The 72,089-nt window shown below is 34.2% G+C and overlaps 4 protein-coding genes across 9 annotated transcripts; 2 read left to right on the forward strand and 2 right to left on the reverse strand.

The window, feature by feature from the left end:
* The first annotated feature begins 13,139 nt into the window (after positions 1 to 13,139).
* Positions 13,140 to 19,254, forward strand: LOC117919537 (putative pentatricopeptide repeat-containing protein At5g40405). Its single transcript, XM_034836732.1, has 2 exons — positions 13,140 to 13,754; positions 16,942 to 19,254. Exon 2 carries the CDS (start codon positions 17,382 to 17,384, stop codon positions 19,227 to 19,229), a length of 1,848 nt encoding a protein of 615 aa, XP_034692623.1. The 5' UTR covers positions 13,140 to 13,754; positions 16,942 to 17,381; the 3' UTR covers positions 19,230 to 19,254.
* Positions 19,255 to 26,668: 7,414 nt separating this feature from the next.
* Positions 26,669 to 31,161, forward strand: LOC117922920 (protein NRT1/ PTR FAMILY 4.6). Its single transcript, XM_034841147.1, has 5 exons — positions 26,669 to 26,929; positions 27,039 to 27,144; positions 27,382 to 27,599; positions 29,182 to 29,622; positions 29,895 to 31,161. Exons 1-5 carry the CDS (start codon positions 26,927 to 26,929, stop codon positions 30,882 to 30,884), a joined length of 1,758 nt encoding a protein of 585 aa, XP_034697038.1. The 5' UTR covers positions 26,669 to 26,926; the 3' UTR covers positions 30,885 to 31,161.
* Positions 31,162 to 31,657: 496 nt separating this feature from the next.
* LOC117922927 (aldehyde oxidase GLOX) lies at positions 31,658 to 33,604 on the reverse strand. The gene has a single exon (XM_034841159.1). The coding sequence runs from the start codon at positions 33,522 to 33,524 to the stop codon at positions 31,833 to 31,835; it is 1,692 nt and encodes a 563-aa protein (XP_034697050.1). The 5' UTR covers positions 33,525 to 33,604; the 3' UTR covers positions 31,658 to 31,832.
* Positions 33,605 to 57,122: 23,518 nt separating this feature from the next.
* LOC117911902 (protein TWIN LOV 1) lies at positions 57,123 to 64,333 on the reverse strand. 6 transcript variants are annotated; one of them, XM_034826360.1, is made up of 8 exons: positions 63,814 to 64,273; positions 62,961 to 63,619; positions 62,001 to 62,202; positions 61,823 to 61,887; positions 61,591 to 61,670; positions 61,427 to 61,482; positions 61,276 to 61,339; positions 57,123 to 57,495 (listed from the first exon to the last, which is right to left on the reverse strand). In XM_034826360.1, the coding sequence occupies exons 2-8, from the start codon at positions 63,532 to 63,534 to the stop codon at positions 57,343 to 57,345; spliced, it is 1,194 nt and encodes a 397-aa protein (XP_034682251.1). In that variant the 5' UTR covers positions 63,535 to 63,619; positions 63,814 to 64,273; the 3' UTR covers positions 57,123 to 57,342. The 6 variants fall into 6 exon arrangements, 5 of the variants coding, with proteins under 5 accessions (XP_034682251.1, XP_034682243.1, XP_034682228.1 ...); XM_034826352.1 differs by having other exon boundaries at positions 62,961 to 63,629; XM_034826337.1 differs by having other exon boundaries at positions 62,961 to 63,704.
* Positions 64,334 to 72,089: the final 7,756 nt, after the last annotated feature.

Consider the following 72,089-nt stretch of genomic DNA (forward strand, 5'->3'; position numbering starts at 1 on the left):
TAGGAAGAAGAAAATGGTGGGTTTCTCTGTCTCTCTTAAGGGTGGCTCTGATTTGTTCTTTATTTCTGGAAAACAAATGACAAAAGTCTAAAGCTCTAACCCTGATATTTATAAGCTTCCCTATGGGCTTAATTGACTTGAGCCTAAATTGGGCTTGGTTCACATAATCCAACTTAATTGAATCTTAATTAATTAATTAGTCCTATTGGGTTCTAATCAATTAATTTGTCCAATCCAAAAAATCCAGTTACAAGATCTAGTGCAACCTTGCATTTTTATTAAATGCATATTTAGGAATTATAAACCCAAAATCCCTTAAACCAATGTGCCACCATGAAATGAGATCTTAAGTGGGGACCACTAGGACCCATAGGAAAATATTGGCTTCCTCATAATCCTATTCTAAAGTTGATTGAATACTTTACTAAAAATAGTCAATTGTACTTTAGTATCCTATGTAATTACAATAAGATAAAGCTCGAGTTCGTGATCTTTTATTCATTGCATGCAGACTCCCTATGAACTGGTTTTCGTAATCTAATGAGGTAATGGTATCAACTTTTCAAGGTTACCTCTCCAATTATTAAGTTCTAAATTCTCTTATTATGTATCAACTGACATAGTCTTTCTCTCAAATGGCATATGCCAAATTTTACTAAAGAAATTGCTATGACCATAATCATCTTGGTCATATGTCCTTAGGATAACCCAAGGGAACACATTATCTCAATCTCTAAAGATATCATTGGGTCTTTATTGAGAATACCTAATAGCCTCCATTAACAGTGACTCAATTTATAGGGAATATGTGACCACCTTAGGATCTCACCCATATATTAAATCTTCCTATTGGTTTCAGCACAGACTTAATATCCTCTCAAGGTTGAGAGTCTATGTAGTATAATAGCTTGGTAAATCATAACTACCCGATAACCATTATCTTGATTCATTATAGGTCATGTCCAATATGTAACCATATATACTCGTGCACTTACCAAGGGAAAGTCATCTTAATAACTAAGACAAGTCATCTCTCCAATTAGGAGGTAGTGCTCTATAGTCTCTACTAGATTGTGCAAATCCATGAATTGAATGTAAATCACTTATCACCTTGTAAGGAACCCATGACTTGGATTTTATGTGCAGCTCTTAATGCACCTAAGTCATGAATAATATAATATATGGGTGTGAATCCCCAGATAACCAATAAATGCATATAAGATAATAAAAAAAAAACTTATTAATGAATGTAACATCTGTTACATCATGTGATGCATTATACAACTTTATCTCAATAGGAAGCACACAAATTAAGAGTGAAGTCAAATGAGTACTCCTTAATGTAGGATGCATTAAACACCACTCTTTATCAAGCTTGTATCTTGGATGTTTGTTATCTAGCGAAGTGCATGCTACTCTCAAAGGAATCCATGAAGGCATCTATGGGAATCATACAAGAGGTCACTTTTTTTCATACAAAGTAATGACTCAAGGCTATCTTTGACTCCATATGTAAAGTGAGGCATGATAGTTAATTAAAAATTATGACTCATATAAGAGGTTTTCTCCATAAATACACCAACCACTAGAAGCTCTAAAGGAATAACTAGTTCATGGTCATCTGCCCACTAATTATTTTAAAAAGTGGATTAAATCCCAACCATATGTATTAATCTAAGAACAAGAAATGTATCAATTTGTTTGGAAAAATATAGTTTGTTGGTTTTATATCCCTAAAATCATTATGATGTATAATAGGTTGTAATTTCATAACAAATGCTTTAAAACCTTCCGCACTTCACTCAAAATAGAAAAGAGATTCTACACTCCAAGGTACCCTCAAGGAAATGAGCAAGCAAAAATTTCTAATAGCTCAATTTTAGATTGCCTAAAGAATTGATTAGGCAAGAGTAAAGAGAGATGTGTTAAGTAGTTGCCTTATGTTCTGTGAGCATATCAAATGGCCATATGGAAACCAACTGGTGAAACACTTTTTGCCTTAGCTTTTGACTAAGAAGTTGTCATCTTAAAAAATGCTTAACTTTCCACACTCAATTCATAGTTGGTGGACATTGGAGATCATGAAAAAGAAATCAATGCTTTATTAAACTTTTTTAGAAGAGAAATGTGAAAGTGCCTTGATGAAATTTCCCACTTCCCTTCAAACCACAATGTAGGAATACGATAAACAGGTAAGAAACTAAGAATACAAAATTAGTGATTTAGTGCTAAGCATTTAATAATACTCACATTACTAGAGAATGGACATTAAGCCCTATTTGGGAAAAACCATATCAAATTTGTGATGAATTGAGGCTTGAAGCATGTCTTTTACAAATCCTTGACAAGTAATAGATCGAAACAGCATGGACCTCTATGCATTTAAAGAAATATTTCATTTAGTTCAACATACTATTTATAATGTTTATATCATTTTCTATATTATCTAGACATCTCATATTGGTTTTTAATTTAGGTTTCTTAATGATTTTTATAAGTTATTTACTACATCAAATATTATGGATGTTAATGAATAATCTTTATCAAGGGCTTCTCATGAAGCTTTGGTAAAGTTCATAGTTCATAACAACAAAATGGTTGTAAAAAACAATTAATGGATTTCAACAATTAGTGACCATAAAAGAAATAAGTCACTAAAAGTTAACTAACAAAAAGATGATAGATAAACAACAATCAATCAACCATAAAAGGTGAGTAGCTATGAAAAGATCCCAAAGGAAAAGCTTTAATAAAAAGTTGATACACATTAAAAGAACCTTTGCAGATTTATCATAGTCAAAATAATTCCAAATAGTTGTAGAGTAACACATTTATTTATTTTTCACATTCAAAATAGTTTTCAAATGCACAAAATTTTACTCTTCTTTTTCTCTAATATAGCATTTTCCTCAATCTCTTTAACATTTTCTCTTCTTCTAAAGAAGAAGGTATGTCATGCTTATAACCTTCTTTATACCCCAATTCATAGCCCTTATCTTTAAATTATTCATCTTTCCACTTCAACTATTCAAGATATGTCCCTCTTATCTCCAAGATTTAACTTTCCTTTTCTTTTTCAACTTAATGATGTGATTCTTTCTACTCTTCCTCTACCTATGACTTTTTGCAGTGAAACCTCTCATTATCTTTTAGAACACTAATTGATTTATTCTAAAAGTCATCATACTTGGTTTTTAAGGTTGAATACTTTTCTTGTATTTTTTACAACTCTTTTTTAGTCTATAACTTTGTTATTTTAGCTACTTTTTTGCATCTTCTACTACTAACTTGTCAACTTCAACCACCTTCAAAGCTTGATCTTTGTTAATCAATAACTGGTCTTTTTTTTTTTTTTTTTACAACACTATGAGTCATGTTCTTCTAGCTTCCCAATCATTCTCGACAAAATTGACATAATTTACAACACAAGAAAGGACTTAACAACTTATATATTTTTCCATAAGCTTTACAAGTTAAATACATTGAAATTTGTCATTTTGCAAACTTACCAAGTTCAAAGCCCCCTTAAAACTAATTTTCTTATTGATTAAAGGAAATTTCTTCAATCTACCTCTCTTCCCCAGGTTAAATGAGACTACATTCATACAAGCTCTGTCCATGGTAGAATAAACTAATTAAATAGATTCATTAGCTTTAGAATCTGCCTAGAAATTTTATCTTTCATAATAGGACTCAAAGAGGTCTCCTCAATCTAAGCTCCTAGGTAACAAAAGTATTTTTCAAATCTTCTTTCTTAGGCCTTCTTTTCATTCATAGCTCACTCTAACCACAAGGTTAGTTAGAGTTTTCTTGTATTGACATATTTTCTGACTTCTTTGGAATGAGAATGTCTTATTGAATTGGCAAAATAAATTTATTTATTTCTACTAAGTTAATGTCTATTAGAAGCTCCATATGGTTAAGAGAACAAGAAGTCTTGAATATGGTCAACAATTGTTTATGACTCCTTGGTGGTGTCTTCCTATATTAGGTTGTGGCCATCTCATTTGAAAATCAATTGTTGTTCATGTTGGGAAACCCCGGATTGTTCTATGCATGCCCTAGATTGTTAGGATGCATGAAAATCTATCCTAGGCTAGGTTCTCTAAATCTATCACAACGGAAAACTTAGTATTAAAAAAAAATATTGATACCACAAAAACCATAGATCTAAATAATAATCCCACATACCTTTCATCTGAATGTTCTTAGATCAATTTCAGTTGATGTAGAATACTCCACTTGATGACTCATCCTTAACTTTAAGCATTGAGATGGTGGAAATCCCAAGGTTTGAGGTTAGGGTTCTCTTTGACTCCTTATTGAGCTTAAGTAAACCATGGGTTTGGGTCACTTAATCTAACTCAAAAATGTTGCTAGTTGATTAATTAACCCAACAAGGCTTCAATTAATCAATTAGTCTAGTCCAAAGATACTGTTCACTTACCCCTATGCAACCTTGCATAGTTACCAAAACGCCATTATGCGCACAAGTGAACAAAAAACCTATCCAACTCTTATAAATTATGCTATTAGGGAATATGAGCTTAAATGGGGACCACTGGGACCCAAAGGATGTACTAGCTCTTTTACAATCCAATTTTGAAGTTGACTCAAAATCTTACTACAAAGTGTTAACTACACTCCAGTACCTTATTCATATTATAACAAGACACCAAGCGTTCAAGCTTGTGGCTTATTATACACTGTATACAATCTTCCTATGAACTGGTCATCCATAATCTATCAAGATAAAAATTATCAACCTTTCAAGGCTATCTTTATAATCTTTTAGTTACATATCCTCCTATTATGTGATCAAATTACATACTCTAACTCACTAAGAGCATATGTCAAATTCCACTAAGGGAATTATTGTAGGCTCACAAAATCTATGAGATGTCATGGTGCCTTTATTAAGAAAATTTGTTGCTACTGACTTTCATCAATAATGACCCAATCCATAAGAAAGATATGATTATCTTATGATCTCACTCGTAAGTTAAAGGCATTGCTAACTTCTGCACAAGCTTAATATTCTCTCAAGTTTGAAAGACTATATAGTATAGTAGCTTGGTAAAGTCATGACTACTCGATAACCTTATGTCATGATTCACCGTAAGTCCTATCCAATGTGTAACCATACACATTAATGTACTCAACATAGGAACCCTATCCCGACGACCCAGACTGGTCATCCCTTAAATTAGGAAGTGGTGCACTACAACCTCAAATTGATTGCCTAAGTCCACAAACTAGTTGTGAACAAATCATCTACTTACAAGGAACTCATGACTTGGATATTTTGTGCAACTTTTAATGCACTCAAGTCATGTATAATGTAAGAGATGTTAGGCTAGAATGGATTAAGAATAGATAAAAGTGAACTTGGAATGTCATTAAATGAATAATGTATTCCAAATATGTTACATCATGTCATGCTTTTAAGGGTTCTATCCTAACATCTTAGTGAGGAGATGTCAAGCCTATTATACCATTTAACCACCATCATTTGGGTGATTCATCTCTAAGCTTAAGAGTGGTTTTCACACATGAGTAATCTCTTACCCAACATGACATTCTCATGGCTCAAACATATGACCTTTGGCTCTTATATTAATTCTTAGTTCAGGCTTTGACCTATCATCTAAAACCTAATTGGTGTTTAGTGAGGGTAGAGTAAGTTTTTCATAACATTCAACTACCAATGACCCATCCCTAATATTAAGAGTGAGGTTGTAACCCAACACTGTTAAATTTTAAATTAATTAGAGTTGGCTAAAAGAAAGGTTTTCAAGGCTCTATTTACGATCATCCTATCTCAAAGTAATCCAACTTCATGACCATTTTTTTTAAGAGCTGCTAATAATACTTTTAGTCACCTCTCACTAATTCTCTATCAAAATTAACCCTATTCATATTCAAAAGATCACAAGTTAGTTATCCCTTCATTACTTTGAAATGTTATTCTGCTAACCATGTAATAATAAAATTAACAAAGGATGACCTACCTCACTTGACCAAATTGGTGAGGAACATTCCACAGTTCTCAATGTTGTAAGAATCAAAATCATTCTTTAATGACCTTAATATAGTTGGTATTCCATCACTTATTATAGTCAAGGAGATCTAGCATAAGAGAGCATGACTCTTTCAAAGGAGATAAAAAATATGTAGTCTTCTTCTTGGTTTTCTTTAGTATGTACAGGAACAACACTTTTTCTAGCCCTAAATCTAAACCAAAATTTTGATTGATGACTATGCAATTGGTAAACAACCTAATTAAGTTAGGATGGAATGTAGTTGAAAAAAGTTTAAAAATCGTCATATCAAAGGGTGGAAAAAAAAGTCTCAAACTAATTTGAAATTAGAAATAATGAAAGGTTATTCTATGGTTATCGACCTTGAAATATAGTCCTTAGAGTGGAGATGAAGAAGAATACTTTCTTGTCTATCTATCGCATATATAAATTGGAACATTGCTTCTAGATTCTCAAGGTTTTGAGGTGATTGACCATAAATTTCTGTTGTAATTAAAATATTAAAGCCTAAATATGTAATAACTCTAGCCAAGAAAAACCAATGATAGAATTACCATGGCTTTGTAGTATTTTAGGTTGTTGTTCTCTAAGATAATCTCTAATGTGTTTGTTTGTTTTTAGATTAAGATGATTAATTATTTGTTAAAGATCTTGAAATATTAAATTAAATAACTAAGGATAAAATATAAATAAAGATTTCCTAAATTATTAAAAAAAAAAAATTTAAATGTTCTAGATAGTTTCACAATTTAGTGTCAAATCCTTAGAAAGAAAGCACTATAAAACTAAGGTTTAGAATCAAAGCAAATTCATGACCAAATTGAATCTTAAGACCAATATTGCATCTAGAACTTAGATTTTTCATTTTTAAAATAGATTCTTAAAACCATTAAGTATAGGAGATTAATTAACGGTAAAAGGTTTAGCTTTTTAACCTTTTATCTTCTTGTAACTTTGTTTTGTAGTAGATAACTATGAGGAAGACCAAAATAACTAATGATCAAGAGTTACCAAGAATTACTAGTATCAGGAAATAACCTACCATATCATTCCCTAATACAACTAAGAAAGATAGGACTAAATATTCATAATTTGTGTAACTTAACCAGTCATTAATCTCATTATTATAATTCTTAAACCAATTAGATATGATGGTTAATTTTGATTTTAAATTGTATTCAATCAAAAGTCCATATCCATCTTTATAGATTTGGCTCTTAGATTCGTTAATAGTATGGTCAAATTATGGTAACTAGTGATCAATGTCTTCCTAAGAATCACTAGTAGCTTGATAAGAATCATCTGTAATTTATCTGGGGTGATCAAACGTAGAGGATTTATTCTTACCAATTAGAACTTGGAAAAAAAAAAATCAAACCATTCAATATGTTACCGTTTCTTGTCATTCATTTTTATGATTCTTGACTTTCAACATTTTTTTCAAGAAGAGAAATGAATCTTTTTCTCTATTTTTTTTCCTAAATAAAAAAAGTCCCTAGAAAATCTAAAAATTGAGTTTTTGTAGTTTCTACAAAAAAAAAACCCAACACGTGGAATATTCCTATTGGCCACTTATTATACAAATAATTACCTAAAAATGACTAGAAAATAATAAAAGTATGATTTCCAATTATATGAGGCCTACTTAGAGTGGATGGAGTGCCCAAGATGCAATTCTCGAGGTGGATGAGGTGAAACATCAAAGTGACAGTGTATGATTTGAAATAAGGGTAATTTTGAAATGGATTTCAAAATCATAAGTTGAATTTTGAAATTATTTCGAAACTATCCTTTAGTTCTACATAATTGTCTTTAGATGATCGTAACTTTTTCATTTCAGTTCCAATTTGCAAATCGTTTCAAGCATTGGACTCATGACTTCTTGATATGAATTGTCTCAAAAAGATCACAAGAAGTACTTTAAAAATCACATCAAAGTCAGGATATGTGTTGCTGCCAAGTTTGAGTTCTAAATTTCATTTTAAGCTTAATTGCATTTGCTTCCAACCCTCGTCCTTATAGTTGTTTGCCACCTTTCTTACTTCATAACATTTATTATTAGTATTTTATGCCCATGACTTACTCATTTCAACCTTTTTTGGAATTTTTATGCTTCACAAGTCCAAAATATCTTATTTATGCATATTTAACCCCTTCTACTTCCTTGGTTGAGAATGACATTTGCATTTAATGTTCTTTCCATCCCTTAAACCTGGAATTAGGCTTAAAATAGAAGTTAGATCTATAATAGGTTCTTAACATCAATTTGAGTTAAGTTAGATGATTTGAACTTTTTATACTCCATAAATCAGATCATATATGTGTCATTGGAGTGCATATTTTGGCTTTAATCAGTAATCCATTGATTCATGAAAAAGAATTATCCATTAAAGAGAAGAAATGAAGCAGAGACATTGGTCTAAGATGTAATAACTAAAGAGAAATGAAGAAAAAAAATGACCTATAGAGAACCTTCACTATGTAGAATAGGCTGAATGATGCTCCAACTTGTGAGTATTAGGCTTTGAAACAAAACAACACCACAAAAGTGAAACTAAAGAGTTGGCAATTGGTGTATATAATAATAAAATTTTACCTACAATCATTTCAATTTTTAAAATTGGTGTGATTTTTCAAGTAGTGACTTTAGTCAACAAGTGTTGTTTTCAACTCTAAGTTGATACTTACTAGAAGAATGGAAGGTAAACACTCACTACTGGCAAAGAACACTTGGACAATCCATACTCAATAAGGTAGGTGTGTAGTGGACTTACTTATGGTAGCTTCATCTATCTCTTTTAAAAGTTAAGATAATGGAGTTTTCACTAAGTCAAAAGGGGCACTTAAGAAACAAGTATCGTGTGAATGGCAAGTCATTCACTAATATGTAAAATCTGGACATTTGGAGAAAAGAATGTGGGATGAATCAATGATATTTATCCATATGAAAGTTCTAGAATGTTTTTTGAATCCAAGATAATGAAATCAATGTACATGATCATGCTACTATTAAGAACCCTAGATTACTTTGTTCTCATACCCTAGATCTCGTAAGGAGCATGCATCCATCCCTAGGCATCTCTAAATCTATCCAGTGAAATAAGATGACAATAAAAATCATTATTAATTAGAGATCCAGATATATGAACCCCATACTTGGATCTGAATGTTCCTAGATTAATTTCTTGCGATGAAGAGCATGTCTGAATAGTCTGGAGATCTCATACACCCAAGATCTCCCTCTCAATGACTTGAACCACGATCTTGACACTCTAAAATATAGACTTTTGAAATGGTGGAAACTTTGGCTCTCAATTTTTTCTTTCTAGAGGTGGAACACAACTAACTAAAGTCATTAGGAAACTCTAACCCTTTAAATGGATATTTATAGAGTTTCCCATTAAGGTTAAGTGGCTTGAGCCCATCAAGGCTTAGGTCATTTAATCCAACCCAAAACAAATCTTAATTGATTAATTAAACACATAGGGTCATCTAATTAATCAATTAGCCTAAAGACCTTATTCATTATCTCTTGTGCAACCTTGCATAATTACCAAAACACTCTTATTCATAAGAATGAACTTAGAGCCAATTCAACCCTTATAAACTGTGCCATTACAGTATATGAGCTCAAAGTGGGGACCACTTGGACCTATAAGAATACTAGTTCCCTTAGAATCCAATTTTAAAGTTGATTCAACATTTCACTAAAGAAAATCAACTACACTACAATACCTTATGTAAATAACAACGAGATGAAACTCAGGTCCATGACCTACTATCCATTGCATGCAAACTCCCCATGAACTAGTGTTCATAATCTAATAAGATAGTACTATCACCTATCAAGATTACCTTTCAAATCATTAAGTTATATATCTCACTTATTATGCGATCAATTAACATATTCTAACTCAAAGGTGCATATACTAAATTCTAATAAAGGAATTACTATGACCACAAACTTAATGATCACATGTCCTTTGGATCACCCAATAAGATACATTGTCTCAATCTCATGCGATATCATAGTGTCTCTATTGAAAATACCTATTATCACCAGCCTCCATCAATAGTGACCCAATCCATAGAGATATATGATCACTTTAGGGTCTTACTCATAGATCAAAGCTTCTGTTGATTTTGACATAGACTCAATATCCTCTCAAGATTGAGAGTCCATGTAGTATAGTAACTTGATGAATCATGACAATTGGTAGTTTTGCATTATAATTCACCTTAGGTCCCAATCTAGTGTACATCACATACACTAGTGCACTCACCATGGGAAACTCATCTCGATGGTCAAGACAATTCATCCATCCAATTAGGAGGTGGTGCACTATAGTTTCTACTGGATTGCTCAAATCCATGAATCAATTGTAAACAACTTATCTACTTATAATGAACCCATAACTTGTATATTTTATGCAACTTCTAATATACACAAGTCATGCACAATGTAAGAGACATAAGTTGAATGCTCAAATCAATGACAATACACCAAAATGATAGTAAAAGAATAGTTAAGTTTAACTTTATTACATCATGTCTTACTTTTAAGGGCTTAATCCTAATATTTACCACTGTATTATTTCTCCATAAATATAAGATATGAAATGAAAAAGTTTATTGAATTCTACATGAGGTGTTAAAAATTGGGGTGAAAATATTTGAATAAAAAGAAGTTCTTGAGATGACAAATAAAGAGATATCTGTAGGTTAATTAATTACGAGCCTTTTCAATGCTTATGTGTGTTTTTATAAAATAGAAAAACTTGGCTTACATGATATTTTGTTTTTATAGAATAAAAATTTTCTTATTGTTCAATAAAGATCATAAATGTAATTTCTAGTGAGGGGCCTCCTTGTATTAAAATAAATTGTGTTTTAATATGTTCACATTTAAAAATTAGAAAGTTATTCATATATTTTCAAGTTAAATACACTTTACCCCTCGTATTCAAAACTCAATACTTTATTTACAAACTTGTTAAAGAACAATGCTTCCCTTCTAATTTCCTCTAAACTTGTTAAAAAACTAATAAATAATTTTTTAAGGAAATAAATTAGGTTGAAATGTAAAGAAAAACACATGTTATCCAAATTCGAAGTTGTCATACTTTATAGTTATATGTGAAAACCACGAATAGCCATGTGAACACCTTTCTAAAATCAAAAATCGAAATTGGTGGTTGTCATATTTTAAGATCATTTGGAAAATTTTACTTCGAAACTATCAATTTAAAGTTAGTTATACTTAAGTTTGAACAAATGTTTGAACCAAATATAAAAAAGAGCAATCCCTTTAATAAATTTATAAAAAGTTTTAAGTGTGTGACAAAAGAAAGGAAAATCCATGGACTGACCTCATCCTTTCCACCTCATAGAAACTATGAGATCATTAAGGGTGTGGGTCGTGAATTGATCGTAGAACCTTGTTCAATAAGTTAAATGCATTGGTTGTCTGCTCTCAAATTGGGTAGTAAGGGTCAAAGAAGGGCAATCATTCATCCTTAAAACCAACATTCTTAAGACCAAAGAGTTGGGCAGAAAAAAGGGGGAAATCTCTTCGTTCCTAGTTTTCCTATGATTAGGTCCTCCGTAACCATGAGAATCCTTAATTAGAACGAGATTCCAACTTAGCACCTTTTGAGATTTTGAGAAGAGTTACTCTTTGGAGAGCACAATATGATGAAAGTTGTAAGTTGTGTTCAACTTGGAGTTATTGTCTATCATGGCCTTTACAGTAGAATTAGTTGAGGGGCTTAAGAGGTAGTGGCTTACCCTATGGCAAATGTCAACAATTCAAGTCCACTTATCTCCAACTCGTGAACTTAGTCAATACGAAGTTATATGATAACACTCAGTTTTTCTGATTTATCAGTTCAATCTATAATTTATCATTCATAAACACTGATAAAATCCTTCTATTTAGCAACACCTTAGGATGACATAACCTTAAATTAAAGTTAAGGATGAGGTCCAAACAAGATAATAGAGGAAAATATTATTTTTTCATGAGTTTGAGAGGCAGAACAATGACTTTTGAATGTGATAGAGTAAAATTTAAAACATGCCAAAAGGTTGAAGGGTAAAGTGTATTTAATCCTATTTTTCAAATATTTATATTTTTTACATCTTATTTCAATTGTTTTAATATAATTTTAAATTATATTTTACTAGATAACTTTCATCATAAAGAATTCTATATCATTTAAATTATGATGTCACTAATTTTAATGCCAAGAGAAAATCATTTGTACTAGTAAATATTGAACGAAACTCCCACTTCTAATCCAATAATATAATTGTTGTAGTAGTGTAGATTGAAATTCAGGATTGTAATGAATGAGAGTAAATTAGATAATTTAAGGAGTAGGTGAGTGTTCGATAAGCTAATTTAATAACTTAAAATAATTTAATAATTTAATTTAAGTTATTAAGTAAATTAAGTATATTTGGTAAAATAACTTAAAGTTAAAAACAACTTTAAATAATAAGTAAAAACAAGGTCTATATCTTCATTTTACCGTTTTATCCATATTTATCCTAATTACCTTTACAATCTCTTTTAATATTCCACAACCTTCGTTATTACTTGATTTTCTTTATTCTATGTTAGTATAATGATTTATAATAAATTTTAAATTAATTTTATAAAATAATTTTAATATTTAAAGTAAAAATTAAATAATAAATTTTAATTCAATAATTTAAATATAATTTAACTTAAAATCAACTTAAGTCATTAAAAAATAGATGTTAAATTTGATCAAACAACACTTAGTATATGCACAATATATACGTTAAACTATAATTTTAAAAATTAGAAAACAGGTTTTTTAATCTTTCTAATTTAGTATTGGAAAAGAACAGAGAAGAAAATAAATTGGTTCGTGGGCTAATGGGTAGGTTGGGTGAAAGGCATGGTTTGTTTAAAATTATTATTTTGTGGAATCCCGATGTGGGATCCTGTACATATTGGACACATGTAGTCTTGTTGAGCGCCGCTGAATCAGTTCTCCCTAATTCCAAGGTAGAAATTGATGATGTCACTGTTTGGAAAATGATGGCCATAAAAGTCCAACATCCATTTCACAGACGTCATGCTTTGACCAGTCAATTTCTGCCACGAATCTCTTCTCGCTTTTCTATATCATGCTTTCGACTTTCGAGCCCCCAATGCCATATTCTAATCACTTCCGCTGGTGTTTTGGGTGGACTCTAGCTATCCCCGTTTGTTCCCCAGCTTGACCGTTGTTTCCCGTTATAACTGGCGTCAGCCGCATAAAAGGTTTTGCTTGGATGCGGTGTACGCATTCTAAGATAATGTAGCTCTCATTCCCAGACGTGGGATTGGCGAGTCAATCAATATCATCATCATCATAATCATAGACTCATAGTCGTAATCATTTCTGGTGTTTGAATCCCACTTGGAGGTGTCCAGTCTTCAATCTTGCCTACAGGACATCAGCTGTTCGATGAAATGCCTGAGAGAACGCTCCTTCTCATTATAAAGGCTTATTCTAATGCTTCGAACAGTTCTCCACTTCTTTGATCATTATGGCTGATTGATAATGAGTGGCGGAAGGCGACGTTCACGCTTGGTCTGGCAGCGGGATCATTTGTCCGCTCTTGGGAATTTGAAAGGAAGCTTTTTGAAGAGTGCTGCAAAAGATAAAGAAAGAGCATTGAAACATTGAAAGCAAAGTAAGCCCTTTGTACACCCTATGGAAAAAAAGCTAATAGGGAAATGGCTTTAATATGTGCCACTTTTGTCTATGTTGTCTTTGGTAAGCAAAGCGGTGATTGTGTTAAAGTCAATGTAGGCGGGTGGTTTGGCCACCCATCTCTTTGGTCAAATCTCACTGAAGGGTTTGTTTTGGTTTTTTGGTTGATGCATGTAATTTGAAAACTTGCTTTTTTGAAGGTGATAAGTCTATTGTAATAGGGATGTTCCACTGAAATTGAGTGGATCCATACATAGAATTTAAAAGTACAATGCCATAGCCAAGGCTGGGCCAGTTACAGGAAATGGGTGCCACCATGACATATGATGGGGGACTATGAATTTAGGATTTCATGAATGATGCTGATGTGGTTTTAATAGCATATGGTGGTTGCCTTATCCTTTAATGACCCTATTCTTGATGATAGAGTTGTACACTCATCACATTAAGCACAATAGGGATTAGGAAGCTGAATGAATGACTTTTCAACTTGATTTTGTTCAATGAAATGCACAGCTTCCTGTGATCCAAATCATGCATCCCAAACTTGACGTGATATATTAGAAGGATAAGTAGGACTCTAAATATGAAATTTCATAATCAACTAAGAAACCCATGGCTATCACAATGAAACGCAATCTCACTGAACTTGCTTTTTTAGGTTAATACATATATTTACCTCTAGAATGCCAAGGATTACATGAAAACTTTTGTTAATTTCTTTGAAAAACAGAAAATTTAGAACGCAATGAAGTGTGGAATTCCGTTGAAATACATGAGAGTTGTTCACAAGTTTTAATTCCCTATTATTTCGAGAGAATGTGAATATCCATTCCCTTTTGATCTGAAAGTTATATTGCGTCCCTGAATATATACAGAGGACTTATAGGATCAAGATACTATAATAGAAGGAAAGTCGTAGGGTTGACAAAACCATGTTGACATAATCATGAGAGAGAGAGAGAGCGAGAGAGAGAGAGAAGACTTGTGACTTTCATCACCTGTTATTCAAAATGTAAATTAACCTCATTTTTCGATTTAACACAGTTTGAAAATGAATATAAGACTGACTGAGGAGCTTTGAAATGTAGTTTCTGCCCAACAGCAATAAAAAACAGTATTCTGTTTTGAATTTGTGATAATCCACTGGTGAATTATGTCCCCCTGCTCAATTTAGCATATTTTGGCTTTCTTGAGATGGAAGTTTGTTTATTATCTATGATCTGCTGCTCAGATATTTGTATTTCTTATTACAAAAAAATGTGTGGTAATTATCTTCCTTAAAAGATTTTATGAAAGTTTGGCAGCAATCTGGAGATATTTTTCGATTGGACCCTCCTCTATGCTCTTGTTATATGCATATATATTACTCTGTGATGAAGCAGGAGGAGCTGTGCTTTTTATATTTATTATTACATGTTATAGTGTAGCATATGTTGGTAGCTGTCGAAACCAGGAATAGATGTTTGTTTGTTTAAATCCATTAAGCAATGTGCAATACTTTCCCAACAAAGTAGTGTAAAGGATAAAGTATTTGTAACTAGAACACTGCATATAACATTTCAATTAGGGAGGAAACTGCAATTTGTTGAGAATAATTGGCCTACTAAGCACCAGCTGACTAATATGTTCCATTCAAACACAATTTCTCATCCATGTTATTTATCATAGTTGGTGCCTGTTTTTAACTAGGCAGGTGTCATAACACATTCTATCCTGTCATTCCCATTTACCTAGAACCATATTTTTGGTTGGTCCACCTGCTTTCACAGATTTTCAGTCCAATACTTCCCTGTTCTTTATCAGTCTTCCTTGGGAGAGGTTATAACTATCCGATTGATAGGATGTCTGGTCTAAATGACCTTTTAGGCCATAGTGGACACATCACATGTCTTCGTTAGTAATACCAATTGAAGAGAGCCATTAAAAGTGGATGTCATGAATCCATGATAATGATAGCCAGTGGTAGGAGGTCCAACAGTCCCAAAGTTGATGGAACACCAAAAGCTTCTTATGACTAATTGATAGGGGAGAAACTCCTTAGTTGGAAGACCCAACCATGCAATATACCTACTGGTCGAGGCAATTTTCGAATAGTATCTACAACCAAGGTCACCAACAAATTAGTTTAGTTATCTCATTTAATATCTGAACAGCTGCAGTCTTTGATGCTCTCTTGATTGATGTGAAGTTCTCCTTTGCAACTGGAGTTTCACATGAGGATCTGTAAATATATCCCAATCAATAATCGTATGGACTTGGAACAGAAGCTTCATAACAAGGGCAGAGGACCAAACTGGTTATTAATCACATTGGGACTTCTCTCTTGCATTGTGTTTTTCTTTTTTTTTTTAACCCTTATAGGATGCAAAAGCAATAGCATTGTGAAAGCTCTTGCTTGTTATTGTTGTTCCAGCAGGGAACTGTAACCCACAATATGATGTTTCTCATTTGTGATATTATTATTGTTATTATTATTATTATTTTGAATAATGATGCATACTCCTGAAATGTTTAAAGAAAAAATTCTTCTGTAGTTGCCATATCACAATTGATGTACGAGCGAGGAACTGTGACCCACAATATGATGTTCCTCATCTGTGAGATTTGCTATATAGACATGAGCTTTGTTTATTCACTACAATAGCAATCAGCACTTCTATATGCTTATCATTTCATCAAAACAGTAATTAGTACAAGATGCTTCCTTTTAAGTGGAGAGATTGGTGTGATGGCCTATATCATTCTTGGCAGCTGTTGTTGGAACCAAGCAAATGCTAAACCTGGGAAATAATGAGGATGTGAAACCTCTTTCAATATGTGGCCGAGGGTTTTTCTAGATAGGTTCACAAAATTCAAGCTTTATTTATGTCATTGAACAATGTATTGATGGCCCATAAAGTTGAGATTATACATCATGAATTGGTCATCATTGTGGCTATAACAGTCTATGCCAGATTTGCATCATCCTCGCATTCTGTTATTAGAAAATAAAAAGGAAGCCCTTTCTATTTACGTGCATTAGGAATGTGCCTACATCTTTCAACTTTTCTTATTGGGAAGGTTGCTTCAGGCATACTTCTTCCCTTTGTCTGCCATATGTTGTGTAGCTAGATTTGATTCTCATGAAGTGGACCTTAAAATGTATTTTCTTTTTCCTTCCTCAGGCAAATGCTTTAGAGCACACAGGTATTATATTCAAGAAAGTGGGCCATGCACTGAACCTACTAAAAAACAGATATAGTATGGCATCTGCAAGGTCGATGGAATGCAAGGCCTTCTTCCCCGACAACCACATGCCAGGGGAGCTGATGGACACGGATTCAGATAAACAGTCAATATGTGAACAATTTCTGGAACTGCCTTTTCAGCTTCCTACCCAACTTGATCAGCGAAGTGAATTGTCTGTGAAGAATCAAGATAATGGATTTTGAGTGGAAGCTTCTTCATATAATCATATATCTGTCATTGTAGCACTACTTCCTATGGGCCCAATAAGGTAGTTTTTTTTTCCCCCAGAAAAAAGGGACTCATGTTTATATAAAATGTGCTGCCTTTTTAAGATGCCCCAAATACACCCTTCATCATCTCTGAGAGAGTTGTAATCATGAGCTCTTTAAGATGCATTGTGAAACACCCAACCATTTCTATGGTAGAGCCATGCACCACGTTGAGGGAGCTGAAGCAAATTCATACCCAACTGCTCATTAACGGTCTTCTTAACGACCCTCAGCTTGTAGGCCAATTTGTAGCCTCCATAGCCCTCAATAACCCCAACAATCTCCATTATTCCAATCAAGTCCTTGATCACTCTCAGAACCCAACCCTCTTCACCTTCAACTCTATGATTAGAGCCCACTCCAAAAGTTCAACCCCTCATCGAAGCTTTCACTTCTATAGCAGAATTCTTCATTCCGCTGGCTATCTTGCCCCCGATAACTACACTTTCACGTTCTTGGTTCGTACCTCTGCTCAGCTATTGGCGCACGGGACTGGTTCATCTGTACATGGTGCCGCTGTGAAATATGGGTTTGAGCATGACCCACATGTTCAAAGTGGGTTGATTTACATGTACGCAGAATTTGGTGGCTTGGATGCTTGCCATCGGGTGTTTTCATCAATTTGTGAGCCAGATTTGGTGTGTCAGACCGCAATGGTGAGTGCATGTGCCAAGATGGGAGATGTTGGTTTTGCTCGGAAGCTGTTTGATAAAATGTCCCACAAGGATCCTATTGCATGGAATGCAATGATTTCGGGATATGCGCAATGTGGGCAGTCAAGAGAGGCATTGAGTTTATTCAATTTAATGCAAAGGGAGGGCGTGAAGGTGAATGAGGTGTCCATGGTCTCAGTTTTATCTGCATGCTCGCACTTAGGTGCATTGGATCAAGGGAGATGGGCTCATGCTTACATAGAAAGGAACAAGCTTCGAATGACTCTGACACTGGGAACAGCCCTCATTGACATGTATGCGAAATGTGGGAACATGAACAAAGCCATGGAAGTCTTTTGGGGAATGAAAGAAAAGAATGTATACACTTGGAGTAGCGCCATTGGCGGGTTAGCCATGAATGGAGCTGGTGAGAAGTGTCTAGAGCTATTTTCCCTCATGAAACAAGATAGTGTTCAGCCCAATGAAATCACGTTCGTTTCAGTTTTAAGGGGCTGTAGTGTGGTTGGACTGGTTGAGGAAGGTCGTAAGCATTTTGAGTCAATGAGTAAAGTATATGGGATTGAGCCTCGGCTTGAGCATTATGGCTGCATGGTTGATTTATATGGTCGAGCTGGTCACTTAGATGAAGCTTTGAACTTCATCAATAGCATGCCCGTGAGGCCTCATGTGGGTGCATGGGGAGCACTACTTAATGCCTGTAAAATCTACAGAAATATGGAAATGGGTGAACTTGCATCGAGAAAGATAGTAGAGCTAGAGGCCAAGAATCATGGTGCCTATGTGCTGTTGTCTAACATTTACGCTGATTCCAAGGACTGGGACAGGGTGAGTAATGTGAGGCAGACAATGAATGTTAAGGGCGTGAGGAAGCAGCCTGGATGTAGCGTTATAGAGGTTGGTGGTGAAGTTCACGAGTTCTTCGTTGGGGATAAATCCCACCCAAGATATGCTGAAATCCAAGTAATGCTGGGAGAGATCTCTAGGAGGCTGAAATTATCAGGGTATGTAGCTAACACAAACCCTGTGTTGTTTGACATAGAAGAAGAAGAGAAAGAGGACGCTTTGTGTATGCATAGTGAGAAGATTGCCATTGCTTTCGGTTTGATCAGTTTGAGTCCAGATGTGCCCATTAGGATTGTGAAGAACCTCAGGGTTTGTTGGGATTGCCATGATGCCACAAAAATGATCTCCAAAGCTTTTAACAGAGAGATTGTTGTGAGGGATAGGAACAGATTCCATCATTTCAGAGATGGGGATTGTTCTTGTAAGGGCTATTGGTGAAATCTAGTTTCATTTACCATCTTCACTATTTTGATCCACAAGTTTAGGTGGGCTTCACTACAAGCCCATCAATTTCCTAATGCGACCATAAACGTTGTTTCCATTGAAGGCAAATGATAAATATCTAAATACTCAATTGACATTCCCTCCCAATTTCATTGCTAAAAAGCCTAAAACTATGGTCATGGTTTGTGTGCGCCACTGCCCACGGCCCCCATGCGTGAAAAGCGATGGTGGGCCGGGCAAAAATTAATTGCCCACATGGATTTTGTCGACCCAATTTCTGAAAATGAGCTCACGTGTTGATAAATGGTAATCCAGGCATAGACCATTTTCATATAGGTGCATTGCACTTTCGGCACTCTTATTATCATGATCTCAAGTCATGTCATGCTAGATTTGGTACGAGCACACTTCCATCTCAATGCCGTCAGTTTCAGGGGACTCCACCTCTTGAGTTAAATGGAATCATGTGCTTTCACATTTGGACCACTTCCCCTCACCAAATTCTTCTCTTATTAGTCAGTCTCTTGTTTATCTTTTGCAGAAGAAATGCTTCTTGAGGAGCCTTCAAGGGCTTTCTGAAAAGCAGAGGAGATAATATCTTGAGGTGATGTTAAACCGCTCCATTCACATGCCAATTTTGACCGTTATCGAAAGTCTCTGGAAGGAACCCAACATCTTGGACTATTTCACCCTGCAGAAGCAAAGCAGCAAACGCAATCTGTAATCTCATTCATAACTGACAAAGGAAGATTGAAAATCTTCATCTCAGTCAATTCAGTTCATGTATTTAGCTAAATAAATGTCACGGTTGATCAAAGATGGGGTTCTATTAATCTAATCAAATTGTAGCTCACATGGACTCACCCCATTGTGTGAAAACTATGAAGAAGTGACCTTGTGTAGAAAACTATCCTCAGCAGAGATATTTTCTTTTGGGGGTAGGAGGGATGTTAGGTGTGGGTGCCTAACCCTTGTACCTGTGAGAAGGAAAAAGAGGCCTTGGAATGTAAGGCTGCTCAAGTCTACATTCAATTTGTTCTTTTTCCAACCCCAACTTTTCAACAAAACTGCCTGAAAACCCCAATCGAATTTCAGTTTAATGGAGGAAGATATATAGCATTAAAGATAAACTAATTAATGGCTACTTGCATTGTGGGCTGGGTGAAAATTCCAGCACAGTTGAACGGAATCCAATTCTTCTGCCATGAAAACCACAGAATACTGTCGAAGATTTTACTGGGTGATGCAACACTGCGCCACAGACATATGTGGAAGTTATTTAAAGGTGATGGGAGTTTGAAACTTGAAGCATTGCCACCTTAGACTTCAAACCTACAACGGCCGGGTCCCATGAAAGCCCTCCTTTACCTAATTCTAATTAAAAAGAATATATGTTGTCATGGGGAGAGAGTCAGGAGTGGCTTCAATCTTTTGCCATTTTTTTTCCTCAAATGGAGGTGGGAATAAATCATTCTAACACAGTCCAGTGGAATCCAAATCTTCCACCATAATCCATGTGGGAACACTTTTTCCCAGTGTCTCAGACTTGGCTCAACACCAATGGAGTCCCAACTTTGAATTTTTCTTGCCTCATATTCAGCGTCAAGTGTCTTAGAGAAACTGTTCCTTCCATACCTTATGACAACACAAAGAATATGCAGTGCTGACTAGTGCTTCACAATCTTCACACTGCCTTTATGAGACCCACAACTTGTGTCAGTAATAACCTTTGAAATCAAAATTCCAATCAGAATCCCATGCCTTTTTCTCTTGTCAAATCTTCTAATAATTCTCCAGCCTTAAGCAATAATCATCATGGAATAACAAAAACTGGGCAAAGTCAATGATTCTCAGAGCATCAACGTCTCCATTACTGATATTCAGTCTTCCCCATCTGAATACTTCAAATGTGAGCTCACCCAAATCCTTTAATTTCTTCCTTGCACGTCTCTCCCTTCTGACAAATGGGAAGAAAAATACAAAGAAAACTGTGATGTAAGTGCAAGTTCTTCGATGAACAAAGTCAAGTACAGCTTTTACTTTGGCAGCTCCGGACCGACTTCGGAGAGAGTTTATTATTCATTCAGAGTATGCATGTGTCTTCTGGAAGCAACTCTTGATTTTTAATTTTGGCCATATGTGTGACCCCATTTCCCACCAGATGATTTTTTTTTTTTTTTTTTTTTTAAATTTAAGTGATATTATTATTATTATTATTTTTAAAAAGACACTTTTACAATTGTCTTTCCAAACTAGATTTTATTATCAGTACAATTTTATAAATTAATTCATATTAAAAATATTTTAATGTGAATAATTGTAAGATAAAATAGACAATTTTAACATAAATATAAAGTGTTACATTTTTATAAATAAATTCAAAACTATAAATTTATTTTTTATTTTTAAAAAAATACTTGTAATTGTGTAAAAGGAAACCTCACGAGATTCATTGTTCAATAACCCATTTGCCTGGGCTCCAAGTGGACCGAGTTGTACTGCCTAAAAAGTCGAGTCTTACTAAATTCGCTCATCAATATGTTCTATCTATATCAAATCGAAAATAAGCTTGTGGACAAATTCAAATTCCTACTAGGTATCATCCTTCCCACGACCTATCAAATAAAATAATTATTTTATAACTTATAAAATATAAGTTATTTTACCAAAAAAAAAGAGAGATCAAAAGTTAAATATTTCAAAGTCAGAAAAAAAAAACATTAATTACTAATGTAACATAAATAACTATTCATAAACTCCAACTTTAACTCTCCAATATATTTTAATAATTATAAATAATGATAAATCTATTAATCTAATATAATTTAGAACATAAAAAGATAAGAATTCTATCTTATCATTTTCTATATTTTTTATTTTAATAGAATAATAAATAATATAATTAAAGATAAATAAATAATGTATGGATTTAGGTTTTGACAAGATTCCCAAACCTTTGGCTCATGCCAATGCACCCTAATTTTTTTGGGTTAGTATTTTTTTTTTTTTTGTGATAATCAATTAAAAGGGATAAAATAAACACACTCTTTTTATTAAAGAAAAATATCCATTTTGGATAAGAATGTCCTCTTTTCTTTTTCTACAAAATATGATTTTTTTTCTTTTTAAACATACATATAAATAATGAAAATGTTCGAAGGTATATATATATAAAAGAATAAGTTATTCTTCAAAGTTAAAAAATAAGAGAGATTAGTTTTAAAAATCTGAATCTTTTCATCCCTTTCAATCAATTAATCATTTTTTTTTTAAACCCAAGCCTAACATGTTCAAACTTCGAACATGACAACCTATTACAACTGAACAATTTGCAAGGTACTTAATGTGCAAATGTGGTATGAAAAATAAGAGGAGTCACTTTCAGGCAGGGGTCCAGATTTTGTGTGGGCAAAAACCTAAGAAGTCCTTAAGTGAACCCCACCCATAAGGCTGGCCGTGAAAAGAGAGAATCATGTAGCAGCATGTTTGGGGCAAAGTTGGCCAAATTCTGCTCAATAAGATTTCAACCGGCCACCAGAATAATATCGCGTGGTATGTCCACTGTCGCATATTACTTTTTAAACATTTTCTTTAACAATTTTTTCTTGCCTCAAAACCTTTCAAATAGTAATAGTAAGTGTTCACCAAGCACTTGTAGGTGAGGAGGCAAAGATGATGCGGAGAATAGCCATGCTTTATAACATTTTGTTCATTCGCGAGAGGAAAAGAAAAGGGGTGGATCCTCAAGTGTACTAGAGTGTAATGGGAATGAGAGCAGAAAAAGAATGGAGGGGGAATACATAATGGTATGGATAGGGGAGGCTTCAGCTTCAAAAGGGTACTGGAAAAAAGGAAAAGTGAGAGCATTTTGTGCGAGGAAGATGCCGATTTTCAGAATAAGGAATTTCGGGTTGCATGGTGAGCAGTGATTGAGATATCAATCACTCTTTTACTTTTTTTTGCACATAAACAGGGACAAGAGGGGCCAATCTAGAAGGGTGTAGACACATGGACAACATTGATTCCATTTCCATCTTTATCTCTCTATTCTCTTTTGTGCTCTTACATCCATAAGCTATGCATCTTCCTCATTCCTTCCAAATCACTTCCTCACCTCTCCCTTGGCATCTCTCTCCCTCTCCGCTCCCCTCTCTCTCTTCTTATTTTTAAATTTATTCATCATCCTTGACTAATTAATGACGTCATGATTTTTTTTTCTAAAATTCTCCTTTATAGAACAATAAATAAATAAATAAATCATGCTGCATGATATGCTCTCCATCAAAGGAGCAGTGGCACGCAGCCCAAAGCCACACACAGCCTCTTGAAAGCCATGTATTGGTGTAGGAATGCCGCCTTCCTCCTAATCAATTATCCTCTTGTTTCCGTTTTCAATATGATTTAAGGTACTAAATCCTAACATTTTACAAAAAAAAACAAAATGAAGAAAGAGATAGTCGGCGGTGGCTCCGGGAAGTCACATGGCCGCGTAGAAAAAGAGAGGATCAAAATGGACCCCCCCACCTCCCCGGGACATGAATAATAATAATAAATCCAGATTGGTTGAGTGTGACAACATCAGAATCAATAATAATAATAATAACAATTTTTCTTAAAAAAAAAAAAAAAACAGTGGTAGTAACGTGAGATGCACTGCAGGTTGGATCCTCACGAGAAAAGTGTAAACCCTATTTGGCACTGCCTTATTCAAAGCTGTCTTTCCCATTTTCTATGCACATTCATTCAAAGCTTATTTATTACTCATTTACTCTCTCTCTCTCTCTCTCTCTCTCTCTCTCTCTCTATCCTCTCTTCGACCACTTCAACCAAGCTGTGATTAATGTTTTTCATCCTCCACTGATCATTGGAGTGGAAAGTAAAACAACTTTTTTCTCAAATTTAAAATTACTGAAGACATTGACATATTTTGTCATTGAGTAACTAAATAAGATATGCTTTATATACAAGTATAAAACCTCTTGTATGGAATGGGTTCCTAACCTTATCATTCCAAATCCAAACTACTCTTTTGGATTATATTAATATTTTTCAAGGCTATTTTATTACTTTCATTATTGGCAACCACGTACAATATTCTATTATATATCATTGATGACCTACTTTATAAATTTCACACGATTGAGTTATGCCACCACCCTACATAATCAACTACTTTTCAAAACATGGCATGGTAGGTCTTCTCTCTTTAACATAAATGTCTACTTTTGAATCAATACCTATAATATGTGGATACCAACTTAATTGTGACACGTTTGTAATTAAGGCAATCTAATCTTAAGAAGAATACATTTGGTCAATGGGCATTTTAGACAATCACACTATTTGAATTTTTTTAATTTTATTATCATATATATGATATTTCTTCAAATTTGAAAAAATAGTACCTTATAGAACACTTGGATTTTTCTTTTAAGTAGTAAAGACAAAAGAAATATGTTTTTTTTTTTTTTCAAAAGTAGTGTTTGTTTTTTGAATAAGTAGAAAAAGTTAAAATATTTTATTTTTTCTATTCAATTAAAAGTAACATGTTGATATTAACCAATATAATTAAATCAAACCCATTGATAACAAGTTTACTTTATTTGTGACATCTCACATTGTATAAGGGGAGAAATTTTTAGCGCTATATTAATATGAACTATTCTTAACCCTATAAATACGTTTTAAAAATCGTGAGGATCTCTTTGGGTTTAAAGTGAACAATATTTATATGGTTGGAAATGAGTTATTATAAATTATATGAGTCAATTCTTAACCCTGATATAGAGGTTTGTTTGGTTTTGTAATGGGTTTGGGAGTATAATGAAGATGTTATGTGGAAAAGTTTCTAGCGTTATATAAGTATGAATTCCTTTTAATCTTATAGATGATTTTTAAAACCGAGAGTTTTTTTTTGTTTAAAATGGATAATATTTATGTGATTGAAAGAAGTTTGTTATATTAATTATGTTGATTAACATCAATAAATTTTAACTATTTTAATTTTTTCTATATAGTCAAAAAAACAAAACATCAACTAAGTAATTCTTAAAATAACCAAAACGTGGAATTTTAAAACAAGAACTAGATAGTATTTTAGGAATTTATTTTAAAACAAGTTGGGCATACCCTTAACAAAAGATAGCAACATTTAGCATGCGTGCACTAAGAAATGACTATAAATTTACACATGAAGAAAAAATATCTTAGAGAGATTGACATGTACAGCCCACGGCAAGCATAATTTAAAATATTGATTGCGACCAAAATATATGATGATAAATTCTTGAAGGAATTGAATTGGGAAATGAGTATCCCATCGATCTTTCCAAACAAACGCAATGAATCTGGAAAATGGGGTAAAGCGTTGGGTCACAGGTCAAATAGTCGTGGGGACCCTACTATCCCATCTCATCAGGTTTCACAACACAAAAAAAAAGGTGTGTGCATTCACGAAATGCTTTCAATCTGCATACTAAAAAGGCCTTCAATTTTAAATGGGTGCTCACGAAATTGGGAGTTGAGTCTCAACTCTCAAGATTGGTGGAAACCATAATATAATATTATATCAACCGTATCGGATCAGATCAGACCATATCATATCATATCCTCTAATTAAGTCTTATCAGGGTGGTAAAGCTTTGAATTCCATGGTCTTAAGGCTTTAGTTTTAGGCCAGTCCACGATGTTACCACTAAGTGGCGTGAGTGGTGGATGGTGGGTATGCCTTATATATGCCCTTACAAAAAGCTACCATTGACTCTTCTTTCATGGTTATGACTCCCATCACCAAATAAAATATTTCCTTGTAATTTGTAACCGAAGCACACCAACCCCACTCCCTGCATGTCCCATTAGGTACAGCTATATCATATGTGTCACGACTCACGAGTAATCCCCTACAAGTCGATTCTTTCTTCATTCATTACTACTACCCATAATAAAAATGTTCATATTGTGTAAAAAAAAAAGAAATCTGATAACAAAAATTTTAAGAAGAATGATTTTATTTTTCATGGATCATAAATAAATCAGTAGGTTAACGATCTCCGATTTGAAAGAGTTGGTGATTAAAGAATGAATCATCTGATATGGGATGACATTTTTTGCTAAGAAATTAAGGAGGAAAAAACCAGAGAAGATGGGGGCCTCTTGTCATTTGACATTTTGTGAATAGTGATGGGTAACATACTATAAATGGGGTGGAGGGAGCATCAACCACCTTTACATTAATTATGAGATTTTTGGTCAAACAAGGCAAGGGGCACCCTCATTTTTGGTAGACCTTTCTACAATTTACCCCAAATTTTTAATTTTTTTGTCAGGGATATATATCATTTAAGCCAAGTAAATCCAAGACAACAATTTCTCTACCTCTCCACCTGGCCTCTTCTGTCTCATTTATCATTTGCTTGCCTGTCTGGATGCCTGGAGAACCAGTATCATGAGCAGAAATTATGAGGAAAAAAAAGAGATAAAAGGAAAATTCTTAATAGTACAGGGAGTGATGTGCTAGGGGTTGGAAGGTACACATCAGAGTCGTTTTCTATAGGGTCTACACCATTCCCTTGGGGCTCTTGTGCCTGACCCTTTCTCCCCCACTCTTTAAATCTCCCACCATTCATCAATCTTTGCTGATCTTTTCGCACAAGAGATCCAACAGAAAGTCGAAAAAAGAGAGGGTGAAAGAAATGGTGGGTTCCTCACGCTCTCTGTCTCTTTTTTTCCTTCTCTCTTTTCTTGGTTTCTGATGTCCAAACAACTTATATATTGCTGATCTCTCTCTAACCCCCTCTCTTTCAGGAAGAAGGGAACCAGCAACACAGATGGGAAGGCTATGTGGATTGGAGGGGCAGGCCTGCACTCAGAGGCCGCCATGGTGGCATGCTTGCAGCTTCCTTCGTCTTGGGTCTGTAAAAAGAAAAAAATCTCTCACATGCATCCACTTCTGCTTTCCTTCTCTCTCAAAAACACTTTATAGCAATTCTTACTTTTCACAAGAAAATCCAAATGGGTGTTGTGAGGTTTCTTTTTTTCTTTAATGGTTTCTCACTCTCCAAACAAAACTTGAGCACAAATTCATGGTTGCACAAAGGCTGGTTGATATGAATTGAGTAATTCAAAGTGGGGCTTGGGGTTTGTGCAGGTGTGGAGATCCTAGAGAACTTAGCATTTTTGTCAAATGCAAGCAACCTGGTGCGATACCTGTCGGATTACATGCACTTCTCTCCCTCGAAATCAGCCAACAATGTCACAAATTTCATGGGAACAGCCTTCCTTCTTGCCCTTCTTGGAGGCTTCTTATCCGATGCTTTCTTCACTCCTTATCACATCTACCTGATAAGTGCAGTTATTGAATTTCTGGTAATCACAAATTTTAGCTCTCTTCATAATTTATTTGATCTCCTTTTCCTTCCCTTGACTTTCTCAATGGAACCTTCCCCCAGTCTCCTTGTCTCATGCAATAGCATCATCTTTAAGCTAGAATCAGAGCCTGCTGCAAACTGCCCTATTTGCAGCAAATCCAATAATGAAAGGGGCCCAATATTTTTCCTTTTTTTTTTTTTTTTAAATTCTGAATGAATTTTTTTTTTTATGTTTTCCACTGGGAGGAACAGAAACCTCTGATTCCAAGTGAAAATTATGATTTTAGAGGCCTTCAATTTTGTTAAGGCTATATTTATATTGATCAAGTCTTTTTTTCCTTCTTCATTCTTCTAATAGGTTGTGTAAAGGCTGACTTCCTATTTTGCCATCATACCAATTAATGCCATATTTTATTTCAAAGCCAATTTCATATTTTCGTTTTTCACATTTGATGTTTATCAATTAGACTCTCACAGATTTTATATTCCTTTTATATATATATATATATACACTCTTTTTTTTTTTTAATTAATATCTTTTTTTTTTCCTTTTTCTTTATGCCCCTTTTAATATTCACATGTGCTTTCCATAAGTATGTCCAAATTTTTTCCTTCCATATTTATCATTTTCATTGTACATCAACTATATGTGGCCATATTTCTTTTCATATTCTTCCATAGTTTTTATGCTAAATAGACAGAAAAGCATTGATTATTTGCACACATTTTTATAATTTTAGTAGACTTTCTATTATGAATAATTTATGTGACATAAATTATAAGAAAAAAGGTTAATTATTGTGCGTTCGGAGTAACTTTAGAAAATATTTTTAATATTTAAATAATAAAAAATTTTGAGTATTAAAAATATTTTTTAAAATTACTAGCGAGCTATTAATCATTTTAATTATCATGTGATAGAGTTCTTATCAACTATCAAGACATACACCCATTCCGCGATGAGCCAAGTATCCAATTACTCTTTGCGTGGCCCAGGACCCGTACCTTTCCTAGTTTTCACAGAAAACGACATCCGCACTTGTCGTTTTGATTTACAAATCTTGTCTCTACTGCACCGAAATGTCACCCAACATACACATATTGGTCGCCACGTGGTGGTTTAGCGTGGTGGGTACTGTGGGGTCCCCTGTGCGGCACGTGCAGTGCACATTCTGTAAGGTCCTTGTCTTGGATATGGTAATTTTGGTATACCAATAGGGGAGGCGTAGGTGTGGAGGCGGTGGGCCTCGGCATTGGATAGATCCATGTCCTATGGACCTTTGTTAATATGGCTCTTGTCGACCCATTTATGGAAATGGGCCACATGTCCGGCTACAGTGGTGACCTAGGTTTTTATGGGCCAACATCTATATATAGTGAGGTGTCACGGATATATAATATGGATTATGTAATGAAAGCATGGGTCCCGGGATAAAACAAGTCCACATATGGGCCTTCATGATGGCCCACCTTTTCTGGCATGGGCCCGCTGGTAATTTTGTGAACATTCAGGAGGGCCCAATATCGATATTGGGCATTTTCAGTTTTATCTGTATGGCTGACATACGTACTTGGAACAGGGTCTGATTGTGCTGACAATACAAGCGAGGTCACCTTCTCTAAAGCCACTGGAGTGCAAGAAAGGAACAGCAGACACTTCATGCCAGGTGTTGAGTGGCGGAAAAGCGGGAATGCTGTTCGTAGGCCTGTATCTGGTGGCGCTGGGTGTGGGAGGGATAAAGGGGTCTCTGCCTGCCCATGGGGCTGAGCAATTGGATGAGAGTACTCCCCAGGGAAGGAAGCAGAGATCAACCTTCTTCAATTACTTTGTCTTCTGTCTCTCATGTGGGGCTCTAATTGCAGTGACGTTGGTGGTGTGGGTTGAAGACAATAAGGGGTGGGAGTGGGGGTTTGGTATTGCTACTATTTCAATCTTTGCATCCATTCCAGTCTTCCTTGGTGGCTCTGCTACTTATAGGAACAAGATACCTTCTGGAAGCCCACTTACAACCATTTTCAAGGTAACTTCATTTTCATGGCCTATATACGCGCTGTTATAAATATGCAATCTCCTTTCCGTCAGGCAGCATAGCTATTTAGGAAGAGGGTGCTCCTGCTCCTGATTTATGTGCATGCTTTCAGGCATTCCATTATTGAAATTTTCTTGGTGATGAATAATCCTTGAATAACGACTCTTTGTAGATATGCTTATAGGATTATGTTAAGAAGTTTCTTAGCTTGTTTCATCCCTATTTTGCAACTAAAGAGGTGGCCTTCTATTTTAATCAAACAGGTATTGATTGCTGCCACACTCAACAGAAGCCCAAGCAATGCAGTTGCAAGCATGGCAACAAGCCCTTCTTATCCAACCCAAAATAGCAAGGAAGCAGAAGAAGAAAATGGCAAAGCAATAGTGCCCGCTCAAACGCCCACAGAATCACTTGGCTTCCTCAACAGAGCAGTGGTAAACAAACCAGTTTACAAAGCAGTAGAATGTACAGTTCAGCAAGTAGAGGAGGTAAAGATTGTGATTAAGATCCTCCCCATTTTTGCTTGCACCATCATGCTAAACTGCTGTCTGGCTCAGCTCTCAACATTTTCTGTCCAACAAGCTGCCACCATGAACACAAAGCTTGGTTCTTTGAAAGTTCCGCCAGCTTCCCTCCCTATTTTCCCTGTACTCTTCATGATGACACTTGCACCAATCTACGACCATTTCATCATCCCATTTGCCAGGAAAGTAACCAAAACCGAAATGGGCATCTCTCATCTGCAACGAATTGGGATTGGTCTAGTCTTCTCCATTATAGCCATGGCAGTCGCAGCTCTAGTTGAGGTCAAGCGTAAGAGAGTGGCTTCCAACTTGGGGCTAATCGACTCCACTGAACAACTACCCATCACATTCTTTTGGATTGCCTTCCAGTACTTGTTCCTTGGATCAGCAGACCTTTTCACCTTGGCTGGGTTGATGGAATTTTTCTTTACAGAAGCACCCACAGGAATGAGATCTTTGGCAACATCTCTCTCATGGGCCTCTTTGGCCATGGGGTACTATCTCAGCTCAGTGATCGTATCCATAGTTAACAACTTTCTAGGCAGCTTAAACCACAGGCCATGGCTATCTGGTAGGAAATTGAATCACTATCACCTTGAAAGATTCTACTGGCTGATGTGTGTGCTAACTGGACTGAATTTCTTGCACTATCTCTTCTGGGCCTGTCGGTATAAATACAGATCCACAGGAGCTACCAAGTACCAAGTGACAAACTACCAAAGTACATAAATAAAATTGCCTATCCATGAAATATCACATGGCCAGTTGCACTGTTCAGGCATCACTTTTGGCTGTAAATATTTTTCAAATCCTGCTGAATTTTCCTTATCTGTCAATTGACGGAGAACCAGATATCAGAACGTGAGTCCTGTATTTAGTTCTTCCTTATAGTCACCAAATCACTCATAATAGTACCGATATTTATCTTTTCAGTCATTACTGTATTTACAAGTCAAAACAAAGGGGTTGCTGCATGTGTGCGCCCAACTAGGCTATTGCTGATGAATTAACAGGCTTACTGGTATCTTCTCCTACCAAAACTACTAAGGGTGAACTCTTTAATGGCAGTCTCAACACAAAGACAAAAAGAAGTAACTAGGAAGGAAATGAAACTTTACACTTTTATCTCCATGAGACACTACAAACTGATTTAATTATCATTTTCCATTGGAACAACTGTATTTTTTTTTAATCATGCAGCATGTAAGCAACCAAGTTAAGCCAAGAGAGACTAGACCTGAGAAAACACTTCCCATAAGAGTAGATGTGCTTCTCAGCAGTGATCAGACAATATACTTTAGAACGGGAATCAGATGGTAGAGCGCTCGCTTAGAATGCGAGAGGTACGGGGATCGATACCCCGCATCTCCAAGTACTGCCGCCGCCCTTTCGATGCCCTCAGCATGTTTGCTGATCACATTGACATCGTTTTTGTATCTTTTTTTTTTTTAGATGCTTTCAGGCCGTTGTCTCACCACCCTCCCTGTTTTCCGATCCTTCCCATCCTGACAGTGTCAGAAAGTTAAGCGAATTAATAATTTGAAAGATGATTCTAAGAGAGTGATTGTTTACATATTGTTACTTTCCCTCCATCCGTGGATACATAATACAGGAAACATCAGAGCCAAAAAAACATCCATCCTTATATAACAAAATTTTGAAAATTACAAAAAAGCCTCACTGCACCTTCACCCAAACACCTTGGCTGGGAGTTCCAGCATGGACCACAAACAACATGTAATATCCAGGCGGCGCAATGGCGGTTGTCTGGGGCCCGCTCACCACAAGCTTATATGCAAACAGCGACAACTGAGCCATGCTCGTCACGTTCAACACCACCGCCCTCTGATTCATCGCAAATGAATGTGTAGTAAAGGAGGGCGTCATGATCATAACCTCAATCCCCCTGCTCCGCAGATACAGAGACAACGTCAACGAAATGGAGAAGGATCCCTGATAGAGTAGCACGTTCTGGGGTGTCTCGATTGATAAGATGGAAGGGCGGAGATATGAGTAGCGGGGGGCCAGGTATGGTGGAGAAAATGCCTCCAGGCCCAACTCTGTAGGGTAAGGGTATGCTGTGAAGTTGTAGACGCGATGAGGGTTGCTGCCTCCAACTATCACACGCCCATCTGGTACCAACACTGCACCGGAGTGGTACATTCTTGGAGTTCTGGAAGGGTTCAGAACCCAAAACCTCTGACTTGGGTCCGATGCGTAGCTTCTGTAGAGAACCGGGTTCAGAACCGGGTTTCGACCGTCCTCCCACCCAGCTGTGCCGTTTGAGGCGCCGTTGATGAGGAGTACGTCGCCGGTCGGTAGGATTATCATGTCGGACATCACTCGTGGCATGGGCATTTGCTCCATCACCCATTTGGGGTTCGGGTCGGTTACTTTGATCCGCCCGCATGTTTTGGATGCGGAGATGTAGGTGCCGCGTTCTGCCTTGCTGTAAGAACCTTTTGGTGCACCGCCGCACACCAGAATCTCAACTTCCGGAGACTGAGACTGGTTGCCGCTGGTTAGACGGAGTGGGAGCATCACCGACGATCCGGTGCTGGGGTAGGAGCGGCTGTCTTCTCCAGGAATCACCGGAAACTCTTTGACTACGCGGTTTTGGGTGTAGTCAAACGAGATTGAGCGTTTGTTGGCGAAGATGAAGAGATTGCCGTCCGGTAAGAGGTGCAAGAATGGATAAAGATTGTTCTCTTCTTTGGGGTCTCGGGTGTCTTTCAAAAAATTCAGATAGTAATTGGGCTGTGAAGTAGAATTAAGGGTGTTCTTGGGAAAGAACTCATAGCTGAAGGCGTTCCGACCTCCGACCACGATGATACGCCCATCAGGGAGAATTTGGTTAGAAGCGTACCACCGCCGGACAGAGAGGTACTCCGGAAGCTCCTTCCAGTCGCATTGGTCGTCGTTGCAAGGCGTGAAAGTGCGAGCCACGCGCTCGCCGTCGTTGTATCCACCGGTCTGGATGAGAGTGCCGTCGGCTATGACGGAGCCCGAGGAACACCAGGTGTCGGTTTGCAACATGAGAGGGCGGATAGAGTTAAGAAGGACGTCGTAAAGCAAAGAGTGAGCGGTGCAATCGACCTTGAGAGCCATGTCGTTGGGGTCGCTCCTGCAGTGTCCGTCGGGGAGAGAGAGGTTGGAAGCTCCGAAATCGGTCCGGTCGAAAATGATGATCTTGTTGTTGTGAAGAATCTGCATGTGCATGGCGGATATGCCTATGCTCGAATGCAGAAGAAACCAACTGCCTCCATTATTGCTGGACGGGGTCGAAATATCAAAACCAAAGGTTGACAGAGGCATGAGAGAGAGGAATTTGATGAGAGACATAAGCAAAGAAGACTTCTTGGTGACCATTGATCCACTTTCTTTGCTTTTTCTTTCAACGCCCTTCGGTTTTCAGAGAAAAAAGCTTTTCTCCCATGACCAATGTCTGTAATTTTTCTTCTTCCTCCTTTTTTTCTTGTTCTGTTTTAAAAAAAAAAGACTGATGTTTTGGGTTTTGATCCTGATTTGAAATAAGAAAGGGCTGCTAATGATCCTGATTTTCCTTGTTTTCCCAGAAAAAAAAAAAAAAAAAAAAAAAGTACTAAAACTGAGATCCCATTTCAGAGAAAACTAAAAGAAATTATACTTTATCAGCTGTCACTAAACATTGACCTCTTATATAAAAAAAATATTAAATAAGGCTAGTAAAGATTTATTTCTTGTAAGTTGATGGGCGATTTTTAGATATATTATAATATAGATGGCTATATTTGGTATGTATAAAGAATAAAAAATGAAATGGAATATATGTTATACTTCAATCTCAATATTTGTCATTATGAAAAAAATGTAAAATTTCTAAATCATTTGTTCGACAATATATCATAATTACTATCATTTAGTAAGTAATTTTCATTTCTTTATTTATAATATTCATAATTAAAAGATTTGAAATTTATAAATAAAAATATCATATTTATTATTAAATATATAAAAATAATTTTAAATAATATATATTAATATTATTTTACATTGCATATTATATATATATATTTTAATTTTTTAACTATATTTTTATTTCTTAATGCAAATTTTGTATTTTGAAAAATGATTAATATAAAAAAAATTAGAAATTGAAAAATGTATATGAGAATAATAAATTTATAAACCGTATGACATATATAGTATTATCATATCTTTTGTATAAAAGTTATGTTCTTGAACTCTGTTCATTTATTTGACTTACATATTTGTTTTTATTTTAGTATTAAATATTAACTTATATATAACTCTTTTAAGATAATTTTGTTTTAATAGACTGAATTTTTTTTATTCTTATCTTAAATCTTAATGCAGATTGTTTTAAGACTTAAATTAAAAATTAAAGAGCCCATGTCGGGATAACATAACTTATTTGTCATGTGAAATTAATCTAATTTATTTGTTATGTGAAATTAATCTAATTAGTAAAATAAAGTAATCATCTTAAATATGTGAATTAGTTGTTTGAAACTAAGGTTTGGTTAATCTCAGTTTTGATGATAATAAAACAAAATTCAAGACTAATGTTTTATATTAAGAGTATTTAGTATAGAAAAAATAACACTCTTGTTTTCAATGAAAATTTTCACACTTTTATTGATGTAATAAGAGCTAACTTATATACATAGCTAGGAAAAATTATTTATAGCAATGTACATCAATTTGTCTACAACTATGCAGCAGTTACAGATTTGTTAAAGTCAACACAACAAAACAACGGTTACGAGAATATACAAAATTGATTTTGAGTGATCTTGCTTGATTGTAGGCTATATGCTCGATCATTGCCTTGATCCTTACAATCTGTCTTTATACACCCCTGCAAGATTGGGCATCCATCAGCAAGCCCAATCTTGTATCTCAACATTTTAGTTCTTTGTCTTGACAATGGCTTTGTCAACAAATCAGTCAATTGGTCTTGTGTATGAACATGTCGAACTTGGAGAGAACCACATTAAACCAGATCATGAACAAAATGGAGATCAATTTGTATGTGTTTCATGCGTGAATGTTGGACTGGATTGAAACTTAGATGCGTAGCACCAAGGTTATCACAGAGTAATAAGGGAGTTGTTTTTAGTGGAAAACCCAACTCGTGAAGAAGTCTAAGAAGCCACATTGTCTCGGATGCCACATTTGCAAGGGCTCGATATTCAACTTTAGAGGTAGATCTTGCAACTACTTTTTGTTTCTTTGAGATCCATGAAATAGGATTTGGACCTAAGAAGCTAATATAGGTAGATGTGGAGGTTTGATCATCAATATTTCCAGCCCAATCGACATCGGAATAGGTGATTAAAGCTGGAGGTCCAAATTTTGTGAGTTGTATGCCATGGAAGATGGTTTGCTTTAAGTACCAAAGAAGCCTTTTTGTTGTTGTGAAGTGAGTGGTGGTAGGCTTGTGCATGAATTGGGACAACTTGTTGACTGCGAATGAAATGTCTGGACGTACGTGTTAAAGAAAGATACTACAGGCTGCCAATGATTCTTCGAAATTCTGTGTTGTCCACATTTGTTGTGTCATCAAGTAATTTGAGAGACTGAGTTGTTGAAAGAGGAGTTGAGACATCTTTGGCACCACTCATGTTGGTATTTGATAGTAACTCTTGAATGTACTTGTTTGAGAGAAATAGTCCTGCTTGAGTAGGTACAACTTCCACACCAAGAAAAAAATGAAGTAGACCCATATCCTTAAGAGAGAAATGATCGCCTAATTGCTTGATAATTGAAGCTACAAAATTGTTGTTATTTCCTGTAATCACAAGATCATCGACATACACCAAGAAATAACAGATTATAGAGTCCTTTCGATAAATAAACAAAGACAAATCAACTCTGGAATTGTCAAACCCAAGCTCAAGCAGTGCATTTTTTTAGTGTAGTGTACCAAGCCCTAGGAGCTTGTTTGAGGCCATATATTGTCTTTTTGAGCCTACAAACATGATTGGGTTAAGATGGATCTTTGAAACCCGGAGGTTGCATCATATATACAGTTACAGATAATGCACCATGTAAAAAGGCATTATTAACGTCCATTTGCCTTAAATCCCAACCATTCACAACGGCAATAGACAAAACGGTTCTAATGGTGGCTGGTTTAACTATTGGACTGAAGGTCTCTTTGTAATCATGTTCTGGATGTTGATTATAACCCTTTGCAACTAAGTGGGCTTTGAATCGATCCACTGATCCATCAGGTTTTCTCTTGACCCTTAACACCCACTTGTAGCCCACTGGGTTACAATTCAAAGGGATTGGCACTAAATCCCAAGTTTCATGCTTCATGAGAGTTGTAAGCTCACTAGACATAGCATCACACCACTGTGGTTGAGATAAGGCCTGACTCACACAAGTTGGTTCAATGGTCTTAGAGAGTGGATTTTTAGACACATAATTGAGTTGTTTGGGTTTAAAAATTTTGTTCATTGACCGAGTAGTCATTTGATGAAGACATTGAACAGGTGGGTTTGAAAAAATTTAAGCATTCGGGTTTTGGGAATTTTTAGTCTATCCTATTATTTGCTCAATAGGTGAGGAGTGAGAAAGCAATGAGTTTGAATCAAGCAGACAAGTATTAGGACTAGAACTAGGAGATGAAGAATTCAAGTGCAAGGAATTTTGACCTAAATTTTTAGATGAAATTGGAAGAGGATAAGAAAGAGGGTTGACGAGATTACCTGAGGAGGATGTGTTGACGACGACTACACCTTCCGAGTCATTGATGCAGGCAGTAGGGTAGACGACGATGGCAAGGGCATGGGCATGGGCATGACCTAGGCATCGAAGAATAGAGGGGCATTGTGAGATTCTGGTGTTTGGTTTTTCGGTTTAGTAGAAGACTGAGTGGGAGTGTTTGGTTCGTTGAATAAAATATGCCTAGAAATGTAAATCTTGTGAGTTTTAAGGTCAAGACATTTGTAGGCACTTTAGGTTTGAGAGTACCCGATAAACACACAATGTGAGGATTTTGGTTGCATTTTATGAGTGTTGTAGGGTCAGGTAAGTGGGAAACAAAGACACTCAAATTTTCTTAATTTGAGGTAATTTGGTTTTTGACCAAAAAGAGCTTCAAAAGGAGAACGGTTTTGAAGAAGAGAAGTGGGTTGCCTATTGATTAGATAGGATGCTATTTGGAAAGCATGAGGCCAATATGAAAAATGTAGTGATGTATCATGAAGAAGAGTGAAACCCGTTTCGACAAGATGACGGTGACGACGCTCGAAGACACCATTTTGTTGTGGAGTGTATGGGGCGGTGGTATAGTGACCAATACCATTGACCAATAAAAAGGATTTTAAAGCAATGAATTCCCCACCATTATTAGTGTATAAATTTTTTATTTTGGTTTGGAACCGTGTTTCTACAAGTTTTTTGAAGTGAGGAAAAATTGTAAACACCTCGGATTTTGTAGCCATTGGATAGAACCACATGTATTTTGTGAAGTGGTCAACCAAATTGAGGTAATAACGAGATCCGTCGATTCTGGTATAATGTGCAGGTCCCCAAACATCAGTATAAATAAGTTCAAGTGGTGCATGACTTTGAAGACTATTGGTATGAAAAGGTTGATGTGCTTTATTAATGAAGCATGAACTACATAATTGAGAAATATTTTTTTCTTTGACAATAGAAAGAGAAAAATTCTTAACAAAATGTTGGACTATTCGAAGAGATGGATGCCCAAGACGCTTGTGCCACCCATCAATTGAGGTTTGTTCATGCACATTAGCAACCATTTTGGATGTGGGAGACATCATTGATTCCGGAAAAATTTAGACACCATTTTCACATGCTCCTCGAAATAGAATCACCCCTGTGATCTTGTCCTTCACAAAGAAATGAAAATGGTGAAATTCAACAACAACGTTATTTTGTTTGGTAAGATGATGAACGGAAATTAAATTTTTGGAAAGGTTTGGAACACAAAGGGTATCACTCAAGATGAAAGTGCAGTTGGGTGAGTGTAATTCCAAACAACCAATGTGTGAGACAGTCAAACCTAAACCATCACCAAGAATTACTTCATCAGTACCATCATATTCATTGTGAATGGACAAATTTGCAAGATCACCCGTTATATTGTGAGAGGTCGTTGAGTCCATGAGCCAAGTTTTGTCTTTTTTGTTAGAAGAGGTTACATAGTTGATTGTGAAATCTTTGGACTGGAGTTGAGGACAATGCTTTTCAGTATAGCCCATTTGTTCACAAAACTGACAACGAAGCATGTAACGTTTATGGTCCTTATTGGGTTTGTCAGACCCATAGTTGGAGCGATGTCCATCATGTTGGTGGTCATTGGATTGGCGGGCTGAGCTTTGGCCTTGATTACGTTGAGACCCGTTTGGTTTATAAGACTTCTTTGAGAAGTCACCTATAGATGAAGGTTGGTCTTTGTTTGTGAAGTTTGTTGTCATCACCATCTGTTGAGTAGCAACTTCCAGACATTGAATGTAGGATTCGTGACCCACTAAGAGGTCATGCAGCTTTTCAAACACCAAGGACTTCTCCCGTGCTCGGATCGGTGCAGCGGTCTCACGAAAATCAGACCCTAACCCATTCAAGATATAGAGGGTTAAATCGTTATCAAAAATTGGATGATCAATGATGACGATTTCATCCGCCAAGCCTTCACAACATGCAAACAGTTAGAAATTGACCTATTTCCACATTGAATCAAGGTGAGTTCCTCCTTGAGTTGCAAAACCCTTGTTCTTAAAGGGCTAGCATATAATGTGTTGAGCTTATTCCAAGCCTCGTGTGATGTTTTTGCCATGGCTATGAGCGGTGTGATTGTGGGGGATGTAGAGACTAGGATGGCACTGAGGATAAGTTTATCCTATCGAACCCAATGAGTTTTGTTGAGATTGGTAGTTAAAGTGTCGACGGGAGAAGGGCAAGAAAATATGCCATTGACATAGTCAAGCAAATCATACCCAATAAGGAGTGCTTCGAATTGAGCACAACATTGAGGAAAAGTGGAGGGTGTTAACTTGTCATTGATTTGGGCAGTGATATTGAGGGCAATAAGTTGTTTATCAGTGTCGGAAATGGGATGGGTATTGAGTGGGATGGATTCTGAGGAGGACGACATATTTGGGATCGGATGCTCTTGAGAGAATAACTCTGATACCATATAGAAAAATAACATTGTTGTTTTCAATGAAAATTTTCACACACTTTTATTGATGTAATAAGAGCTTACTTATATACATAGCTAGGAAAAACTATTTCTGGCAATGTACATCAATTTGTCTATAACTATGCAGCAATTACAAATTTGTTAAAGTCAACACAACAAAACAACGGTTACAAGAATATACAAAATTGATTTTGAATGATCTTGCTTGATTATAGACTATCTGTTCAATTATTGACTTGATCCTTGCAATCTATCTTTATATTTAGGTAAGAAGATTTCCAAAGTGGCAAATCGTAAAGACAACTCAAGTCAAAAAAATATAAAAAAGAAGAAAAAGAAGATCTCGAATAAAATAACTTTCAAGACCTTTCTTAGGATCTCTTTGTAAAATTGTTGGTGTACTAATATCATGAATCTTATTTTTATTTTTGCACTAAAAATCATCCAAAGTATTAAATTGTTTCTAAATTCTTTTATAATTGGATTGTTTCATATTTTTTCAATTAAAACCTTGAACTAAATGATTTCTAAAATTGCTTTGAAAGGTTTTAAATTGCTATACAAAAGTTTTTCGAGGTTCCAAAGCTTAAGTTAGGATTTTTAAGCATCTTATAATGCAATGATGTCAGGAATCGATTAAATCAATTGGGCTCTAACAGTCAAGGGTGGTCTTAATCTTCTCTTTTTTCCAATAGTTAAGGTGTAGCTAGTTGATGTAGAACCTCAATCGATCAAGATTGATGTTCTGATGGTCACTTTCCATAGCATTAAATGCTAACAACCAATGAATAGATCGAGTTAGATGCTCGATTGATCAACCCCTAAACTTGCTTAATGACTAGTTTGAGCTTTCTACCCTATTTCAAGACTCTAAACTTCTTTATTTTTGAGAAAAAAAAAAGTTTTAAATCTTTTATGAGCATTATTTAAGCCTTAGAGGAGTATTTGGAGCGCATTTTGTTTTAAAACTTGTATATCTATTAGTACACCTCAATCCTAGCTTATCTAGTACCATTTGAGTCTAGATTTTATATTAGGATTTTATGAGAATATTTCCTATTATTTCTTATAACCTTAGTGAAGTAAGCTGAAGTGTGGGATATCACTTAAGGTGTCACTTAAGGGAAGAGTTTATAGACTTTGTCTTGAAAAGTGTTGTTATTGTAAAGGGTGTCTAGAGTCATAAGCCCATGATGGTTAATTGTAAACAAAATCCAATTGTAAAGCTTGAAAACTTATATTGGAAGCCTTATTAGTAGTATTCTTACTTGGTTAAGAGCTTGAGGAAAGTGGACGTAGACCGAGTTGCACCAAACCACTATAAAAACTAGCGTTTGCAATTTCTCTTCTCTACTCTATTTTATATATAATTTGTTCTTTCATTACATTTTCTATATAATTGCAGCTAATTGTTATTTACATTCTCTAAGTTTAAATTTGCAAAAAATGACTATCATCTTATTCACCTTCTCCCTCTTAGAGTGATTATCTTAGGTTGATATAGCTAAAATCATAATAAAGTGGTAGTCCTTTTGAAAATTTTCTTAACCAAATTCAAATTATAAGAATTTAATATAATAATGAAACAACAAAGAGATATAGAGAGAAAGAATGTAAACACAATTTAATGCGATTCAAAGAAATCTTGCCTAGATCCATGATCCTCAAGCTCTGTCAATCCTTAAGGTTGCTCTACTAGCACAATGATCCTTTAAAAGCAACGTTCTTTTCAAGTATAATTAGTTTCAAAGGCACCAATCAACCTTTACAAGATCATCCAAGTGAGTAATATTTACTCAATTACTCTCTCTCATAATATACTTCCAATATATGAGAAAGATATAAAAGCTAACTTGAACAATGAGAATTACAAGTAAAAGTAGATAAATGTACAATCAATGAGGATATGCAAGTTAGGTAATAATTACACTAATGGTATATTTAAGGCTCAAAATGCTTGACAAGAACGATTTTAAAGAGTTATGTAAGTTATAAATAAGATTTAAAGTCTTTATATTAACAATATGCAAAAAATAATCATTAGATAGAAATCTCGCTCAATCAATCAATTAGTCGATTGACCACCTAAATAACCTCAAATAGTTACTTCACCCTACAAGTGATCTTAATATGGCAAATAGATATAGTGGTCAACTGCCCAATCCACTCTTTGGTCTTTTAAAGCCTTGTTCACAAGTCACTACCAAAGGGGATGATTTTGGAGGAATGCAACACTATCATCTGACCTATTACTTGATTGATCACCTAGACTATAATTTTCTAAAAGCCAACCCTTTGAGAGTCCTAAATAGATTTACGTTGTATATAATAGGTTCTTGCAATATTTTGAATACCTTATTAAAAGCGTCTCAAGTTTTCTTGAAATAAAGATCATTGTCTATATTTTGAGAAAATTATTTATTAAAGGTTTCTAAAAAATTAACTTTACCAAGGAAAATTTAAAAGATAATATGCAATTTTTGTTTAAGATTTTTCATTCTCTATCATTACTTTTTTCTTTTTTCTTTTTTCTTAAAAATGTACATAAATGTACTTGAAATTTAATAATCTACATTCACTTAATGAAATTGATTACATACATATCATTTCCTTTTTTATTATAAAAGAACTTTACACTAGTAATCTCCCCCTTTTTATAATAACAAAATTAGGGATATTATATATAATTTGTGTTTCCCCTAAATACATGCAACCTATGGAACAAAATAATTTCAGCAAGTGTCAAAAGTGATGTTCCAAACATATCTTTAATATAATAGTATAACCTAAATATCAAACAATAAATGATCAGTGAAACCATAATCATAACATAGTCATATCATGAATTATAGAAAATGTCCAAACAAGGATAATCATCACAATGTAAAATGAGGCAGAAAAAAAAATTCATAGTCTATCACATCACATATAACCAAAATACCTAAACATAACCAACTAAAATACCAATCATAAGTGAAAATACAAACATAAACATGTCTAGAAAGCATAAGCATAAATATGTCTAATGCATATATCTTCCCTTTTGGCATCCTCGAAAACATGGTAGAATGAACCTAAGGGAGAAAGGAAACAAGGCAAGTCATAGCTAAAGAGGTGGTGAAGATGGGAAATTGGTGAATGGGCTAGAAAACTTCTTGATGTGGGGCCTTACAATGGGTTAATTGGTTGCACCCATCTGCATAATAGCTACTTGTTGATTAGTCCTACTCTACCTAATCTAAGCATGAAAGTTAGCAAGTTAGAAGACCATAAACTAGAGCTATGAGGGTTGTCGAAAGCTTAACTTCTCCATATGATTACCCAATGCATTAACCAACATGGAAAGTGAAAGGAATTATGATTAGGCACTAGTTTGCAACGAACCTACTCAAATATCTTAGTATTTATAGAGGGCATCTCCTAGAAATTAGTATATTATCCTTACTATAGAAGACTGACCTCTTGCTCCATAGGCTTTCCTATTAGCTCCATTTGTACAAACTTTTCTTCCTCTTAAATAGCCTCATAGTGTAGCTCTTTTCTTGAAATGATAGGTGTTTGTTCATTTGTTTTCTTAACTTAACCCTCTAGTTTTCGTATCCACAAAACATAAGGAAGCTCCTTATAATGCATCCATGTTAGGGTAATCTTGTAATAGGTATCATAAAGGGTCATGTATACTACTACAAGCCCATTTCTCATATTCATATGAAAAGCCTTTAGTATCTTTTTTATTGAACATTCCATAGGGCGGTGCATAAGTCTTACTACCACAATGTGCCTTCATGAATTGTAGAATACTACAACATATATTTATATTTCTCTTCTTCAATATACTTCCAACTAAAAAGGCTTCTAAAAATGAGACATCATCATGAGATTTTTTTTATGAATGAAAATATAACCAACCATATTTAGGAATGAGATAAAAGCTAATCATACGGTGTACAAGTTACATCTAAGAATGAGATCTTTGGCAAAGGGCTTGAAAGCATATTATAATATGCAAAATAATGTATGTATAATTTAGGACTCGAACACTTTTCATTTAATTATTTTCTAGCTTCTTCAACCAACAACCTAGATCATTAAATTTGACAATTTGATTATTTATCAAAATGGTTGGAACATCTATAGAGTCTACAAATTTGTTGCTAAACTATAATTGTTTGCTTTGATTTCTAATGATAAGAATCTCATTTTTATCCCAAGTAAAATACCTTATTTGATAACAGAAATGAAAATTGGTATTTAAGAAACTTTCTCAGTTTTCAAATTGAAAACAATGTCCATGTCCATATTTATAATGTTTTCCATTTTTTAAGTCTATGCTCTTTTGAATATGTAAATCTTTTCAAAAACTAGCAATCCACACACAACCTGGAGACATGAGAAAAAGAGACCAACACATAGCAACTTTCCTCACTAGTAACGTGTATCAAGAAGCAACACGCACTAGAGGTTTTCAAGTGAGAATATGCATTGTTGTAGGTTGCAAATTCCATTGGGGGAACATGTTCAATAGCAACATAAATATGCAAGTTTTTAAGATTGTTAACTTTAATTTTTGATCGACCCCTTTTAATAAGTTTATAAGTTTTTAGAGTTTTTATTTTTTTAATTTAACCTCATCATCATATTCATGTTTTCAAGTTGTTATGTTTAAATTTTAATCAATGTGCTTTAGAATTTTAGTTTTTTAGTTTAACTAATTCCACGTCGTTATGTTCATTTTTTTAAGTTGTTAAATTTAGTTTGTGATCAATCTCATTTAGTTTAGAAGCTTTCAATTTTTAGTTCATTAGTAAAATTGTCTCCATGTTATAAAGTTCTATTTTTAAAATTGATTTAGTTTACTTTGATTCATTTATTTAGTTTAGATACTTTTACAATTTTTAGTTCATTAGTAAAATTGTTTCAATGTGGTAAAGTTCTTGTTTAAAAGTTTGTTTTGATTTAATGCTGATTCATCTTCTTTTAGTTTAAGTGTTTTTTTTTATAATTTCTAATCGATTTCACATTAGTAGTTTTTGTTTTAAAAGTCATTTATATTAGCTCTTGATTGACTTTATCTTAGTTTATGTGTTTTTAGAATCCTAGTGGTTAGTTCATGAATTGATATCTTGTTAGTTTGTTTAATTAAAAATGTTTTGTTTGTTGCTTTAGCAATCCTTTGTTTAATTTGTTTCTTTAGGCATTTGGAAAATTATGAAGATTGGACTTAATTCTCACCATATTATTTAATTGGTCATAAAAAATTTCACTTCATGATCTTAATTTCCTATGGTTTGCTTGTGTTTGATCATTTGGGTTTTGTTATTAGCAAATAAATTTTTTTCTTTTAAAAAGATTTTTTTTTTCTCAAAATATTCTTACATAAAAATCTATTTCAAAAACCTATTTAGAGTCCTTAGGATCAATTTGTTTTTTACATTTTCTTTTAAGGTATGCAACCAAATTTTATTCAAATATAATTCTATTTTTTAGTGCAATACAAATCTAAGCTTGTAGTCCCAAATAAATAGAATGATTATTAGTTTTTTGAGTTTATCAATACTCATACAAGGTTGGAAATTTATAAGCTAGATTTGTGTATATCAAATGAGGATTTGATAAAACCTCTACAAAAAAATTATTTTTCCAAAACCTTTTATTGTCAGTTTGTTGGATTTACCGCATATCTAACTTGAGATGCCTCTAAATTTTTCTTGTAGTTCTATGGTGTTGTAAATTTTTTTAAATTGGTTTTAGAATTTTGTTTGGGTTTAAAAGCAATTTTCAAATTAGAGATACAAATTAATCTTTTAGTGGATTTTTTTTTTTACCCAGTTTTGGACATCCGAAATATTTTTGTAAAAATAAATTATTATTATTATTATTATTATATATTCTTGATTCTAAAATTCTTTAAATTGATTTTAGGCACATTCCAATTGAGAGATATATTTTTCCCTTACTGCAACCACTGCATCATCTTGATTTTGAATTGAAGGGCTATTTGCTTATTTCTAAAATTGATCTGTGTTTTTTAACATTTCCATTATTTTTATTGTAAATTAGACTTTCTAAACATGTTGTATAATTTTTTGTATGATTTTATCACACTTCTAAATGGTTAAAAAATTTTGGTTATGCATGCTTAGAATTTAATCCTATTCTAGACTTTTCTTGATTTTTTTTTATAAATTGGGATTATTTAAAGTTTCAATAAATTGTTTGGCCATTTGGTAATAAGCTAGACATGTAGGAGAGGTTCCCTAATTTTTGTTTCAATTAAATTCACCTTCTAGATGATTTTTTTTGGAATTTGTATTATGAAGGCTTCTGTTATGACTACATGTTGACAATTTTGTACGTGCTTGACTTGTTAATTAATCTATTGTTGATTGACTAATCATCACTTGATATTGGCTTTGGTATTGTATTATAGACATAAATAAGATGTTATGAAATGCATGTTTTGCATCGGTCCCTAATTTGGTATTTCCAAATATCTTGTACATTAGTTAACTTTAATAATGAGCTTGTATGCATATCCTAGGTGATAGGCCTCTCTTCTCCCAGCTGTTATTTTTATCTCCCCAGCTCTCTGTTTTCTCTCCCAAAATCCCCATCCGTAAAGCTCCCCCCAGCTGGTTTCTGAGTTTTTCCCCCTCCCTCACAGCTCCTCCTACAGCTTTAGAAATATCTCACCATTTCCGTCCAACTAATCTACTGTTCCATGTTCTGCCAAAGGTCTCCATCCCAACCACCATCATGGCAAGGTGGTGGTGTCCTTGGCCATGCGTCCCATGCAGCTTGGCTCCTCCGAAAACCGGCCCCCCACTCCAAAAACAAGCCACCAGCTCTTCCCGGGTTTGAGAAAAAAAACCCATGGTCCAAGAGGGGTCTACGATAACATTAATAGAAAAGTAAGCAAAAATTACCAAAATAGCAAGTTCATCAAAAGAGAAAGTAAGAACAAAAAAATTGTAGTGTTAAAACCTATGCTTTTAAGTTCAGCAAAAGAGGAAGTATGAATAAAATAGAAAAGAAATATCCATACCTATGCTACTTGAAATTTTTTTTTAAAAAAAAATGTAGCCTATGCTTGTAATGCTAACTCTTTAAAGTTTAAACTAACTTCTATGTAAAAGCTTAATATTACAACTCTAACAAGAGAAATGAACAATTTTATCCCATAATAGTTCAACCAATGCACTAACCAAATTTTCATTTTTATTTTTCACGAAAGGAGTAAGCACATAAGGATCAAACATTATTTTGTTGAAGGGTTAGTCAAATATGAGAAATTTATTGTTAAGTTTTGTAAGACACACAACTAGATTGCATATAAGGAAAAAAAGATTGAAAAATAGAGAAAAAAAATAGCTTGGGAATTTTGTCTATCTAAGAAATGCCTATGCTTTGGAATTACAACTTAGAAAGTTGTATTCATTTATATAAGTACCATTTTAAGATTGATAAAATAATGAACAAAAGAAGGTTAAAGGTTTTTCTCTTTGTAATTTCTTTCTCACAAAATAGGGATATGTTTTTGTAAGAGAACAATCTTCTTCCATTAAGTGTTTTTTCAACTCATCATACTTTCCAACAATATTGTATTCTAGAAAAGTGGTCTAGTCTTTCATATGATGCTTTTGTTGAAAACATAGGGGACACATTTTATGATACTAATTAAGGACTTATACCTTAAGAGCTCGAATAAGTGTTGCTTTTACTTCGCATATTAAGCTACCTATTGCAATAAGCATCTAACCTAGCTAACTTCAAGCATTCCCATTGTAATGTGACTTGATTAAATTAAGGGTGTGGTTTGTTTAGCAACAAGAGGTATCAAAGGCATCATGTTATTAAGAAGACACCTTTCTAGAATTATTCGCTTATTCAGCCTATTTTGGGCGTAGAATTTCACTTATAGAGGTTGTTGGTTGCATTTAAGGCCTTCCCAACCAAAATGAAATATAATTTAAAAAAAAAAAATAGTTAAGAAAAATGGAGGTACTGAATTTTTTATCTTTAGCCTTTAAGAGTGAAGAAATGTAAAAACGTTTTTAAATTAAAAGGAAATCAATTTAAAATATTTAATATAACTTTTTGTAGAAAAATAGAATTTATATTTTATTTTATATAAATAAAAAGAAATTAAAATTTTCAACCAAACAAAAAGTTATATCTATGGAAATGTTAGAACCACATTCAATGATTTTGGTTTCAAGTAAAAAACAAAAACTATTATCAATGTGTATGATTTTGATATAAAAAAATATATATTATTGAATTATGAATAACCTAATTTTTAAGGGGTATTTTAGGTATACTACATATGTAGTAATTTGTTCTCATTTTCAATTAACATAAAAAAATTATTAAGGACACCATTTTTAAAATAAAGACGTGTGAAAACATAAGAGTGGTGCGAGGCCTAACATCACATTGTATTTTCTGTTTTATTTAAATACAAAGAAACAAAGCTCGAGTTTGTGACCTACCATCTGTTGCATGTAGACTCCCTATGAACTAGTATCCGTAATCTAACAAGTTAATATTATCACCTATCAAAATTACTTTCAATCTTTAAATTACAAATCTTACTTATTATGTGATCAATTGACATATTTTAATTTCAATGAACATATATCAAATTCTGCCAAAGGAATTACTGTGACCACAAATTTCATTATCGCATGTCCTTTAGATCATCCAAGGGGATACGTTATCTCAATCCCATGAGATATCATGATGTCTTTATTAAGAATATCTATTGTCACCAACCTCCATCCATAATGACTCAATCCAAAATGATATATAATCATATTAATGTCTCACTCAATGGTCAAAGTCTCCTATTAATTTCAACACAAACTCAATATCCTCTTAATGTTAAAAATCTAAGCAATATGATAGCTTGGTGAATCATGTGTCATGATTCACCATAGGTTCTATCCAGTGTACATCACATATGTTAGTACACTCACCATACGAAAATAATTCAAATGACCAAGATAAATCATCCCTCCAATTAGGAGACAGTGTACACTATAATCTCAAATAGATTGTCCAAATCCATTAATCGATTGTAAACACTATAAGGAACCCATAACTTGAATCTTCTATATAACATTTAATGCACCCAAGTCATATACAATACAAGTGATATAAGGTATATATACTCAAATAACTAATTATGTAAAAGAGATAATAAATGGAAAACCAAAAAACATAAATAAATAAATTTATAAATCAATCTTCATCTATTACATCATATTATGCTTTCAAGCTTAATCCCTAGCATGTAAAGGATGTACCTCCCTTAAAAAACATATGTTTATCATGTATACAAATAAGTATATCCAGTTTAAAATTGTGTACATCGTATTTTAAGTTGAATCATTCACTCATTCAGCTTATTTCAGGCTGAGGATTTCACTTATATAGGTCGCCGGATGCATTTGAGCGACCATATATCCTATTTGAATATCCAATTAAAAAAGATGCACATTGTATTTATTTGAATTGTCCACTCAATCAGTCTATTTTGGGCTTGATATTTCAGTTATGTAGGTCATAGGGTACTTTGAGGCCTCCGTATACCTTGTTGGCACCATAGAACTTCGGGTACATCTCTTTTAAAAAAAAAAAATACGTACATCCAATTAAAAAATGTGTACATCATATCTAAATTGAATTATTCACTTATTCAGCCTATTTTGGGCGTAGAATTTCACTTATATAGGTTGTTGGTTGCATTTGAGGCCTTCCCAACCAAAATGAAATATACTTTTTTTTTTTTCAAATTTTAGTCAAGAAAAATTGAGGTACTGAATTTTTTATCTTTAGCTTTTACGAGTGAAGAAATGTAAAAACGTTTTAAAATTAAAAGGAAATCAATATAAAATATTTAATATAACTTTTTGGAGAAAAATATATTTTATGTTTTATTTTATATAAATAAAAAAAATTAAAATTTTCAACCAAACAAAAACTATTATCAATGAGTATGATTTTGACATAAAAAAAAATATATATATTATTGAATTATGAATAGCCTAATTTTTAAGGGGTATTTTAGGTATACTACATATGTAGTAATTTGTTCTCATTTTCAATTAACATAGGCCTAACATCACATTGTATTTTCTGTTTTATCATAGTATAAATTCTATAATAACAAAATGAACATAAGCCTCTCATTGAGAGTGAAGTGTATGTATTATATATATATATATATATATATATATATATATATATATATATATATATATATTATTCCTCTTGTAAATAGTTATTTTCTCCCTACAAAAAAAAAATTAAAAGTAATACAAACATAAAAAACCTAAGCCTTTAAATAATAAAACATAATTTTTAAATCTAAATAAAAAATTATCAAATGTATTATTATAATGAATATTTGAAATTATCAATTATATTATCTGTGAGATAATATTTTTATTTTTTTTGGGTCTATTTTATATTTATATTTATATTTAATTTGTTCTTACTAATCATTTACTATATTTTGTATTTAATATATCTACAAAATGATTGAAATAAATAAATACGAACATATAAATTGGTGGAAAAAAAATTGAAATTAAATAGATTCCACTGTAGAATAGCATATTAAAAAGAAAAAGGGTGTGGAGAAGGTGAACAAAGAGAAAAAAACAAACAACCAACAAAGGTAGCAGGTGAAATATGATATAATAATTGGTACATGGAAACTTGATTTGATTTTCCTCTTAAACTTTTACTCGGATGGTTAGGTACCATTTATCCAACTTTTGGCGAGATTCAAATCCCATCCGGCCGTGAAAGGGTCAGGCCGGGGGCTGAAGCTGAGCTTAGATGTGACTCGTGAGCTGGCCTCGAACTGGTAAAAATTAGGAAAGATAACATTCGGGGTATACCTTGAACTTTAACATGGACCATAGGCTTCGGCTAGTTCTGCCATCATTTTCTTTTTGTCAACAAAAAAGCAATCACTTAATCAGAGTAGGACCCATCCCAATCATCTCATCTTAGAGAATCACAGATTCAACTTTATATTGAAACATTTTCATATATACAGTGTGATTTTAACATTGAAGCCACTGTGCCGAACCCATTTTTCTTTAGTTCTTGCCTTTTTCAGCTACAGCTATACGAAATTCCAAATGTAATATAGAGGTTTACAGTTCCAAAAATAATAATAAAGAGTGGAAAAATATTTCTATAGAAACCAGTATCAGCACTAAAGAATATAAAAGTAATGCTATGACTTAGAAGGGCCAGCACCCATTGATGAACTCCTCACTGCAACCTTGACCGCACCAACCGTGCTACGCTGCCTCATCTCAGGGCTCAGCCCTTGAGCATCCTGGTAACCACAACCTTCTTCCATCTGAACCCACACCGAGTATGCTATCTGAACACCCATAAACATAATGCAGGGAATGAGTGCATATAAAAACCTAGATAATATGGGTTTCAATGAAATTATACTCTTAAAATCATTTGGTCTTTGCAGTTGAAATGAAACTGCTATTAGATCTGTTTGCTTCATCAACTTGACAAGAAGAAAGAGACAATCTAATAATCATCAGTCTTTCTAAAAAGGCAAAATCTTCAAAGTTCGCATCAGCAATGATATGTGTAGTCATATTATAGACCCAGTCCCATTATAAAAAAAAGCAAAATGCAACTACTTGCATGGTTTCTGAACCCCCCAAGTTACCACTTATTTTTTTGGAACAAACAAACAAACATTCATGAATGAGGAAGAGCTGCATGAGCAATTCCGATATCTCTAATTCAGAACAAAGAACAAATCATTTTGTTGAAATTCAATTCAATCAAATGTCTAATATCCGTCATTTTCTAAACAAAGTGGGGTAATTCAACAGTGAAACTACAATATGACATTAATATCCTCAAGATGCTTACATGGATTGATTAAACCACACAAATTTCAATGGAATTACCTGTGGTTAATAGACTACTCTGAACCAATGGCTGGCTGGTGCTGCAGGCCAGATCATGACTACCAAGCCCAAGGTGCATCATTAAAGTTCTAAAGGGGTTGATATCAGAATTTATACATAATATTACTTCCCTCACTTCCATATTTTCATGCAATTTTTATTACTGTCTCAACTATAATTGGCTTATAACATCTATCCATGGTATAAAAGAATCAGCAGGACTTGATGATAACTGGATACCCTAGACAAGGTAAAGCCAGGATCATTTAATAATCTTAAGCAAGCAGTATGCCTAACCTGAGCAATTCTACAATTTGCTTGGATTTCATTCAGGCAAATTGCCTCCATGCATTTATTACTAGTTATATTCATAACATATAGTGCAACACTTTCGTTAAGCAATTTCAATAAACAATGTCGATAGCACTACACAAAATGTAAGGAACTGGTTCACTGAAAGGCGAGCAGGACAAAATCCACATAATAAGTGCAATCTCCATATATGCCATTGACATATATGGAGATTGGTAGTTAAAGTGTCGACGGGAGAAGGGCAAGAAAATATGCCATTGACATAGTCAAGCAAATCATACCCAATAAGGAGTGCTTCGAATTGAGCACAACATTGAGGAAAAGTGGAGGGTGTTAACTTGTCATTGATTTGGGCAGTGATATTAAGGGCAATAAGTTGTTTATCAGTGTCGGAAATGGGATGGGTATTGAGTGGGATGGATTCTGAGGAGGACGACATATTTGGGATCGGATGCTCTTGAGAGAATAACTCTGATACCATATAGAAAAAATAACACTGTTGTTTTCAATGAAAATTTTCACACACTTTTATTGATGTAATAAGAGCTTACTTATATACATAGCTAGGAAAAACTATTTATGGCAATGTACATCAATTTGTCTATAACTATGCAGCAATTACAAATTTGTTAAAGTCAACACAACAAAACAACGGTTACAAGAATATACAAAATTGATTTTGAATGATCTTGCTTGATTATAGACTATCTGTTCAATTATTGACTTGATCCTTGCAATCTATCTTTATATTTAGGTAAGAAGATTTCCAAAGTGGCAAATCGTAAAGACAACTCAAGTCAAAAAAATATAAAAAAGAAGAAAAAGAAGATCTCGAATAAAATAACTTTCAAGACCTTTCTTAGGATCTCTTTGTAAAATTGTTGGTGTACTAATATCATGAATTTTATTTTTATTTTTGCACTAAAAATCATCCAAAGTATTAAATTGTTTCTAAATTCTTTTATAATTGGATTGTTTCATATTTTTTCAATTAAAACCTTGAACTAAATGATTTCTAAAATTGCTTTGAAAGGTTTTAAATTGCTATACAAAGTTTTTCGAGGTTCCAAAGCTTAAGTTAGGATTTTTAAGCATCTTACAATGCAATGATGTCAGGAATCGATTAAATCAATTGGGCTCTAACAGTCAAGGGTGGTCTTAATCTTCTCTTTTTTCCAATAGTTAGGGTGTAGCTAGTTGATGTAGAACCTCAATCGATCAAGATTGATGTTCTGATGGTCACTTTCCATAGCATTAAATGCTAACAACCAATGAATAGATCGAGTTAGATGCTCGATTGATCAACCCCTAAACTTGCTTAATGACTAGTTTGAGCTTTCTACCCTATTTCAAGACTCTAAACTTCTTTATTTTTAAGAAAAAAAAAAGTTTTAAATCTTTTATGAGCATTATTTAAGCCTTAGAGGAGTGTTTGGAGCGCATTTTGTTTTAAAACTTGTATATCTATTAGTACACCTCAATCCTAGCTTATCTAGTACCATTTGAGTCTAGATTTTATATTAGGATTTTATGAGAATATTTCCTATTATTTCTTATAACCTTAGTGAAGTAAGCTGAAGTGTGGGATATCACTTAAGGTGTCACTTAAGGGAAGAGTTTATAGACTTTGTCTTGAAAAGTGTTGTTATTGTAAAGGGTGTCTAGAGTCATAAGCCCATGATGGTTAATTGTAAACAAAATCCAATTGTAAAGCTTGAAAACTTATATTGGAAGCCTTATTAGTAGTATTCTTACTTGGTTAAGAGCTTGAGGAAAGTGGACGTAGACCGAGTTGCACCAAACCACTATAAAAACTAGCGTTTGCAATTTCTCTTCTCTACTCTATTTTATATATAATTTGTTCTTTCATTACATTTTCTATATAATTGCAGCTAATTGTTATTTACATTCTCTAAGTTTAAATTTGCAAAAAATGACTATCATCTTATTCACCTTCTCCCTCTTAGAGTGATTATCTTAGGTTGATATAGCTAAAATCATAATAAAGTGGTAGTCCTTTTGAAAATTTTTCTTAACCAAATTCAAATTATAAGAATTTAATATAATAATGAAACAACAAAGAGATATAGAGAGAAAGAATGTAAACACAATTTAATGCGATTCAAATAAATCTTGCCTAGATCCATGATCCTCAAGCTCTGTCAATCCTTAAGGTTGCTCCACTAGCACAATGATCCTTTAAAAGCAACGTTCTTTTCAAGTATAATTAGTTTCAAAGGCACCAATCAACCTTTACAAGATCATCCAAGTGAGTAATATTTACTCAATTACTCTCTCTCATAATATATTTCCAATATATGAGAAAGATATAAAAGCTAACTTGAACAATGAGAATTACAAGTAAAAGTAGATAAATGTACAATCAATGAGGATATGCAAGTTAGGTAATAATTACACTAATGGTATATTTAAGGCTCAAAATGCTTGACAAGAACGATTTTTAAGAGTTATGTAAGTTATAAATAAGATTTAAAGTCTTTATATTAACAATATGCAAAAAATAATCATTAGATAGAAATCTCGCTCAATCAATCAATTAGTCGATTGACCACCTAAATAACCTCAAATAGTTACTTCACCCTACAAGTGATCTTAATATGGCAAATAGATATAGTGGTCAACTGCCCAATCCACTCTTTGGTCTTTTAAAGCCTTGTTCACAAGTCACTACCAAAGGGGATGATTTTGGAGGAATGCAACACTATCATCTGACCTATTACTTGATTGATCACCTAGACTATAATTTTCTAAAAGCCAACCCTTTGAGAGTCCTAAATAGATTTACGTTGTATATAATAGGTTCTTGCAATATTTTGAATACCTTATTAAAAGCGTCTCAAGTTTTCTTGAAATAAAGATCATTGTCTATATTTTGAGAAAATTATTTATTAAAGGTTTCTAAAAAAATTAACTTTACCAAGGAAAATTTAAAAGATAATATGCAATTTTTGTTTAAGATTTTTCATTCTCTATCATTACTTTTTTCTTTTTTCTTTTTTCTTAAAAATGTACATAAATGTACTTGAAATTTAATAATCTACATTCACTTGATGAAATTGATTACATACATATCATTTCCTTTTTATTATAAAAGAACTTTACACTAGTAATCTCCCCCTTTTTATAATAACAAAATTAGGGATATTATATATAATTTGTGTTTCCCCTAAATACATGCAACCTATGGAACAAAATAATTTCAGCAAGTGTCAAAAAGTGATGTTCCAAACATATCTTTAATATAATAGTATAACCTAAATATCAAACAATAAATGATCAGTGAAACCATAATCATAACATAGTCATATCATGAATTATAGAAAATGTCCAAACAAGGATAATCATCACAATGTAAAATGAGGCAGAAAAAAAAATTCATAGTCTATCACACATCACATATAACCAAAATACCTAAACATAACCAACTAAAATACCAATCATAAGTGAAAATACAAACATAAACATGTCTAGAAAGCATAAGCATAAATATGTCTAATGCATATATCTTCCCTTTTGGCATCCTCGAAAACATGGTAGAATGAACCTAAGGGAGAAAGGAAACAAGGCAAGTCATAGCTAAAGAGGTGGTGAAGATGGGAAATTGGTGAATGGGCTAGAAAACTTCTTGATGTGGGGCCTTACAATGGGTTAATTGGTTGCACCCATCTGCATAATAGCTACTTGTTGATTAGTCCTACTCTACCTAATCTAAGCATGAAAGTTAGCAAGTTAGAAGACCATGAACTAGAGCTATGAGGGTTGTCGAAAGCTTAACTTCTCCATATGATTACCCAATGCATTAACCAACATGGAAAGTGAAAGGAATTATGATTAGGCACTAGTTTGCAACGAACCTACTCAAATATCTTAGTATTTATAGAGGGCATCTCCTAGAAATTAGTATATTATCCTTACTATAGAAGACTGGCCTTTTGCTCCATAGGCTTTCCTATTAGCTCCATTTGTACAAACTTTTCTTCCTCTTAAATAGCCTCATAGTGTAGCTCTTTTCTTGAAATGATAGGTGTTTGTTCATTTGTTTTTTTAACTTAACCCTCTAGTTTTGGTATCCACAAAACATAAGGAAGCTCCTAGAATTATTCGCTTATTCAGCCTATTTTGGGCGTAGAATTTCACTTATAGAGGTTGTTGGTTGCATTTGAGGCCTTCCCAACCAAAATGAAATATAATTTTTTTTAAAAAAAAAAAAAATTAATTAAGAAAAATTGAGGTACTGAATTTTTTATCTTTAGCCTTTAAGAGTGAAGAAATGTAAAAACGTTTTTAAATTAAAAGGAAATCAATTTAAAATATTTAATATAACTTTTTATAGAAAAATAGAATTTATATTTTATTTTATATAAATTAAAAAATTAAAATTTTCAACCAAGCAAAAAGTTATATCTATGGTAATGTTAGAACCACATTCAATGATTTTGGTTTCAAGTAAGAAACAAAAACTATTAAATGAGTACGATTTTGATATAAAAAAATATATATATTTTATTGAATTGTGAATAGCCTAGTTTTTAAGGGGTATTTTAGGTATTCTATGTAGTAATTTGTTCTCATTTTTAATTAACATAAAAAATTATTAAGGAGACCATTTTTTAAATAGAGACGTGTGAAAACAGAAGAGTGGTGCGAGGCCTAACATCACATTGTATTTTCTGTTTTATCATGGTATAAATTCTATAATAACAAAATGAACATAAACCTCTCATTGAGAGTGAAGTGTGTGTATTCTATTTATATATATAATTCCTCTTGTAAATAGTTATTTTCTCCTTACAGAAAAAAAAAATTAAAAGTAATATAAACATAAAAAAAAAACCTAAGCCTTTAAATAATAAAACATAATTTTGAAATCTAAATCGAAAATTATCAAATGTATTATTATAATGAATATTTGAAATTATCAATTATATTATCTGTGAGATAATATTTTTATTTTTTTGGGTCTATTTTATGTTTATATTTATATTTAATTTGTTCTTACTAATCATTTACTATATTTTGTATTTAATATATCTACAAAATGATTGAAATAAATAAATACGAACATATAAATTGGCGGAAAAAAAATTGAAATTAAATAGATTTCACTGTAGAATAGCATATTAAAAAGAAAAAAGGTGTGGAGTAGGTGAACAAAGAGATAAAAAAACAAACAACCAACAAAGGTAGCAGGTGAAATATGATATAATAATTGGTACATGGAAACTTGATTTGATTTTCCTCTTAAACTTTTACTCGGATGGTTAGTTACCATTTATCCAACTTTTGGCGAGATTCAAATCCCATCCGGCCGTGAAAGGGTCAGGCCGGGGGCTCAAGCTGAGCTTAGATGTGATTCGGGGTATACCTTGAACTTTAACATGGACCATAAGCTTCATCTAGTTCTGCCATCATTTTCTTTTTGTCAACAAAAAAGCAATCACTTAATCAGAGAAGATACCATCCCAATCATCTCATCTGAGAGGATCACAAGATTCAACTTTATATTGAAACATTTTCATATATACAGTGTGATTTTAACATTGAAGCCACTGTGCCGAACCCATTTTTCTTTAGTTCTTGCCTTTTTCAGCTACAGCTATACGAAATTCCAAATGTAATATAGAGGTTTACAGTTCCAAAAATAATAATAAAGAGTGGAAAAATATTTCTATAGAAACCAGTATCAGCACTAAAGAATATAAAAGTAATGCTATGACTTAGAAGGGCCAGCACCCATTGATGAACTCCTCACTGCAACCTTGACCGCACCAACCGTGCTACGCTGCCTCATCTCAGGGCTCAGCCCTTGAGCATCCTGGTAACCACAACCTTCTTCCATCTGAACCCACACCGAGTATGCTATCTGAACACCCATAAACATAATGCAGGGAATGAGTGCATATAAAAACCTAGATAATATGGGTTTCAATGAAATTATACTCTTAAAATCATTTGGTCTTTGCAGTTGAAATGAAACTGCTATTAGATCTGTTTGCTTCATCAACTTGACAAGAAGAAAGAGACAATCTAATAATCATCAGTCTTTCTAAAAAGGCAAAATCTTCAAAGTTCGCATCAGCAATGATATGTGTAGTCATATTATAGACCCAGTCCCATTATAAAAAAAAGCAAAATGCAACTACTTGCATGGTTTCTGAACCCCCCAAGTTACCACTTATTTTTTTGGAACAAACAAACAAACATTCATGAATGAGGAAGAGCTGCATGAGCAATTCCGATATCTCTAATTCAGAACAAAGAACAAATCATTTTGTTGAAATTCAATTCAATCAAATGTCTAATATCCGTCATTTTCTAAACAAAGTGGGGTAATTCAACAGTGAAACTACAATATGACATTAATATCCTCAAGATGCTTACATGGATTGATTAAACCACACAAATTTCAATGGAATTACCTGTGGTTAATAGACTACTCTGAACCAATGGCTGGCTGGTGCTGCAGGCCAGATCATGACTACCAAGCCCAAGGTGCATCATTAAAGTTCTAAAGGGGTTGATATCAGAATTTATACATAATATTACTTCCCTCACTTCCATATTTTCATGCAATTTTTATTACTGTCTCAACTATAATTGGCTTATAACATCTATCCATGGTACAAAAGAATCAGCAGGACTTGATGATAACTGGATACCCTAGACAAGGTAAAGCCAGGATCATTTAATAATCTTAAGCAAGCAGTATGCCTAACCTGAGCAATTCTACAATTTGCTTGGATTTCATTCAGGCAAATTGCCTCCATGCATTTATTACTAGTTATATTCATAACATATAGTGCAACACTTTCGTTAAGCAATTTCAATAAACAATGTCGATAGCACTACACAAAATGTAAGGAACTGGTTCACTGAAAGGCGAGCAGGACAAAATCCACATAATAAGTGCAATCTCCATATATGAACTTAAAATCGGTTATAAATGACATTGCTACTAAGGACTTGGAAAGAGTTCAACTCTTCAGAATTACTATTTCTCAAAGTCAAAGCATAGTTGAGAGTTGAGACCAACTTAAGCCTTAGCATAAGATTCACAACACACACCACATCATTATTCAAAGACCACCATTTGTCTGGGAAAAATGAAAAAGAAGAAAAAGAACCAAATTTCACTGATACAGCCCTGACCCATGGAGATGGCTTAAGCAACTCTCATTACTTTAGGATTATGTTGGTTGCCAGAAAGGTTGGAGTTAAAAAAGGGAAAAAGAAAATAGTGAGGAAAATCATATGGAAATAAAAGGTAAGGAAAATTTATACAAAGTTTTCTCTTGTTTGGATATCGATGGAAAATTTGAAGGAAAGAAAATTAAATTGTTTAAAAATGTGCTTTCCCCTAGCTTTCTTCACATTTATTTAAGGAACATCTTTATCATTTTCCATCTACATTTTTCATAGTATCCAAATATAAGAAAATCATTTTTCTTTGCATTTGTTTTTCCTCTCCTTAGTACTTTCCAAGAACCAAGAATAACCTAGGTTATTTTTTTTAGGTATTTTGTTGCTTTAGGTTTCTTATTATTTTTATGTTTCAACAATAACTACAATTATTTTCCTTTTATTTCTACAATTATGAATTCTATCATCACGATTGTTAGGCTTAGGGGAGACAGGTGTTATAGTTTATTAATAAAAACTAGCATTTCAGAATTTGAGAATTCTATAAAAAAAATCTCTTCTTACGGGTTCGAGGAATTCTCTTGAATCAACAAAACTTTCAATGCCTAATTCTTGCTATTCTCTTAAGAAAATCAACAAGTTCTGGAAGATGACACCTTTAGTCATTGCCAGCTTGTTTCTACACACCCAATGTGTCAAGTTATATTCGAGGCAAAACACCTGCTGTGTCAAGTGGTATCAAGCTGAAAACCTAGATCAAGGTCATGTATTAGCAGAAATGCAACTGTAGTTCGAATAGTTTTGTAAATTGGGATTCTATGCCAATCTATGATGAATACCCTGAAGATGGTGATAATGTTTATAGTGCCACAAACGAATCTTTTTACATTTCAAAAATCTTATGATAAAGACTACAATGATGTTTCTGGTACAAGGATGGAACTAGCTCAATGCCCTGGTCAAAGTTACATAACCCAACAAGTCATGATAAATACTTATGCTACAATCAATATTGTTCCTATTGCCAGTAGAAGGAGAATAACTCTCATATGAGAGGACAGAGATGAAGTGTGGGAAAAAATGGCTTGTGATTGTGGACTGTCATGTAAATTTTAGGACAAATTCTTTTCAACCTAGAGGACTGATACATGGTGCATGAAGATTGTTTCACCACAATTCTTTTCCTTTTCTTTTCCTTAGAATTAAGTCAATAAATACATTATGTTGACTCAAGGAAGATTATTATTAATCAAATAAAAGATTAATTTTTCTTTGAATTTGAGACTTCTATCAATTCTTTCTTGTTCCTATTGTTCTTAGTATTCTTTTAAATCAATAAGACTTTAGATGCCTACTTCTTGGTATTTTCTCTACATTCTAGAAGATGACACCTTTTGCAATTGCCCAACCTTGTTTCTATAGGCCCAATGCCTCGAGTGGTATCAGAGGTAAAATGCTTCCTGCACATTCATTCATCCAATTGTTCATTCAGTGAATTGACACTAAATCCCTCTTCAATGCAGTGTGACAAGTTGTGGCAGGCAACAGGTTGTATATTGTGATGGTGCAGGAAAATAGCTCCAGAGAAGCCACACCCATATAGAAGATGCAAGCTTTCCTACACCTGTACAATGCTCATGGAAGATCTCTTGCAACATTGGCACTGATCATTTCATGAATGCCTATAAAAACTACTTTCCCTGTTTGAATGGTTGATTATTGAAAATTCCATAACTAGTGGCTCCAGTGTCTAGTTCATCAGTCAAGCAATGCAGGGCTACTGGGATTCCTTTTTGCCAAAAAAAAACATGTAGCTTAGATGATGTTGGTAGAAAAGAGATATATGATTAGATATGAACTTATTAGGCAAAAAATCTGGGTAGCAAGATATCGGTTGAGATTGATTATATTTAGAGAAGCCCAATTGCTTTGTAGGTGTGCCTCCCATTTTGATAAGGTAGCAAGTGGCAACATCCCCATTTTAGAGGGGCTAGGTATAGTGGATGCGAAGTTTGAATTTATGTGGTGTCAATGTGGGAGTGCAAGTGACATTGTAGTACCTCTAACCAGGGAGAGAAAGAGTTAAAAAGTTCTCACTTGAATCACATATTGGTCTGTAATTAAGCTGAAAGAGCATAATTTTGCCAACCCAGTACATGGGACAAGGCAATACAGAAGAAATCATATGACCATTCTGTCCTTTCCCCTATCTTCTTCAGCAATAATGGACCTACAATATCTTATGGAAATATGCCAAGAAAACTTTGGTACATGAAAACCAAACCAAAGATCACGTTCGTGGGTTTAATCCACCTAATAAGACCTAACTGAAGGATCAAAGACACTATTGATACCTTTGATCTTATCCAAAAAATCAACCAGCCAATAGAAGACAATTTTATTTGTTGTAAAATACTGGGATTTTTAATTCTTGCCTCAATGCAATAGATTCAGTTCCTTCCTCACACATGAATTCTATGGAAGTTAAGGCACATAATGATACCTTGCCAGAGGCATTCCGAACAGGAGATATGTGAAGAAGATTCCAAAATGAACTCCTATCCTTCCTGAGAAAGGAGCAGAAAAATATGGTTTAAATCTGAAGAAACTGCAGTTCATCTAAAATACGTTGGAAAGCATAGTCAAGTATCAACCTGTAATTTAAGATACGTACTGTGCATGCTTTCTCAGTTTGGATGCTTTCCTTTACCTGTGGAAAAATAGCAGTAGATGTAATTATCAGCGAAAATCCATTCCACTAATTTGTTACAAAATTACAAGGCAAAGATTCAATAGTTAAAATTTAAAAAGCATAAACCTGCAATAGAGTTGATGGATCCGTATCCACACCACTCAAAAACATACACTGGCATCCCAACACTTCATGTCTAGCATATCCTATTAAAATAGAAATAAGGATTAGTAAGAAGCTTGATTGTTTAATATATCATAATATCCAAGGTCCAGATCTTTCTAGCTCAAACTATGAAATTTCCTACATAGGGCTAGAACAAATCAATGTGTGTATAGCTCTATAAAGCTTTGAGCACCTGTCAATTTTAAGAAGGCATCACTTGCATAAACGATTGGCATCTCAGGTAAATGGGGATCAGTCCTGCAAGAGCAACACAAATATGTTGTGGGATGCATAAGGAGAAGACATTAACCATCTTCAAACACTATATTGACATCTATAGTAAAAGAAATTTAGGAATTGTAAAAACTCACAATACAAAGCTTTGTTTGATTCTACCAAGAGATATAATTAAGGAAGCACCAAGGAGGCCAATTCCAGATAAGGTGCATCTCTTTTCACAGACCAATTTGCCAGTTAACTCACTATAGTGTGTTAGCAAAGACAAGATATTGTTAACTGCGGCTGCAGCCCTTCTCTTCTCTTGATCACTTGCTTCCCGAGGCTCTTCATTGTCTACCAAAAGAGACAAAGTCAATGCATAAGACCCAACTAAAACCAAAATGATAAGCTATACAAATGAAAATCGGAATAAAGCAAAAATAGAAAACTAAAGCAACAATTAAGTAGACTGGAAATGCAGATGTCAGCATTGTTAAACAAGCAACATGGTAAAAATGAATTGCATAAGTAAAAAATAGAAAATAAACAAGACCGATGCAATATATAGATTGCTAAACATAAATTTAAATGACCAAGCAGTGTTTAAAAAATGAAAAAAACACACACACAATCAATGATGAAACACAAACAGTCAATCAAGTAAAGAAACAGGTTTTGAGTACCCAATCACGAGGCAAATGACACAACAAAACCTTGGTTGAATTGAGGTATATAAGCTAGCCCAACCTAGAACCTAGAAAGAAGGCAAAATTCAATTACACAATCATGAGAGATTAAAAATAAAAAGTAAGCTGAAACAAAATTCAAGCCTCAAAGTTAAAAAATTATCAACCAAAATCCATTAGAAGCATTTGGCAATATCTAACAACCACAGAAATAGAGTGAACTAACTATGGAAAGAATTTCCATCAAAGAGACAGGCAATTAAGAACTGCAATCAATATAGCAAAGAGAAGAATGATATGATGCCACATGATGAATATAATCACATCAAAAGGATCAACAACTAAGCTTGAATCATCATAAAACATCGAAGAAACAGAGTCATTATTAGTTTGAAGAGTATCTAAGATGCAAAATGGGATACAGACCTCTGTTATCTGAATCAAACAGCGACTCAAAAGCCAAAACATGTTCCAGCTCCAACACCGAATCCGAGCACACCTCCCTCCTACAAGACCCGAATACAATATCACGTGACCTACACCCGTCCTCGCATACTCCATCTCTTCCAGGCCCGCTTCCGGACCGCCTTGGCTTCCGTGACATTGGCACTTGAACTGCAACAAAGTGTATCACCCTGCCATCTTCCTTACTAAAAACAGGACTCATGTGAAATAACATCCAAATGGGGGTTCCATCTTTACGATAATTCAATAAAATAGTTTGTATTGTCCTCTCTTCTTGAATTGCCTCCTGAATTTCGGTTATTGATCTCCTACTAGTCTCTGGTCCCTGAAATGCCCTACCATTCTTCCCAATCACCTCCTCTTTCGAATATCCCGACATTTTCAAGAATCCCCGGCTGGCAAAAACAATTGGGTGCCCTGAAATTGAAGGATCAGTGATAGTGAAATTATCAGGCAATTCATCGAGCGCTTCTCGCACCCAAACCGAGTACCGGTAATTAAAAGACTGTTCAATCAGAGCCAATTGTGATTCCATGGTTTTTCTTCCTCCTGTTGTTGTGTTCTCGGATTAAACCCGAACCTCAATCCCATGTGGCGCGTTGAGCGCGTGTGCTTCTCCTCTAGAAATGACTTTGAAATAAATATTAACAGCCCCACCAGGAAAAGAAAATTTGAATCAAAACAGAAGAATCATGAACAGAGCACCTACGAATTAACTAAATATCATCTTCCCAAATTTCCAAGAGTCTCAGTGAAGGGTACGAGAAACAAGAGCAAATAAATTGAAAATTTGATGAAAACAAAGGAAACTTACATGGAAGAACTACAGCCTACACCCAAGTGAGTGAGCTTCACGATGAAGAACAAGATCGATCCATCTTGTACATATAACAAAATATCTCCCGCAGAATCTTTCTTTCCAATGAACAATAACGAAATACAAACACCAATCAATCGTTTTCTTGTTTCCCAAATGACTCAGAAAAAAAATGAAAGAATACCCAAAAAAGAGAGAAAATGGAGAGAAAAGAAGAAGAAAAAAAAAAAGCAACAACAGCGATCTCTTAAAGAATTGGAAGACCACGCAGGCATGCAGAGTCACATAAATTAAGGGTTTTTATTAATTTTCGTGACTGTTAATTAGTCTATTCGAGTTGAAAACAATGCGATTTGCCCATCTGTCTCTCTTGATTAAGAGAGAAGGGGGGAGAAGGGGAATAATAAAACCAAGCTTTTCTTTTCTTTTCCTTTTTTCGGTTTTCTGTATATTGTTTTATATTTATCACCACATGCATGAAGGCTGGTGTTTGGGGCTGCGGAAAATTGGAGAACTCGTGTCCTCCATACCCCTCACTGCTGGGTCCCATAATCTCATCAATCTTGGTTGGATTCTTGGAGGTTTTTAAAGGATATTTAGCTCTGAATTTTGTTGAACACTGTCACTGTTATTAGGATAAGAACTACACCCAAACCCAATACTCAAAAATGATTTCAACAACTATATCATTTCTTCTTTCTTGTTTATTTGACAAACCAACGAGACTGTACTCATTTTCCTTGTAGATGAAGCTTGAAAGGACATAAGAAAAAAGAGAGAAAAAAGTTTGGGGTGTTTTTTTCTCCGTGTTCATTGTACCCTACCATTTTTCCATTCATAGCAGTGCACATTGCATTCTATCACCCAATGTTAACACAAGTGATTAAGATAGTAAAGTAATGTTTGATGTGGACATATACTTTTGTGTGGAGGGGATGAAACTTCTTCCATATTTCAGAATTATTAACTTATGTGGTATTTGCTTTTGATCTAATCACAGACTTAATTCTGTGACATAAAAGTACAGTTCTCTGTACAAGAAACATAAACAAATAAAGGGATGAGATGCTGTGATGGATTAGGACTTTGCCTTACCTTCATGATCCAAGAGGGTTATTGGATAGCCTCTTATGTGGGCCCAGATGAAATCAATAATTGAGTAAAGGGAAAAATGGGAAGCCACCCCAAGTGTGGTGAGGAGCAGTGGGCGCAGGAGAACATGTGATGGAGATGAAAAGTCAATAAGATCGATGGCCGAGAAGCTTTCAAAAGAACCGCCAGTGGTTTGGCATGTTTGGCGACAGGCGTATCCACTCTGATTCTTATCCATCCATGTCATCTTGACGTTAATAGCCGGTGGCGTTTTTTGTTTCCTTCTTTAACTGAGGGCGGTCACAACCAATTTGCATTAACGACGACGAATTCATGCGATTATACGTGTACATACACTTTCTTTTTGAAATTTTCATGTTAGATACGTATTAGGATTTTAGTAATACTTTCACTAAGATAAATGTACTTAAAAGAGTAAAAATGTAGCGATACCAACTCTCCCCTATTTAATATGAGATATCACAAAACATTTCTACACATCATCATTGTGCCCCTTTTAAAATGCATCCACAAAGATAACATCAGGAGCTTTTTTTCCTTTATCGGACATCATAAAAGATTTTATATAAATAAGTAAAAAATTAGAAATAAACCTTAAATATAAATTTTAAAATTACATAAATAAAGTATGTAATTTCATGGGTTAAAGGTAAGAATCATAATTTGCGTGGATAGGTCCAAACTGAATTTGACTTTTGAATGAATTTAAATAATCATTGTTAATAGTTGTGAAAATATTTTTAACCCAAACTCAATTTGGGTTGAATTGAGTTAAGGCTAAGATTTATATAACTTGAATCGATTTAATATTTTTGTAATATTTATAATTAATATATATTGTATAATAATATTCATTTCTAATGAGCCGTCCAAATCCCTTTCCCAGTGCCTTAGGGTTTTGTGCCCTTATATAAGTTTCCAACTTGCTTTCTATTAGGAAATCCAACCCTCCACATGTTGGACATCTAGAGCTTAGCAAAAAAATATCCAATTGCAATAGAATTGACTCATGCACAAATCAAAGTAGGCCCAAAAGAGGACAAGTAACAAGCCTAAATTAAACAATTGCAAGCCCATTAAAATAACCCCCAAAGATGAAATAATGAGGTTTCAACCCAAACAAATAAGCCCAACAAGAATATCACCAATCCAAAATCATAAGGTCTAAACTCAATTAAAATAAACCCAAAACAAATTCCAATATCAAAACCAAAATAGAATATCTACAATCCTAAGTCTAATACCTATAAGCATGAATCAATAAACATAAACTCAAATAAAAAAACTACAAACAAAAATCTGATTACACAAACAATCACTATGGAAATAAAAAATGCATCTTACCTGAGCTTAAAAAACCCATAGTTGGAAAGTGGCAAGGGATGATGCGATTGTGCATGGTGGTACTGGATTGTGTGTGGAATGGTAGTGGAGGTAAGGAAAAGAAAATGGGATGAGAGAGAAAAGGAACAAAATGGGGAAATGAGAGAAAGAGAGAGAGAGAGAGAGAGAGAAAGAGAGAGAGAATGGAGCGATTGGTTGTGGCGTGTTGTCAGTTAGTGACTAGTAGTTATCGGAACTACTACTGACAATGGTAAGGTGTGGTCCCGATGGTGATGGATAGGTGGAAATTGGTATGGGGAAAAAAGAAAAAGAGTGGTTGTGAAAGTGATGGAAGGGATAAAGAAATAAATGAATAAGTGGTCGTGAATGGTTATGGGTTAATGGGGGGAAATGGAAGAAAAGATGTTTGAGAAAGAGGATGAGGGGGGTAGAAAAAGTGGGTTGTAGGTTAGGGGTTGTAAAGCCGTTTTTTTTTTTTTTTTTTTTTTTTTTGTATGGTCTACACAATGTATAATTGAAATTATGGGAAAAAAAAAAAACTTTGACTATAAATAAATGGGAAGGAAAAATGAATCATTCCATGATTACCAATTTTTAGTCTTGGTTTCTTATATGAAAAAAATCTCTAAAAAAATAACAAATAAATAAAATAAAAATAGGGGATAAGTCTCTAAAATGATCTAACTAGTAGTTTGGGAAAATCCTTTTTCTCCATAGTATCACTTGGAAAGTCGAATTCAACATCAACATAAATAGTTTAAACAATAGTTTAATCAATGAAGAGCTTAGTAGAGAAAATGAAGTGTTGCAATCATGCTTGAGGATTAGATGAGCTATTTCATCAATGTCTTCACTATTGCCATATCAGGGAATCTTTTCTTAATAGAAATATTCATTGTTAGTAACAAAAAAAGAAAAAAAAAAAAAGGTATGTCCTAATGTAACTATGAAATCTCATAGAAGAAGGGATCATTGGAGCTACAACTTGACAAAAAGCAAAGGTATACACTATAAAAGGAAAATCAATATTGCAACTTGTCAACAAGATTGTCGAATTTTCAGCATAAAATTTCCTTTGTGCTTCATTCCCCCTAAATATTAGGCACATGATAAGAGAAGAGATCTTGATCCTATCAATCTTAATATTATTTAGAATATAGTCAAAACAAATATCAAATTAAAATAAATTAACTTAGTAGCACTAATTTATCAACTATCCCAAATTTTACTTGATGTTTCAAACTAATAATGTTGTTTGGGCTACACTTCCCTCCGATAGTCAAATAACACTCCAATGTATCTTAGCTACCTACAAATAGGAATTGATTTTTAACCCAATGACCCTCTTTGATGGTAAAATTAGTAATCTCTTCCTAGCTTATTTTTCAAGGAAAGTCTTATTTAGAGAAGAGTATGTGTACTTCTTTTCTCTCCCTAGGTTTCTTTATAGGCCTTTTGTTTTCCCTTTATGATTGGGGTCTTTCAACAAAACCAACCCTAGCCATCCACTTGCCCTAACTATTATAAACTAAGGGTTGGTGAGTTTAGCATATGCCTCAATAGTTCTTTTCTTCCTTAATGTCCATCAAGGTAGTGGGAGTAATTTTGGTCTGACGTCAAGCATTGTCATATAGTACGACTCACTCTATCTTGTTGTCATACTTGTTAGCCCATACTCATCCAAACATCATGTTTGTCTCTTATGTCTATTAGGGTACTATGTTTTACTTGAGGGCTTTCCCGATTGTACATAGCCTTTATAACTACTTCTTTTACCGTTTGACCTCAACTATGCCTAAAGGTGGGAGTGAGCGAGAAATCAAGTCGTATGATAAGAAATTTTAGCATTTAAAACTAGGAGTCTAATATGGTAACAACGTGTGGCATGGTGAATCATGAGCCACCTTTTTTAAAGGCTTCACATTTTTCGAAGTTGTCTTTTCTTCTTCCCATGTCACTTCAATCATTTTAGGTAAGCGTGCCCCATTTACTTCCCAATGCAACTATTATAGGTATACAAGGCCATTCTCTGTTCCATTCTTCACTTTTGCCTACTAAGATCTCTATTGCCTCTATGGTTCTTCCGTTTTCCTTGTTTTACTATTACGAGCTTGATGATATCATGGGTTCCTCATTGTCTATAACATCGAAAAGCCTTGCCGACAAAGGCATGCCAATTTCTTAGGTCAGTATTTCTTGAAAATTTCTTTTATTGCTAAGTGTCACTTTTAATTTTCCATCGGCTTGTAGTTATGGGAATCTCTAAGGAGGCCCCTTAATTTAAAGGAGCTCAAGTTCCCCATAGTTGGGAAAATAATGGAGTTAGGTTTTATAGCTTATGCAAAATAGACGAGCCAACTTTAAGGCCAATATTAACATATAACCTTGTATGTTACTCTAGTTTAGGGCTAAACTTAATTAGGACTTTGCCACTCCTCAATCAGATGGACAGGCAGGGTAGCATATCAACAAGTGAAAGGGCCTAGCAGTCCACAACAGATAATCCACAATAGAGGCGTTGCCCACTAGATAGTAAGAATTTTATATTAGGTTATCTATTTCGAACAACGTGGGTGTTCATTTAACTAGTGACTTCAAAGCTCAATCCATGGCTAGAGACTCTATAAACACCATTGTTAGAAAAAATAAGTTAATCCAACCTATGGTAATCACCCTAGAAGGGGGTGAAAAGGGTGATGGTCTCTTTTTGCAAATTTAAACTATGTAAATGTAAGAGACAAATATATGCAAGTATATAATAAAACAATATAAAGACAATTGCATATAAAGTGAAAGAGTAAGGAAGAGAGAATGTAAAGACAAGATTTTATAGTGGTTCGGTGCAACCCGGCCTACATCCACTCTCCTCTAGCTTCAATCCCAAGCTTGAGGTTCCACTAATTCAAGGTTTCCAAACCAAGCCTTCAAGCAATACAATTGGATTATGGTATCAATCCACCCTCTAGGACTTTTGGCTCCAAACACCCTTTACAATCCTCAAGAGATACCCCACTCTTGAACAACCTCCCAAATGATACCCCATACTTGAGAATCTTACTCTCAAAGATATACAAATAATTAATCTCACAAAATCTTAGTACAAAAACTTTAAGCTCAAATGATACAAGAAAACTAGGATTGAGAGGTGTCCTATGATATGCAAGTTTTAGAACAATGGTGCACTCAAAACACTCTTCCAAGGCTTAAATATATTCAAGAAATGTTTGGAAAGGTTGAACTCATAAACAATGAAGATTTGAAGCCTTTTTATAGAAGAAAAAAGTCAAACTAATCATTGGGGGTTCGACCGGTCGAGCTGGGTGTTGACCAATTGACTAGCCGTTAGCATTTAATGTTTGGCATGTGACCATTGGACCTCAATCGAACCTTGACCGGACCTCGACCGATTGAGGTGTGGGTCGACCTATTCCTTATCTAATTGAATAACCAATCTGGAAGAGAGAAAAGGTTTTTTGCACCCCTCAACCGGTTGAGCTGGCGATCGACCGGTTATTGTTCACACCCTTAACCAGTTGAATTGAGGGTTGACCTAATCCTAGACCGGTTGAGCTGGCGGTCGACCGGTTCCTCATCCGATTCAACCGGTTGCTCATCCGATTCAACCGGTTGAGTCGTATTTGGCTCAACAACCAACTTAAAAACTTAAAAACTTTTAAATAAGTTTGAAAAACATTTGACATAAGGTTTTAGTTGAAAACATAAAATCATCCAATTTTAAAATAGTTAAAACAAAATAACTCTTGGATGATTTTGGTGCATAAGTAAAGAATGTAATGCATGAAAATCCTAGTGCACCAACAACCTTACAAAGAGATCTTATGAAGCTTGGGTCTTGAAAAACACTTCTCTTTGAGGTGGTATTCTTCTTCATGATTTTTCCTTGACTTGATTTGTCTTTGTAATTGCCACTTTGGAAATCGTCTTGTCTAATCACACTTGAAATATAATCATTAGTTCTAAACCTTGTTTTGTTATCATCACAACCGAGATTAACCAAACCTTGGTTTCATAACCATGTATTTCACAAAGAAACAATTTCATGTCAGGCTCTAATTGTCATTACCTTCATTAGTTCAATACTTTCAATACTATTCCTTCATCCCTCAATTTATGTTCACTTGAACGTAATAAGAATCTTGACGAGTTGCAGCATGCTAAACCACCTATACCAACTTGGCCATTTTAAGGTTTAGTCCATATATATAGTCAAACTAAACTAAAGTGACAAATTCCTATTTTTTTATGCACACTCACTCACTTCAATTGATGGTAGAATTTCTTGATTCTAGTAAGGGGTAGGCAAAGGAAAATTTTATTATGTCTAGATTCTAGGAGTGTTCAAAGGGAAATCCTTAAGCATAATTTAAGCTAAATCACACTCTAAACTTTCCAAGTACACCCTACACATTTACTTTTGTGATGTTTCCACCACTTCTAACTTTTAATGTTGCCCATTTGTGTTTTGTAGGTAAAAATAAGTGGGATCCACTAGTTGAGTAGTTAGAGAAAGCCCATTGGGAACACCTAAGTTGTCTTTACATTGCTAACTTAGTGTAGAGAAGACACACTTTGTTGTTCTTCAAAAGTAATTTGAGGAAAGTGTTGATGTATCATCCCTGAATATTTGATTCCTAAGGAGCATTTTTTACTTACTACTATGAGGTTGCTTGAATGATGGATGTTGAAACCCAGCAAACATTGATTTCTAAGTAAGAGAGAAAGGAAGATACCTCTTCATCAGATCCACACTTAAAAGGTCAACTTTAGCCACCTAAATTCACCTCTTTTACTTTTTGCATCTTCTTCTTCTTTAGGTTCCACCTCTAAATGCCTAAGGATAAGTAGGAATGGTGACACTAAATTTTTTGTACCCAATGGCTTGATAGTGCACTTAGAGGAGGAGAAAAAGGAAGATGATATGTCTATCAATCTATATGTGGGTTTTTGCGAAAAGCTCAAGAAAAGAGTGGTTGAAGAGAATAGACCCAGTTCTTAATAACCGCTTGAAAAGAGAAAGAAATCTAAGAAAAACCATGCTTAGGTCTTGGACTCTAGGAGTAGAGAAACACCTAAGTCTCATGGGAGAGGAACTAGGAGCATCGAAAGCTCTGACCCTTACCCTTTTTGTTGGGTTGGGTAAGAGAATGCAAGTGAACTCACTTCACTCTATTCTCACCTCCATCTTTGTTCCTTGATTGAGGCCTTAGTTGATTTACTTACCTAAAATGGTCCCAACCCCTACCAAAGAGAAGTTGGCTATGATTTTGGAGGAGTTTTCTTTCTTAATTAGGGATGACGTTCCTTTACAAGGCTTAAAGGATTTGTTTCTTCCTCAACAAAGTGTATAGGTAGAGGTGTCTAACCACCCCAAGTTGAACTTTGTGGCCAAAATCCCAATTGGTACCCTCATCCAAGTGGTGCAACTTGTTATGGCAATCAAGGGCCCAAATCGACAATGATTATATCACTTAATTAATACTACTCCTGCCCTCTATACCTTAATTTGAGCTAGCTTACTATTATGCACTAACATCATACATACATACATACATACATACATACATACATACATACATATATCATAAGCTAGAAGCAACTAATTGCTTGAGGACCCATGTGGTTCACTTGGTGAAAAGGCATAAGGAGCTTGAAGTCGAGTTCAAGGCAACTTAAGGGCAAATTGCTAAGCTACAAAGACAAATGGACACAACATCGAAAATCATCCAAGCCCATGATCAACTCCAATTCAAATGTGATCACCTCCGGAACAAGCACAAACTTCTCATTTCTGATTG

Source organism: Vitis riparia, chromosome 1 (assembly GCF_004353265.1).
Source record: "Vitis riparia cultivar Riparia Gloire de Montpellier isolate 1030 chromosome 1, EGFV_Vit.rip_1.0, whole genome shotgun sequence".
In the NCBI taxonomy this organism is placed as follows: Eukaryota; Viridiplantae; Streptophyta; class Magnoliopsida; order Vitales; family Vitaceae; genus Vitis; species Vitis riparia.

What these genes read in the sequence shown, in the direction of transcription:
- LOC117919537 (XM_034836732.1), top strand. Translation starts at nt 17,382, where the DNA reads ATGAGCTCTTTAAGATGCATTGTGAAACACCCAACCATTTCTATGGTA.
- LOC117911902 (XM_034826360.1), bottom strand. Translation starts at nt 63,534, where the DNA reads ATGGAATCACAATTGGCTCTGATTGAACAGTCTTTTAATTACCGGTAC. An exon ending in ATCAAACAAAGCTTTGTATT is followed by an intron (nt 61,888 to 62,000) that starts GTGAGTTTTTAC and finishes TTGCTCTTGCAG; the next exon opens with GACTGATCCCCATTTACCTG. An exon ending in GTACGTATCTTAAATTACAG is followed by an intron (nt 61,340 to 61,426) that starts GTTGATACTTGA and finishes CTCCTTTCTCAG; the next exon opens with GAAGGATAGGAGTTCATTTT.
- LOC117922927 (XM_034841159.1), bottom strand. Translation starts at nt 33,524, where the DNA reads ATGGTCACCAAGAAGTCTTCTTTGCTTATGTCTCTCATCAAATTCCTC.
- LOC117922920 (XM_034841147.1), top strand. An exon ending in TGCAGCTTCCTTCGTCTTGG is followed by an intron (nt 27,145 to 27,381) that starts GTCTGTAAAAAG and finishes GGGTTTGTGCAG; the next exon opens with GTGTGGAGATCCTAGAGAAC. An exon ending in GTGCAGTTATTGAATTTCTG is followed by an intron (nt 27,600 to 29,181) that starts GTAATCACAAAT and finishes TACTTGGAACAG; the next exon opens with GGTCTGATTGTGCTGACAAT.